Source organism: Mchenga conophoros, linkage group LG18, assembly GCF_057382185.1.
Source record: "Mchenga conophoros isolate Kocher_MC1m ecotype Shallow Benthic linkage group LG18, M_conophoros_male_GT1.1, whole genome shotgun sequence".
Lineage (NCBI taxonomy): Eukaryota > Metazoa > Chordata > Actinopteri > Cichliformes > Cichlidae > Mchenga > Mchenga conophoros.
This window is the reverse complement of record NC_140543.1, coordinates 1,316,376-1,388,040: the sequence shown is the minus strand read 5'-3', so window position 1 is coordinate 1,388,040 and position 71,665 is coordinate 1,316,376. Positions and strand designations below refer to the sequence as shown.

At 41.3% G+C, this 71,665-nt stretch overlaps 3 protein-coding genes across 10 annotated transcripts; all 3 read left to right on the top strand.

Annotated features, from left to right (window-relative positions):
* Window positions 1-8,960: 8,960 nt before the first annotated feature.
* LOC146552812 (uncharacterized) lies at window positions 8,961-19,203 on the top strand. Of its 4 annotated transcripts, none has more exons than XM_085254262.1 (4): window positions 9,184-9,791; window positions 10,026-11,064; window positions 16,673-17,032; window positions 17,876-19,203. In XM_085254262.1, the coding sequence occupies exons 2-4, from the start codon at window positions 10,893-10,895 to the stop codon at window positions 18,937-18,939; spliced, it is 1,596 nt and encodes a 531-aa protein (XP_085110388.1). In that variant the 5' UTR covers window positions 9,184-9,791; window positions 10,026-10,892; the 3' UTR covers window positions 18,940-19,203. The 4 variants fall into 4 exon arrangements, with proteins under 4 accessions (XP_085110385.1, XP_085110388.1, XP_085110387.1 ...); XM_085254261.1 differs by having other exon boundaries at window positions 9,184-9,920; XM_085254259.1 differs by having other exon boundaries at window positions 8,961-11,064.
* Window positions 19,204-37,274: 18,071 nt separating this feature from the next.
* LOC146552811 (uncharacterized) lies at window positions 37,275-51,778 on the top strand. Of its 4 annotated transcripts, XM_085254285.1 has the most exons (4): window positions 37,275-37,556; window positions 43,350-43,621; window positions 50,489-50,503; window positions 50,966-51,778. In XM_085254285.1, the coding sequence occupies exons 1-4, from the start codon at window positions 37,385-37,387 to the stop codon at window positions 51,776-51,778; spliced, it is 1,272 nt and encodes a 423-aa protein (XP_085110411.1). In that variant the 5' UTR covers window positions 37,275-37,384. The 4 variants fall into 4 exon arrangements, with proteins under 4 accessions (XP_085110411.1, XP_085110410.1, XP_085110409.1 ...); XM_085254284.1 differs by lacking the exon at window positions 50,489-50,503 and having other exon boundaries at window positions 43,350-43,742; window positions 50,955-51,778; XM_085254283.1 differs by lacking the exon at window positions 50,489-50,503 and having other exon boundaries at window positions 43,350-43,910; window positions 50,955-51,778.
* Window positions 51,779-55,956: 4,178 nt separating this feature from the next.
* LOC146552810 (uncharacterized) lies at window positions 55,957-71,424 on the top strand. 2 transcript variants are annotated; one of them, XM_085254290.1, is made up of 3 exons: window positions 55,957-56,253; window positions 68,770-69,000; window positions 70,846-71,424. In XM_085254290.1, exons 1-3 carry the CDS (start codon window positions 56,082-56,084, stop codon window positions 71,001-71,003), a joined length of 561 nt encoding a protein of 186 aa, XP_085110416.1. In that variant the 5' UTR covers window positions 55,957-56,081; the 3' UTR covers window positions 71,004-71,424. The 2 variants fall into 2 exon arrangements, with proteins under 2 accessions (XP_085110416.1, XP_085110415.1); XM_085254289.1 differs by having other exon boundaries at window positions 68,770-70,988.
* Window positions 71,425-71,665: the final 241 nt, after the last annotated feature.

The window sequence follows — 71,665 nt, the reverse complement described above, 5'->3', positions numbered from 1 at the left end:
AATCCTCGCAAACACCTGCTCACATCTGGTTGAATTCACATTACAAAGAGCAGTGAAGCTCAGATCAGCTGATCACAGCCTGTACTTGAATCAAATCTACTGGAGCTCTCAGCAGAAATGATTGTGAGTTTGATTCTTTTCCCCACACTGAGCCACTACAGCTGATTTTAGGGTTCCCACCTGCTGAATCCACTTTAACCTGTTCTCTGCTCATGTTCCTGTGAGAGGCACAGTCACTCTCTAATGGAGCCAACAGAAAACAGAAATGTCTTCATTTCCCCTCTTTTTCTCTGCTCATGTTCGACTTCACTGATTCAGTCTAATGAAGTGATTCTAATATAATTCAGATTTACACTGAAATAAAGTTTGTGTTCCTGTGTGCTGATAGCATTCATTTACATTAATGTAGCACAAGGTTCAGTTAACTCTGCACTTTTTCCCTTTGGAGTAAAGAAGTTGATGGAAAAAGTCCTGGATGTCTGTACTTTACCTACAACCACCTCTGTGGGATCAGTGATCAATCATTTATCATGTTGTTATTGATCAGTGACAGGTTGATTTCTGTTGGAGAGAAAGATGAAGATTTGAGTAAAGATGAGACTGAAATGGTTTAACAGTGTGTGGCTCCCTCTAGTGGATGTTGTGGAGTATTCTGTTGTCTTTGCTCCAAAGGTTTTTGTACAGAGTTTTGCTGTTTCCTGTCACTGTGGGCCTCACAGCACAGTAGTACACAGCAGAGTCAGACAGCTGAAGCTTCTGGATCTTCAGAGGAACTGATCTGATGCTGGAATCCAGTGTGGATGAAAATCTCTCCTTGAACTCCTCTGCTGTGTTTCCATCATCCCTGCTAACGCGGCTCAGGATGAATTTGGGGCTGTTGTTTCCATCCTGTTTGTACCAGAAGAGATAATTACTTGTTCCACTGCTGTTATAGAGACAGTGAAGTGTCACTGTGCCTCCTGCAGCAGCAGTCTCTTCTCCTTTTGCTTGCAGCACGTTGTCTTTTTGTGCTCTGCATTCTGTAAAACACCAACAAACAGTATCAGTGTGCTGTTAAAGAATCACGTCAATGTTGATATCAAAGAAACAGAGTTGTGTTCATACCGAGGCACATAGCAGCCAGCAGCACTGAGATGAACAGAGGCGTCATATCTGCAGTGTAGAGTAACTGTGAGCTACAGCAAGTATAAAGAAGCTGTGATCTCTCTGTTTAGTCTTCATCAACACTAAGTTGGTGGATTAGAAGGAGGAGCCTGATTACAGTGACAGGACTCATTCACAGCGCTGTGTTATTCCCCCTGCTGACAGCTTCACACTCAGCACGTCTTTCTGCTGCTTTCAGTGGATATTTGCTCCTATTGCAGGAAGCAGGTTTAACAGACTGAACTGTGAGTCGAGGAAGAAAGAAATCATCAATGGAGCTCTGATACAGGGTTTACCATGGCGATGGGTAAACAAAGAGCAGAGCGTCCTGTAACAATGGCTGGTTATAAACAAGTGCTCTTTAATTAATGCAGCACATAACCTTAATCGTAAAGGTAGCAGGGTGTTACATGTTTTCCAGTTCGCCATCTTAACTCTGTTTTCTAACTCTGTATTTTCAACAGCACTTTTTCATGACAACACCCTCTAATGGTGCAATATTGTAAAACACAACAGCTCCTCCCTCTTTATCAAAGAGACTTCATCGTAAAAAATTATCACCACCTAGCGCAGCACCAAGATGAAGTAATTCAACATTTAGCAAATCAACAATACGCTTGTAAACTTAAATAGTAGTAACAGCTGTAACATCAGAATACTACAACTAGCAAAGCTAAGTAAACCTGAAATTATGTTGCACTACTATGTAAAATGAAAAAAGAAATTATTATTCCATTTATTTCCATTTCATTTTTTTAGTTCCTAGTGCACTGGCAGCAGTAAATCAGTTCTGTTAAACTAAAATAGAACAATTAATAACATTTCTCTAATTTCCTTTTATCAAGAAAAACCATTATGATACAATATAGTCTTTGTGCCAGCGAGGCTTGTACTTGACGCGTGGCAGTCTTCTGGCAGTAGGTGAGCCAGTGTGGTGCAGCCTCACAGCGTCAGCGTTCTTTTCAGTCTCTGGGCGACAGCGTGCTCGATGAGTGGCATCCCAAATCTTTCCATCACTCAGCAAGAAGGCCTTTGAGCCTTTGAGCCTTTGTTACTGTTACAGGAGTAAATCTGGGATGTCCTTTGGCAACTTTGTGTGATTTCCTTATCCTCACACTCTCTCCTGGTAGAAAAGAAGGTTTCCGTGACGCCTACCATCAGTGTAACATTGCATTTTCAACTGACGTCTCTGAACTGAGTGACGTGCAACAGTGGAGACACAGCCAGCAGAAGGCAAAGGGAGTACATCCAGTTTAGTACGCATCTTCCTGCCATACAGGAGTTCATAACAACAACAACAATCTTTATTTATAGAGCACATTTAAAAACCAGCGGTATACCAAAGTGCTTAACATAAGAGACAGAGAAGTAACACAAGTAGGGGAGACCGGGGATAGTTGTAACATTTTTGACATTTCTGTCTGTAAATTGAAGCTTGTTTAAGGTAGTGGATTCAAAATGTAATGCAAAGTATTTACATGTCTCTGCTATTAAATAGTGCAGCTATTTTCTCTGCAGCACAATTACCCATTGCATGGTATGGCCTCAAACACAAAGAGTGAAATGTTACAATTAACCCCATAGTCTGGGTTAGTTGTAACACATCCTGGGGTAAAATGTAACACAATGAAATAAGGGTACTAACAAAACATTAACATGTAATCTTTGTTTATTCAACACATGAATGCACTTAGAGCCATTTATGTAGCTCTGTGTGTGTGTGACAGAATGCAGAAATCTAACTTTTGAACATATTCCAACCCCCCAAAAAAGACAAATTATGGAATTTTCTGCAACTGAATATTTCCTTAATTTTGGTTGGTCTTCCTTGAGTTTGGCCTCATTGGCTCAGTGGGCATTATAACCTACAACTCTTGCAACAACTTTTGAACATAACAATGAAGCTGAAAAATTTTGTTGTGCACCAGCATCGCAATTCCATTACTTTTTATCATGGCTTACCTTGGTGTGGTTTGCAAAGTGCTTCAGAAAGATGAGGAAATCTGTTTCTTGCACCCATCCTGATTTATTTCCACTACCAGTACTTCCTACTGGTCCATCTCTGACACAGTGGTCTGCATAATGTATGTGTGGGAACACAAACAGTGGAGGAATTGTGTTGCCAATGGCATTAACCGCATATACAAAAGCGACCAGTGAACCTCTCTCTGCTGATGTCGTTGCCCCAACTTGTTTAATATAAGTTAAAGTAATAGTGTGGTAAGTTGTAACATCTGCATTATTGTTACAACTAACCCAGACTGTTGCTGTTACAACTGACCCAGACTCCTATAGCCATGAACTAGCTAACATTACAGCCAACGGCTAAAACATTAGCACTAAAGACCTACACAGAATATATCCCCATAGACATACAAATAACACAATTTAAGTTTGATGAGTATAACTGCAAAGCAGATAATGCTATTAGAAATTGAAATAAAGTAGAAAAACTTACTTTTTGGCATACAAATCACTTTTTTTCGTGTTAAATTGTCTGTGTTTGACAAAATGTGCTGATTTTTCACATGTGATAGCAGAACTGAGTTGGGCATGCACAGGATGAGTCACATCATTTGAAACTTAGCCCTGATTGGAGAAATTGGAAGTGTTACAACTAGAGATGGCACGATACCACTTTTTTATGTCCGATACCGATATCATAAATTTGGATATCTGCCGATACCGATATGAATCCGATATAGTGTTTTTTAATCAACAAAACTGTTTTTTAAATATCTTGCTGCATTTTGTATAAGTTCATACTCAAGTTTAAAACAACAACTACACTAAAGCTATTCTGTTATACCTGTATGCAAAAAAAATAATAATTCATAGTTCAGCAATACTGATCAATCTAATAAACTTAGACCTACACCATCCTCCCTATTCTGGTATTTTAAAGAGTACTTAGCGTAAATATTAAGCAACCTAACTAATAGGGTTCCAACTCCCAGCAACAACAAAAATAAATAAATAAAAAATAGGGAACCACCCCTCACGCGCCACCTCATGATGCTTAATCGACGTAATCAACCTTAATTTGATGCAGTGTGAAAAAAAATGCACAGAAATCAATTATTTTTCAAGAAATATTAAATAGATTCAATATCTTTCTTTAACAAAATTGCAGACTGCACAGATGGTACCTTCCCAAAGTAAAAAGTACTATAGCTTACTAGGGTATATATATTAGACTTAATAGTCACTATATACAGTAATTGACTTCTATTCATTTTACATCAGATTAAAACTTTGGGTGTCAGATAATTATTTATTAAAAGCTCGACATTTTAAATGAGAATAAGAAAGAAAAGTATGTCTTTGTGCCCCCTTTTCCCTGTTAATGCCCTATCGGCCCCCCTGGCTAAACTTTGCTAGATCCGCCCCTGCACAGTTACGTCAGCTGTAGAAAAAGATCCTCGAGTAGAAAGTAATATTAAATACATTCTAACAACAGCTGATCAAGCTTAAACGTGCTGCTGTTGTTCAGCCGCTGGTTTCCTCTTTCTGGTGCAAAGTGGGCCAAAAACAAACAAGAGAGACGGACTCACGACAGAAAAGCCGATCAGCTGATCATTAAGCAGTTTCATGATTGAAGTAGCAGCAAGAAGAGGCAGTCGCTCCATATATCGCTTGTTAAGCTTAACGCAGGAATGCTTTACAAACATTCAGAGATGGACTTACACACTTGCTTTACTTCTCTCGGGATAACTTTGTCGGAGATGAAATGCAGGGTTGCTAGCGAAGCTCCACATGCTATCCAGACCACCACAGGTCCTGCATGCCACAGCCGCTCTATCACGTGATGCATACTGCGAGTGCGAACGTTCTGAGGCGAGTTACGGCGTGTTGCAAGTTTTGTGAGGTGCTTTCGTGATATTTAATGGATCGATTACATTTTTTATTTTTCTCCGATATCCGATCCAGTAATTTAGGTCAGTATCGGACCGATACCGATACGTGATATCGGATCGGTCCATCTCTAGTTACAACTATCCCCGGTCTCCCCTATTATAAGGCCTTAGCAAAGTATCAAATATACTCACAGGTCAATGCCACTAATACACAGGGGTAATATAATATGAATATTAAAATAAAAACATAATAAAAGCACAGGTCGTAAAAAATATGTATAAGGAAAAATAGAGTCTAAGAGTCAGGTGCGAGCATTAACAAGCAGGAAAGGCGAGATAATAGGATCATAGGGAGAGAGGAGAGTAGTTGCACGTGGTGTTGCATGCAGTGTTGCACGGTAAACTTGAAGCCAATCCAGCGCAGTCTCCTTCCATGGTTTTGACTGCTGGATTGCTGTCTGGATACAGGTGCGGAGGGCACGATGAAACCGTTCGATTGCTCCGTCTGCAGCTGGGTAGTAGACAGATGTTCTGCTGTGGGAGGTGCCTCTATTCTGGAGGAATGAGGGGAACATTACAGAGGTGAACTGTGTACCATTGTCTGTTACGATGGTCTCTGGTTGCCATGATGACAAAAGACAGATGAGAGAAAGTGAATAACATCATTAGTAGTAGCAGAAGGTGAAAAGGCAAGCTCAGGCCATTTGGAGTAGCTGTCAGTCAAAGTTATGACAAATCTACAAGCAGGTATTGCAGTATCAAAAGGGTTAGGGTTAGAGATCTCTTCATCTTTGTTTTGTGTGCACAATCCCTTGGTGACTTTCATGTGCCAGTGCAATCAGTTTAGGTCTCAATTACAAGTTTAAACCCTTCTGGAGAAAATGTGAGAATAACAAAGTAAAAGTTTCAGCTATAAAACATCATTAATGCACCAACAATGTTGGGAGTTTATTACTAGTTACTTTATTTGACTTCTGATGCTTTTTTCTTACACACACACACACACACAGACACACACCTCATCACTAATGTCAATTTATGTTTATACCTATATCTCTATATTTATCTATTTATCTATCACTACTCTGTTTCTACACTCATTTTAGATAAGTGCTTGTTGTTTGTTATATATTTGCTGCCATGACAACTCAATTTCCCTCTGGGATTAACAAATTTTCTCTGATTCTGAAATGTCTGAACGTTCCTGCAGGTGGTTTGTGGTTGATGTGGATTTGCTGCTCATGTGAATCCTCCCACAGTGTTTCATTAGCAGCTGTAACCACAGTGACTCTGATAAAACAGGAATTAGCAGAATCCATCTGATATGAAGCTGTGCTTTGAATACCACTTCCCTCCTCTTTGAAGAGTAGTCAGATATCTGTGTTCAGGTTTTTGTACAGCCTCTTCTACACTTTGTATCACTGTGTTTCTAGAGCACAGTAGTAGAGAGCTGTGTCTGCCAGGGTTAAGGCTGCTATGGTCAGATTAGTTGTTGTAGGTGATGTTTCTGATTCATATCGATTATCAGGGATATAATCATCACCACTCTGTGATCTTGCTCCTTTGTAGAGTATAAACTGAGGAGCCTGAAGGTCAGAATCATGTCTGTACCAGTTAAGCCAAACATCACTTTCACTTGTCTGATATTTACATGTGAGTGTGACAGATTCTCCTTCAGTTTCAGTGACTTTATCTCGCTGAGGAGTGATTGAGTCTCCAGCTGTTAGTCCTGGAAAAGTAGAGAAAATGAAGCCATCAGACTAACATTGTCCATGAGGCTGAGTATCTGTGAGTATTACTGTGTTTTTTTAAACACATTTTACTTCTGGTTTCTCTGATTTCACAATTGAAATATTTTTCTGTTTAATCACTCCAAACTTGAGCTCAAAGAAAGTCCAAACTGAATCTGTAACGCTGTAAACATGTCTTTGAACTTCAGGTGTTCCTGTCAGAAACATACGTACCTACGAGAGCTGCAAAGATCCAAATCACAGCCAGTTTTTCCATGTTTCCAGAGGAGAAATGTTGGAAGTGATGTTCACTGGGAGTTAGCTGTGAGTGGTCTGATGTTCACAGCTGGAGTCAGACAGGTTTCTGCAGTCAGGAGGAGGAGGAGGCTCAAATCACATTAACTTCATCTGAAGCTCTTCATCACAGCTGTGTTATGTGTTAGTCTGTATCCTAACAAAGGTGTGTGGCTCCCTCTAGTGGATGTTGTGGAGTATTCTGTTTGCTCCAAAGGTTTTTGTACAGAGTTTTGCTGTTTCCTGTCACTGTGGGCCTCACAGCACAGTAGTACACAGCAGAGTCAGACACTGCAGCAGAGGAGATCGTTATTTGTCTTCTGTCATCGACCACTTTGAAAGACACTCTGGAGGATTCTCGTTTCATTAAATTCTTTGATCCCACGTGAGCGATCAGGAGCTCAGGTGCTTTTCCTGCATGTTGTCGATACCAGTAAAATTCATCGCTTTCATACGCTTGTTTGGAGTATCTGTAGGACAGAGTAACAGCGCTGCCTTCCAAACTGGACGTGTCTTCCTTGTCTGCAGTGAGTTCTTCACATCTGACTCCTAAAATGAGACAAATATGTTTTGTACAATGTCCCATTTTCTTCAGTGTAATCATATTTATCAATGACTAAAATATTTTTAAATGTATACAACACATAATATCGTACCTGTTAGACAAGTCATAATCAGTAGAGAAATAAGATAACAGTCCAGAGGCAGCATGTTGGAAATCTTTAACCTTTGTGGTCTGTTAATGAAACGTGGAAGGTTTTCTCTCCTCTGCAGTTCAGTCACTCCTCCGTGCTCCTCCCCGAATCGCTGTTTCCTGTTTTATATATTTTTTCACTTCTTTCTTACACTTCCTGTTAGTGAACCAATAGAAGCACTTTAGCTTTCAGGCTGGAGGCTGGATTCACTAGGATGGATCACAAATGCATGAACAAAGTAAATGAAATGTGATGGGTCTGTGTAGCACAGCCCTTCGCTGGAATGAGACAATTTTACTACAACAGCAAAAAGCAAGACGCAAGTCACCAAAGTTCTTTGTGTTACTCATGCATGAGGGAGACCCAACTGGAGCCACCTGACCTCCGTCAGACTCTCAGCCAGGTTCCCTGTAGCACTCCTTTCATACATGAATATGCATAAGTTCATTAACATATGACGTCATACACAGGCACACATGTATACAAAGCAGAAACGGCCCTAACCAATCTGGCGCCCTAGGCAAGATTTTAGGTGGCGCCCCCCTACATCAGCAGTGTAGTGTAATGTTGTAACAAATAATATTTCTATTAAATAAGCTTTACTTTGCATTTTAATTAACGTGGGATTATTTTTTGTATTTAGAAATAATAGTACCAACTTTTTTTTTTTTCAACATTTGTGGCACTGGCGTGGCGCCCCCTGATGGACGGCGCCCTTAGCATTTACCTATACGGCCTATGCCACGGGCCGGCCCTGATACAAAGAATACCTTGTCTGTGTGTACGCCCAGGTGTGTGTGTGTGTCAAGATGTGACTCTGAAGACTCCCCAAAGCTGGTGGCAGGAGTCCAGCGGTTCACATAAACAGAAGGCTCTTACACTCAAACAGATATACGTGTGCTCGCTATACCGTATATCAACAAGAGAAGATACGACCTTTCTCATGATCCTAGGAGGAGTGTGATCTGTGCCAGAACACTCTGAAGAGGAGTGAACGCACTCCCCTCTTCATGCTACACAGAGTTGTTACAGACCTCCTAGGATGAGACATTCTTTCAATAAATATCTATTTCTAAGCATAAATGACAATCCAACAATACAAATCTGACAAAATGGAAACACTTTTTCTTCCTTATTATTTTTTCTGTAACTTTTTCACTGTGAAAACCAAAGACTGGCTGTCAGCAGGAGAACGAGCTTCTTTCCTTTTTGATCTGAGGGTTTGATGACAGACTCTTTTTGGCTTTGAATGATCAAAGATTTTGATCATTATTCCAGTAACAGGCGCTGCTGTTGACTCTTAACTCTCACTCTTTGATGTGTCCTGCACGTCTACTCGGTCTCATGACCGGGCTGAAGCAAGCTTATTTGTAGTTGAAACAAAATATTTGCACAGATGCATTTTTTTAAATTTATGTCAGTTTTCTTCTGATCTCCTTTTGTCCCTGCAGTCCAGGAGGAACTCTGCAGCAGTCACAAGAGAGAGCAGCTTTCTCTAAAGGACGATACTGATTTTGCATCAGGAAGAGCATCAAATGTAAAAATTGGACTAAGCAAACCTACTGTGACAAAACTCCTGTGGTTAAGAGAGCAGCTGAAACTAGCTTTACAAGGATTTGTGAGCACCTTCAAGCCTACATCTATGTAAAATATTATGAAGATAATATTTATTCATTATCTGACAAATCTGAGCTTGTTTCATTACTTATTGTCCCATCGTGTTTTTTAAGTGAGGGTGGGGCAACAATAGACTGGAAAAGTGTGATTCAAAGGAAGAAGAGGCTGAACACGTGACATGAATGAGCTGCTTTATTAACGTGTGGATAAAAAGATCGTCCCAGAGAGGCTGAGAGTGTCAGAGTTAGAGCGATCCACTCTCTGCGAAAGGAATCAAACAATTATGTTTCTCAGATTCATCATCTACAGTTCAACCTGCAGGTTGTTGCTCTCTGCCAGGTGATTGGCTGAAGAGCTGTGAAAGGGTAGTGGGTGTGTGGGGTGAAGTCAGCGCTCTTCTGTGGAAAAAACCCAGAGGCGATTAATTCACTCGGGTGCGAGTGGTTCTACTACCGGTAAGAGACTTTTGCCATTTTGTTTGGATCATATTGTAGGTGCCGATTTTTAATGTGTCGTTGGACTTTTTTAATGGAAGAATTGATCAAGCCCCAGATCGACTGCGCGCAGGGAGACTGACCAATATTGTAGGCATATTGAGTGTTTGTTTTAGCTTTGACTTTGAATGGTTTCATAATATTGATATTTTATTGGGTAATATTTTAATCGATAATGTTGTTTGTGTTTTTCAGCTGTGCTGTCTCTGCTGTCCTTCGTTCTTTTGATTGTTTTGGTTAGTCCGTCCAGCTGTAAAGACGGTTATTGATTGGCAGTGAGTTGTGTAAGGGCGGACTAACCTCCTTAGTTTTTTTATTTGTTTGTGTCACTTCCCTTTATATTACAGGCCATGCATAGCGCTGCTTCCCAGCTGTGCTGAAACCCGAATTGTTTGCAGTGCGTGCCGCAGGTGAATCGGTTGCAGTGTTGCTAAACGGGGTGTAACGGTTTGCAGCGTTGTGTAATTTGCACACCATTTGTGTGGTAAGTCTCATGTGCAGCTGGGATATCAGCAGGATGTTGTAAGTGTCTGGAAATAACTGGGACTTTGTATGTTTAACTAATGTAATAAATAAATTATCATTTTATTTCTGTGCCCCGTTTACTCTTCCCTTGTCCTCGGTTACAATTACAACATTAAAAGATTCAGAGTCCGAAGAACGATATTAATGTTGGTGATCCACAGGGTGGAGTTTTAAATGTCTGCGGCTATATGATTGGCTGTTTAATGTATTTAAGCTGATGGACATTTACAGCTGTAACTCTGATGAGCTGCATCACAAATATCTGATTATTTGACTTTTATTTGGACGTGAACTTTATTTACAGATGAATCTGTTCATACGGGAGCAGAAATAATATCCAAACTAAAACTGTACGATAGATCTTATGTGCTGTTCTGGCGGAACTTTACTGTGCGACACTAGACGGAAGTGAACAAGGAAAAAGCGGAAGTAGTGTTAGCTGTCTGTGTGACTGAGCTGGAGGTCGGTTATGTTGTTGTGTGAGCTGAGTGTGTGAGCTGAGTGTGTGAGCTGAGTGTGTGAGCTGCGGCAGCAACGATGCCTTCAGTTCAGTATCTGAGAGAGTTCATCAACGAGCGACTAACTGCTGCTGCTGAACAAATATTCTTGGAGTTTGAAAAAACGATCGTCCAGTACGAGGAAGAGATCGACCGTCAGCGCAGACTGCTGGATATCACCTGGAAACCCCAAATCAAGCTGCACAGGACAGGTGAGTGTCCCTCTGTAGTGGCAATTCCTTTTGTTTGACCAACGAGAAATGATTGTCCTGGCAGCAGAATTTGCATTTAGTATCCAGTATTTTTGTCTCAGTTTTGACAGCATGTCGCTCTTCCTGCGAGTCCCAACCTTTGATCGATATGGCGTAAAATCAGTGACTCATGCGTATGCTTTGTCAAAATTGCAGGATGCTTTACCTCCATAGTCGTGGCTGCTTTAGTCATTCGGCCACCCCCTCAGAGGATTCCTGCATCCAACACTGGATCAAGTTTGTAGAGACTACTTCCCTTGGAGACTCCTTTCAGGCCATTGCTGATTAAAGCCATTTCAGTTTTAAATTTCTGTTGTTGTGCATATTGAATAATAGCTCGTTCTGTCTTTGCTACATATTCTGGAGTCATATTTCCTTTCTTCAAAGTGGTCCTAAACCTTTCCATTCTTATCTCCACTTCTTTCTGACTTTCCAGATCATTCTTATTCAAACCTGCAGCAAGCAACTCTGTCCTCTTCTGCACCAGCAGCACCAAGGCCTCTTTCAGCTTTAAAAGCCAGGCTACAGAGATTTTAAGTCTTGCCCAAGACGAGAAGTAATGGATAAGATAGTTGGTAGGATTTTGTAATTCCTTCACAACGACATTCATTGTCAGGTCCTTTTTGACCTCTGGGTCATCTGCAGAAATTACACTGTACTCCACATCCAGTTTAGGCCATTCCTTTTCTGACTTAAAGAGAAATTCTGTCCCTTTAATTCATCTCCTACATTTGAGGAAATCCCCAGCTCTCATGCCTCTGGATGCATCATCTGCAGGATTCTCCTTAGAAGAAACGTATCTCCACTGATTCACATCTGTTGCTTCTCGATTGACAGCAATTCTGTTTGCAACAAAAGTATTAAATCTTCTGGTTTCATTGGAGATGTATTTCAGTACTGTAGTACTATCAGTCCGAAAAACAGATTCTTCCAACCTTACCTGCAGCTCCTTTTGCAGAAGCATATTCACTCGAACTGCAAGAACTGCAGCCGTCACTTCCAGCCTGGGAATTGTAGTTTGCTTGAGAGGAGCAACTCTAGCTTCTCCCAGGATAAAAGCAACATGTGAGGTTTTTCTTTTCCAACTTTAAATATGACACCGTTCCATAACCATCTTGACTTGCATCAGAAAATGATGAAGTTGTGCCATATCTGGTCTTCCAAAGCAATTTGGTTTAATGCAACGTTCCACTTTGAACTTTGAAATCAGCTGGAGATCCTCCAGCCAATCACGCCACCGCTGGGAAAGAGAGTGGGGAATAACTTCATCCCACTTAAATTTTGTCAGCAAAGCTCTTGTAGCAACAGTTTAGCTGGCATACTGAAGGGAGACATGATTCCCAAAGGATCATACAGTGAGCTGACCACAGACAAAATGCCCCTTCTTGTTGTTGGACGGTCCTGCAGGGAGGTTCTGAACTGGAACTTGTCTGTTTCTATGCACCACTGTAAACCCAGTGCTCTCTCAACTGGAAGTTGATCTGTGTCCAAATCCAGAGCCTTAATTTCCTTTGCTCTTCTTTCCTCTGGGATGGACATGAGCACTGTGCGACTGTTGCTGATCCATTTTGAAAGCTTAAATCCTCCTTTAGCGCAGATATCTGTCAGCCTCTTCACCATGTGCACTGCCTCCTCTTCTGAAGCAACAGATTTCAAACAATCATCCACGCAAAAGTTTATTTTGACTGTATCAACCACTTCAGCTGGAAACTGTTGTGCATTATCATCTGCAGTTCTCTGTAGAGCATAATTTGCACAGCTTGGCGAAGATACTGCTCCAAACAAATGCACCTTCATCCTGTATTCCTGCGCCAACCATGTAGTGTCGCCATGTTGCCACCACAGGAAACGGAGAAAGTTGACGTGTTTTTCTGAGACGTGAGCTTGGTGAAACATGGAATCAATGTCCGCCATTAATGCAACAACCTCTTGTCTAAATCTGATCAGAACTCCAACCAGCGAGTTTGTGAGATCAGGTCCCTGTAGAAGCTGGCTGTTCAATGATGCTCCTTTATAAGTTGTTCCACAGTCCAATACAACTCTTAACTTGCCCTTTGTGGGATGATACACTCCGTGATGAGGGATGTACCACACCTTTCCATCATCTTTGTGCAACTCCTCTGCAGGCACAAGCTCGGCATATCCTTGTTCAAGCATGTTGTTTACACATTCAGTGCATTCATCTTTATAACGAGCATCCTTTTCAAATCTCCGTCTGAGACTCTGGAGACGCTGCTCCGCGACACAGAGGTTATTTGGCAAGCTGGGACCTTCTCTCCTGAAAGGCAAATCCATGTGATAATGATTTCCAATAAGTTTTATTGAGCTACTAACAATATCCATGAAACACAGATCCTCTCTGGACTTCAGTCTGCTCCTCTGAGGAGCTTTCATTAAAATCATGATTGTACTGTTTAATCAACATTTCTTCAAGACGCTCAACAGAAATCCTATTGGCTGTTACAGCAGTGCAGTTTTTATTTCCGCTGTTACTTCCAGTGCGCAGGGGACCATTTGTGACCCAGCCAACTTTGGTTTTTACAGCATAAGGTCCACCCCCCACACTGTTTATCACCTTCCATGGCTCTCAAACGTTGGAAGCATCAGTGCCTATCAGTAGCTCCACGTCTGCATCAATGTTGTGAAGTTTAACAGGTTTAAGATGAGGCCACTGATCGATGTCGCCTTACTGGGGAATATTTACCGTAGAAACTGGCATAGTCTTTTGAGTCAAAACATCTGGCAACGCCATGAAATCATTTGCTTCCATACCAGACACTTCCAGACCAGACAGAACTTGTGCACCAACAATCCTATTTTGACTCATTGTTCTCAAAAGGATATTGGTCTTTTTACCTTTTAGATTCAGTCTTTTTGCCAGAGTTTCTGTACAGAATGTACCTGAACTTCCAGGATCCAAAAATGCAAAGGTTTGCACAGTTTTATTGCTCTTTTGGCTCTTAACTTGAACTGGAAAAATAGAAAAGAAAATGCATCAACTTCATGACCTGAGGATGCACATGGAACTCTCCGCTCTATATGAAGAACCCCTGGTGACACACGTTGCAATCCAAACGACTCCTACAGTCTTTGCTTGTGTGACCAACTTTCAAACAACAAAAACAAATTCCCCTTTCCTTGATAAAAGTCAACTCATCCCGATGCATTTTAGCTTTGAACTGCTTGCAATTCTCTAGTAAATGATTGCTGTGTGAACAAAACAAACGGTGGGATTTGTTCTGCTTCCAGTGGATTGAGTTTTGACTCCTGGAACTGAAGTGACATTAGTGGCAAAATTACTTCCCTTTTTTCTTTGCTTGGTGGAACTTGAAACTTTAAAGCTGCGGCTGACAACATACCCTTCGTAAATACTAATGTATAGAAACCCTTACCAGCAATCATTCATTTTTGTGTGGCTTTTTTCATGGACTTTTTTTCATGCTGTGTAGGTGTGTACTTGACTAGCTGATATCGACATAACGGGGAAACATCTGGTTTGACTGTCTGTGAAGGTTCTCAGTCATTCAGGTCATCGTAGTCAAAGGAGCTTGCAAAGAAAAGCGTCTGGACTTCTTTAAGTTGCTTGAAGACGTTTCACCTCTCATCCGAGAAGCTTCTTCAGTTCTAATGTCAAATGGTGGAGAGATATATATCTGGGACTCTCCACCATTTATTTTATAAATATTAACCTACAAATAAACTTGTAAATAAACCCCAAAATATAAGTAAACTAACAACAAACTTTAACAAATTTCAAAATATAATAAAAATAAAGAACAAATGGCTCCAACACACTCTGATCGATGGATGAACACATGATGTAGTCTACGTGTAAGTAATTTTACATGGTTATGTGCTGTTCAATATGCGGCTGCATTTGATGATGCATTTACATGCAGCTCGAAAGTTCACAATCTGTATTCCAAAAGGTTGTTTCCTCTTCCTGTTGGGATGATCTGTTAGTACGTCGCCGTTCCTTTTGTTGCAGTGTGTAATATAATTCAGTGGCAATTTTTGATCATCAAATTCCACAAGATTTAACACGTGATAACGTTTTTGTTTTACCAAAACTAAAAGGGAAATACAAAATACACACCGGCACAATTATGCATGTCTAAGAATATAACAACCAACCTGTTATCAATGATAACCCTACATTCTTGTTCAAGTCGTCCTCGGGTGAATCAAGGATCATTTTCAAGTTTAATATCTGTCGAAATCTGAAATTATTACATCATAGAAATCACAAGATTTTCCCTGTTCTCTGCTGCAATCAGCACATATTCAACCATTTATAAAAAATGAAAATCAGCATGTTTTCTGATTAAACGTGTTCTCGGGTTCATCTATGATCATTTTCAAGTCTTATTATGAGAGAATAATAAAAGCACCATGAATGACTATATTTCAGTGTCTTTAACTAGCAGCAATAAAACTCTTTAGAATAGAGGAAAATACTTTATTATTATTATTATTATTATTGTAAGTATACGAAAGATAAAGATGTCGATGAATTTCAAATGCATGTCAGTGTCACTATCGTCTCCTTGGCAACACACTGTGCTGATTATAAAAATCATAAATACTGCCTTGTTGACTCTGTTAGCTCGTAAGGGGGCTGCAGGTGTGGTGGAGTAAGCACAGGTGGAGGCAGGCATTCTCTTCACCTGACGTGCAATTTCCTTACAGAAACCCACAGTGATGGCGGCACAGGCCGGTGGCATGAACGACCAAAAACAAACTTGTACAAACAAATTAAGAACTGTAAAAAAAACAAAAAAAAACAAAGGAAACTTAAATGAATGAATAAATCAACTAAACAAAATCCCACAGGCTAGCCCTGTGGCTGTTGGGCTACTGTCCAGCCTTTACTCTTGCGCTCCACCTTGAGCTCCTCTTCAGGAGCAAAACTCAGGCTTACAAAGCTTAAGCTCCTTCCCCAGAACAAACCATGCAAGTGGTGATGATATGTCTGGCACTGAGGCCTGTGTTGATTAAAAGGGGCGTGTCCAAATGAAACCAGTGTCGAGGTCTGTTAATATCACATGACCAAAGATAAACGAGGCCCCGTTTCTCTGAAATGTGCGACTGCCTCGTTATGTGATTCGAGCTGATGAAAAGACCTGGGAATTAGTTTTATGCATGAACGGGATCTAAGTGATTCTGAGGATCATCACGAGCGTGCACGGAGACTGTTAGCACATTATGGAGCCACCAAAACGAATAAATATCAGCAGTTAGGAAGCATTTTGACATGCTATCGACCAATAATGACATCATCTTCAATCAGTCTCAGAGAGGAGGTTATTTAGGTAGGTGTGTGAGAATGGGTGAATGACTGAATGTGTAAAGCGCTATACAAATACAGGCCATTTACATTCCAGACAACTCAACAGAGCTACAATTTAGTCAGTCTACAAAGAGCTGAAGCTAAGACTTTATGTTCTAGAGCTCAAACTTTAACTAAGGACCTGCCTCAGACACAATCATTCCACAATTTTAAATGCAGTAAGAGTCCAGAGTTTATCGTCATCACTTTCTTTTGGCATGTGTCCCTGTCTTTCTCCAGAACTCCCACAGCATTATGTCTGTAAGAAGAGGAGCTCCAGTGTGGACCAGGAGGAACCAGAAGCTCCACAGATTAAAGAGGAACAGGAGGAACTGTGCAGCAGTCAGGAGGGAGAGCAGCTGGGACTGAAGGAGGAGACGGATACCTTCATGGTGACTGCTGCTGAGGAAGGAGAGCACAGTGAACCAGAACCACACAGGAAGCAGCTCCTCTCTCAGGATCCTGATACATTTATTCCGTCCAAATCTAAAGAAATATTAGCAGATATGAATGAATCTGTCCAGTACGAGGAAGAGATCGACCGTCAGCGCAGACTGCTGGATATCACCTGGAAACCCCAAATCAAGCTGCACAGGACAGGTGAGTGTCCCTCTGAGGGAGGATCCTGATCACAGCTCTGCGGGACGTTTCTGATTGTGAGGACTTTTTGGAGATGTGAGCTAACAAAGAGCAAACAGAGGACAGGACTGCGCTGCGCTGCATTTATTCTCCAACTGCTCCCTAAGTGAAAGCCAGGCATTCATATATCTGAGCAGCTGAGACACTGTTCAGATACAGGAGGGGGCCTGAGAGTGTGATCCAAAATTTCCATCTCTGCTCCTTGCTCATCCAAATACGATTTTCTGTTGTAATCATTTCTTCAGGATGGTACATCAGTTCTTTCTGAATCACAGCCCCTCACTGGTCTACAAATGTCTCACCCCTCCCTCCCTCTCCATACTGTAAATGGTCTTTTCTTAATGCTATGTGAGTCAGGTTCATACTTGTGTATTTCTTAGTTCATTCTTTACAAGTTCACCAATTAGTCCAGACTTTCAAGTACTCGAGGACTCACTGTGGTTATTTTATGATTGAAACAGTGTTGTACTCGATGACATCACAGCTCAGCTCCACTCTACCTTTCTCTTTTCCCCTGAATATTTACAATGGAAATTGCCCAAAATACATCTAATTGATAGTTCTTTAAAAATTATTATCACTTCTTTTCCTATTTAAAAAAAAAAAAAGAGAGAGAAAAAAAAATTTGGGAAGGTTGGAATAAAGACTAGACTGACATCAGTGATCATTGACCAGAAATGGAAGCTTTTTGTGTATTTCTGAACAACATGTTCATGTTGTAGAAAATTATTTTGCTAGTATATTTACTGAGATGATTTTCTACCACACCACTTTCCTTTTTGTTTTCTCCTTTCGTCCCTCCAGATGTCCCACAGCAGCCTGTCTTTAAAGAGGAGGAGGAGGAGGTTCTCCCTGAGCAGCAGCTCTGGAACCAGGAGAGGAGCTCCAGTGTGGAGCAGGAGGAACCAGAACCTCCACAGATTAAAGAGGAACAGGAGGAACTGTGCAGCAGTCAGGAGGAGACTGATACCTCTATGGTGACTGCTGTTTATGAGGAAAGTGAGCAAAATGAACCAGAATCAAACGGCAATCATCTCCTCTCTCATAGCTCTGCTGTTGCTGAGAGCCAAAATCAGGAAGGAAGCATGGATGTAGATTCAGGGTCAAATACAAATAGAACCAAAAGTCACAACCATGCAGTAGATTCCCCTACGTCGAAGAATCAGTGTAACTCTGACAAATGTAAAAAGTCTTTAGAATGTGAGATTTGTGGAAAAGTTTTTAAGCAGAATTATGAAATGAAAAGACATTACACAGTTCACACAGGTGAGAAACCGTATTTTTGCAAAACTTGTGGGAAAGGTTTTACTCAGAGGGGTGCTTTGACTTACCACATGAGAATTCACACAGGTGAGAAACCATATTCTTGTAAAACATGTGGAAAAATGTTTGCATACAGTAGCGATTCACTGAAGCACAGGCGAATTCACACAGGTGAGAAACCATATCCTTGTAAAACTTGTTTGAAAATGTTTGCCTGTAGCAGTTCTTTATCTATCCACATGAGGACTCACACAGGCGAGAAACCTTATCATTGTAAAACATGTGGTAAAATGTTTGCATCTAGAAATTATTTGTTAAAGCACACGAGAACTCATACAGGTGAGAAACCTTATCTGTGTAACAGCTGTGGGAAAATGTTTGCATGTAATAGTTCATTATTGAAGCACATGAGAACTCACACAGGTGAGAAACCTTATACTTGTAAAACATGCGGGAAAATGTTCAGATGTAGTAGTCATTTATTGGTGCATATAAGAACTCACACAGGCGAGAGGCCGTATCATTGTAAAACTTGTGGGAAGATGTTCATATCTAGTAGTCATTTGTTGCGCCACATGAAAACTCACACGGGCCAGAAATTGTAGTCTTTGTACAGAAAAAATATTATCATGGAAGCCAAGCTTGAAAAAAAAAAAACCACTTGAAAATGTGTTGGTTTGTTACATGTGAGATAGGTTTAACCTTTTCCTGAACTTTCAGACGTAACATTGTTGAAGTTCAGATTTTTGCTTTTTGGATTATTTTGTTTTTCTTTTACTTGCCGCATATTTGATAGCTGACAATTTCTGTTTTGTGGAATTAAAAGTTTATATTGTGTGAAAATTATATAAAATAATATATAGGAGCTATTTTTTTTGTGTGCGCATCAATTAATTTTCTTCTGCTCTCCAACCCCACCAGAAGCTTGGCTTACCTGACTTATCTTGCAGGTGAAACATGTTCTCGACTCTGTTCAGTTTGCTTACCAGCCTGTTGTGGTTGTGGTCAAAAATTCTTGAAAGAGTAGTTATAAAAAAGCTAACAGCTCATCTGCAGAGGTTTATTTGAAGAGTTTCAGTCAGGTTTCAGAGCTCATCACAGCACAGAAACGGCTTTAGTGAAGGTTACAAATGATCTTCTTATGGCCTCTGACAGTGGACTCATCTCTGTGCTTGTCCTGCTAGACCTCAGTGCAGCGTTCGATACTGTCGACCATAATATCCTATCCGGTTGTTCAGTCTGACGTCACTAGCCGTGTCTGGGCCTAAACTCCGCTACAGGTCCATATATCAAACGATCACTATGGCATTACTGAGAGTTGAAAAACTGTCAAAAGTCTTTCATCTTTGTTTTTTTATTTTTTTATTTTTTATTTTAAATGACATCAGAAACAGCAGTATGCGACATTACGTGATGGCAGAGCTTCAGTTCATCCTTTGTCTTTTTTTTTTTTTTTTTAATAAATAGGACAGGGGGAATGAATGAGAGAAAGAGGGGGAGAGAAAGAAAGAAAACCAAAGGGGAGAAGAGACGGTGAGAAGGGGGGGGAAGAGAGAGAAAAAAAAAAAAGAACTCCTGGGTCACCTGTATGGAGAGGAAAAAAAAAAAAAAACAAACAAAAAAAACAAACAGAGGAGACAGCAAACAACAAAGAGTAACATAATAATAGAGAAAACAAAGCACCATCACAATAAACTAGCTAGTCATAGATATCAATATTTACTAAATAATAAACGATATTGTGCAGCACGCAAGATAGACAGCGCACAGTGTGCTTTGAGGCAGCAGCCAAGAAAGCTTTAGTCCGCGTCTGTGAATACCCATGTGTGCATACCTGTGTGGATCAGCGCGCTTGTATTCCAAAGGTTTCTCCATGTAATGATCTGCTAGGGAGTGTGGGGGGGCCACAGCCCCGTCCTCCAGGGTATGAAGCAGGTATGGAGGAGATCAAAACTCCAGACATCCAGAGGCCCCCAGAACACAAGAGACCATGGAAGACCAACAGAGGGGCAGCCGCGCCACTGTTCCAGTAAGAGCTGAGGAGAGTCCCAGATGAGGGCTCACTCAGCAGCCGCGGAGCAGAAGTCAGGGGGAGTTGCAGTGACGCGCCCGTGAGCTCCGCCGGCCCCCAGCTGTGCCTGAGTGACCGAGCCCCAAGTCTTTCATCTTTAATAAAATGATCAGCGTTCTGCTCTACCAGGTGTAACAATTGAGTTTAACATCCAGGCATCCATGAAAACGGAATTTATGGCATTTAACGGAGTTAGAAGTTAGCAGGGAGTTAGCTCGCTAGCTTCTATCTAAATACAATATAGCATGTCCTGACTGCGGGGTTTTGGAAACAAATTAAAACGTACAGCTCTGCTATCACTTCCAGCATAAATGAAGACAGAAAACTAAACATTAGTGATGTTTGTAGGGTTACTGAAGTTGGGCTAGCTGGTATATAATGATGTGCTATGTGACCGCTAGCGACACAGCTATGTTAGCATAATATAAACAAGCTAACTTTTTTTTCCACTCGATAAAAGTTAACGTGAGTGTTCTCGGTGGTCAGGAACAAATGTAATCGCATGGCAGGATGCTGTAAAAGGACCAAACTTCAGCCAGGAGAACAACTGAGATAATCCATCCACAATACGAGGTTAGTCATTCATGTACTGCTGCATGGGCTGGGCTGTAGTTACATCCTAAGGTTTTAAAAACTGAGCTTAAATAAATGATTAGCGGTAATAAAAGCCGAGGGAGGTCAACAGTGATCACTGACTGTTTTAGGAGCTTTTTGAGATCAAATAGAAGAAAATACAAAACATTAAACATGTTAACAACACAAAAGCCATATTAAACGCAGACTACTTTAGACCCGGAAGTAGGATTCATCACGTCATCACTTAACAATCGGATTAGAGCGATTAGAACATGCTGTAGGTATTACAGGTACTGTGCTGCAGTGGTTTGTATCATATCTATCTAATAGACTCAATTTTGTACATGTAAATGGAGAGTCTTCTTCACACACTGAGGTTAATTATGGAGTTCCACAGGGTTCAGTGCTACGACCAATTCTATTTACACCATACATGCTTCCCTTAGGCAGCATCATTAGAAGACATAATATACATGTTCATTGCTATATAGACAAAACCCAACTTTATATATCCATAAAGCCAGATAACACACACCAATCAATTTGAAGGAATGTCTTAAAAACATAAGATACCTGGATGATATCTAATTTTATGCTTCTTAATTCAGATCAAACTGAGATTATTGTACTCAGCCCTGAAAATCTAAGAAATATGGTATCTAGCCAGTTTCTTACTCTGGATGGCATTACCTTGGCCTCCAGTAACACTGTGAAGAACCTTGGAGTAATGTTTTACCAGTATATGCCCTTCAATGCACACACAATCATGATCAAAAGTTCAAGACCTCTTAAAAAATGGCAAAAAAAAAATCATATTTTGCATGGTTGGATCTTTGTATTAAACAAACATGTAGGACTGCTTCTTTTCATTTGTGCAACATCTCTAAAATTAGAAATATCCCGTCTCAGATGTCTGTGAAGGTTCTCAGTCATCCAGGTCATCGTAGTCTAAGGAGCTTGGAAAGAAAAGTGTCTGGACTTCTTTAAGTTGCTTGAGAAGCTTCTTCAGTTAGTTTAACTGAAGAAGCTTCTCGGATGAGAGGTGAAACGTCTTCAAGCAGACTCTTTTCTTTCCAAGCTCGTTAGACATCCTGTCTCAGAGTGACGCTGAAAAACTAGTTCATGCATTTATTACTTCCAGGCTGGACGACTGTAATTCATTATTATCAGGAAGTCCTAAAAACTCCCTAAAAAGCCTTCAGTTAATCCAAAAATGCTGCAGCAAGAGTCCTGACAGGGACTAGAAAGAGAGAGCAGATTTATCTTGTACTGGTGTCTCTTCTAGATAAATGGACTGGTATAGCTTGCCTCAATCACACAAGCACTTCTATGATCTTTCTATCTAACATTCACACACAGATGGATGCATTGGAGAGCACCATGGGGTTAGTATCTTGACTAAAGATATTTAGACTTGCAGACGGGGAAAAAGTCCTGCTCCTTACATACAAGGTCTTAAATAATCAGGCCCCATCTTATCTTAATGACCTTGTAGTACCATATCACCCTATTAGAGCACTTTGCTCTCGCTCTGCAGGCCTACTTGTTGTTCCTAGAGTATTTAAAAGTAGAATGGGAGGCAGAGCCTTCAGTTTTCAGGCCCCTCTTCTGTGGACCAGCTTCCAGTTTGGATTCATGCGACACTCAACTGTTGTTATGATTTGGCATTGTATAAATAAAATTGAATTGAGTCATGGTGTTTTCTGCCTATTGCAGCATGCTGACTCTCACCTGGATGGTACTGGTGGAACTGTGAGAATCCTTTTGTTTTTGAGTGGCTTTGATTCAATAAAACAACTTCTGCTGAGTGAGAAGCTGCTCAGAATGGGTGTTACCACTTCTACTGTCTCCTGGATTGCTGATTATCTGTCAGAGATGCCTCAGTTTGTATGGCTGAGCGGCTCTTTGTCTGGGGTGATCAGTAATACTGGGGCACCATAAGGCATGGTCCTATCTCCATTCCTGTTTACCGTGTACACCTCAGATTTCCAGTACAACAGTGAAACGTGCCACTTGCAGAAGTCTTAGTGACTCTGCAGTTGGGTGTGTTTAGTATGGGCAGGAGTCGGAGTACAGGGAGCTGGTGGAGAACTTTGTGGAGCTGTCCGGAATAAATCATGTCAGCTCTGTTTCACTGTCACTTTCCCCATAAGTAAGAGTCACCATTAAGGTATCATCATCCTTCACTATAAGATGCTCTGCCTTGTCAACAAGACAAAAGAGATGGTGGTTGATTTTTGGAGGATAAAAACTGCAAATAGACCCATCAGCATCATGTGTGAAGAAGCAGAAACAGTGGATAGCTGCAGGTACCTGGGTTTTCACCTGAATGACAGACTGGGCTGAAGGACCAACAGTGATGCTGTACAAGAGGAAGCTCAGGGCAGCAGCAGTGCCAGCGATACATCAGGATCAACAACCTTCACAAGGCTGGAAACATGATTGGTCAGAATTTGGATGTATTTAAGTCAGTGAGGGTCAGCGGTTACTGAACTGCTCTCCATCATGGACAACCCATCACACCTGATCCACTCAACCTTAGAGGCAGCAGAACTCCTTCTCCCTCAGGCTGATTCAACCTCACTGACATAAAGAAGAAAATCAGGAAATGATTCCTACTCTCCTCTGTACAGAAACTCTTCTTTCTGTGACGGGAGAGCACACCTGTCAGGACATAAGACTCCACTCATATATTTGTGTATTATACCTTGCTGCACCTGTTTCTCAAGATTCAAGAAAGCCTTTATTTGTCACATGCAAGTCGCCCTGCAGCAAAATACTAATGTTTTAGAGTGAAAGAACATCCAAGCCCTCCTGGGTTTTAATTGCACCTTAGAACACACATGCATCAACACTACAATGAGCGGGTGGAGGGAGGTTTGGAGTCTTCTCCCACCCCCATTCTCTGCGGCCTGCTGGAGCGGGAGGGCTAGGAGGAGGAGTTGGCCGTCCGACTGCGGTCTGGAGTGTGGGGCCTCCCTGCTGCTACGGAGTCGGGGCGGTCTGCCTCTCCCCACCGCAGGGAAAAGGGTAACACCACCTGGGTCTGGGTGCAGTTCCCCCCTCCAGGGGCAAGGGTACCTAGACCCGGTTTGTAGAGTACGCTTGGGGAGTGTGATCGTGTGTACAGCGTCTCTTTATGTCTGTCTCCACGTTGGTTGAGTGTGGAGTGAGTGCATATGAGAGCATGAGGGTGGGAATAGATGTTTGTATCTGTGTGTGCCTGTATGTCTGTGTCTATATGTCAGGTTGGGTATCAGACACCACCTCTCTGGGGACACCTCAGGCCCTCCAAGGTTTGGAGGCCTATCTCCACCCCTCCACCACTTCCCCTGCCGGTGGCGGACTCCCTCAGGTGTCGGTGCGTTGGTGGTTCTTTGTGTCTGGGGGTGGGCGTCCAGGTACACACCGGCTCACTCCTTGGCGGCCGCTTATCGGGGCCTGGAACCTGGGGCTCGCTCGGGCCACTTCAGAGGTGGGGTGCCCCCGGCCTCTCGGCCTGGGGCTCGGTCACTCAGGCACAGCTGGCTGCCGGCGGAGCTCACGGGCGCGTCACTGCAACTCCCCCTGGCTTCTGCTCCGCGGCAGCTGAGTGAGCCCTCATCTGGGACTGCCCCTCTGTTGGTCTTCTATGGTCTCTTGTGTTCTGGGGGCCTCTGGATGTCTGGAGTTTTGATCTCCTCCATACCTGCTTCATACCCTGGAGGACGGGGCTGTGGCCCCCCCACACTCCCTAGCAGATCGTTACATGGAGAAACCTTTGGAATACAAGCGCGCTGATCCACACAGGTATGCACACGGGTGTTCACTGCTCGTAGACTTAAATTACACCTTTCTTGGCTACTACTTCGAAGCACATCTGTCCTGTGTACTGCACAACAACATTGAATATTTAGTATTTACTGCTGTTTACACTTAGCTAGATTAATGCGATGGTGTTGTGTTTAGTATGTTGCTTTGTTTTTTTTTTGTTTTTTTGCTTGTTTTCTATTCTTCTCTCAACAGGTGATCCAGGAGATTCTTATTTTTTTTCTCCCCCCCTTTCTCACTGTCCCTCTCCCCTTCTGTTTTTCCTTTCCTTCCTCTTTCTTTCTCCCTTTCCTATCCCTCACTCATGTCTGTCCCGTCTGTAACATCTGAAAATAAAATATAATAAATAATAAAAACAAAGATCGACCACATGGACCAATACGGCAATGCCACGAAGATCCATTTGGCAAAGTAAATCCATTGGGTATCCTTGTTGGTCTTCAGACAACAATTCTGACGGCTAAAGAACCAAATGGGACAGGCAAAAAAAAAAAAAAAAAAAAAAAAAAAAAATAGAGTGAAAGAACATCCAGATAATTCAGTTTTAGTTCAATCAGTGAGAAACTGAAGCTTATTTTAAAGAAACAGAAAACTTCATGTCTGAACGTTCCTGCAGTTGGTTTGTGGTTGATGTGGATTTGCTGCTCATGTGAATCCTCCCACAGTGTTTCATTAGCAGCTGTAACCACAGTGACTCTGATAAAACAGGAATTAGCAGAATCCATCTGATATGAAGCTGTGCTTTGAATACCACTTCCCTCCTCTTTGAAGAGTAGTCAGATATCTGTGTTCAGGTTTTTGTACAGCCTCTTCTACACTTTGTATCACTGTGTTTCTAGAGCACAGTAGTAGAGAGCTGTGTCTGCCAGGGTTAGGGCTGCTATGGTCAGATTAGTTGATCGATCTGATGTTTCTGAGTTATAACGTTTATCAGGAATATATTCATAACCACTGTAGTCTTTGGCTCCTTTCCAGAGTATAAACTGAGGAGGTTGAAGGTCAGAATGATGTTTGTACCAATAAAGCTCTGGATGTGTATAACTTGTCTCATAGCTACATGTGAGTTTGACAGATTCTCCTTCTGTTTTAGTGACTTCAGGTTGTTGAGGAGTGATTGAGTCTCCAGCTGTTAGTCCTGGAAAAAGAAAGAAGAAAAGTAGTGAAATGCAGTCTGTATATCTGCTTAATGCAGCAGCTTCAACTAAACTTTAATCCCTGTTCTTAAACTCACCTATAATGTGAGATAGAAGCAAAAAGAGGTGCAGCAACATGTCTTTGGAGTTATTAAAGCCAGACAGACAGCACATGAACAATGTTCTTCCACTGCAGCACAATGACCAACAAATAATGTCATTGGATGAGCACAGGTTCAGTGGGCGGGGCCAGTTTAATAGCTCAGCCAATCAAACGGTTTTGTGCTTCCACAGCAGCTCTGTCTCTGTCTCTGATCTTTACTGCTTCATTTCTCTGTTGTCTTTGTCATCAGTCCAATGACACAAGAATCAGAGGTTTAACAGTGTGTGGCTCCCTCTAGTGGATGTTGTGGAGTATTCTGTTGTCTTTGCTCCAAAGGTTTTTGTACAGAGTTTTGCTGTTTCCTGTCACTGTGGGCTGCAGAGCACAGTAGTACACAGCAGAGTCAGACAGCTGAAGCTTCTGGATCTTCAGAGGAACTGATCTGATGCTGGAATCCAGTGTGGATGAAAATCTCTCCTTGAACTCGTCTGCTGTGTTTCCATCATCCCCACTAACACGACTCAGAATGAATTTGGGGCTGTTGTTTCCATCCTGTTTGTACCAGAAGAGATAATTATTTGTTACACTGCTCTCATACTGACATCCAAGTGTAACTGTGTCTCCTTCAGCAGCAATGACATCTCCTTGTTCCTGGATCACTTTGTCTTCTCCTTTACACTCTGAGGAAGAACAGAACATGCAGAGGAAGAGATGGATCAATAAACATGATTAAAAACTCACCATTAATCAGACTCACACATTTATTTAAGCAGAGGAAACATGTTGATGTTTGTATCTCACCAAAGAAAAGAGCAGCAAGAATAATCCACAGCCAATGTTCCATCTGTACAACAAGGTTTAAATCAACAGGAGAAACTAGCTGATGTTCAACATTCAGTCTGAGAATTGTTCTCTTCACAGCAGCACTTATTATTGACACAATGGTTGAACACAGTGCAGAAGGAGAGCCCCGCCTACTGGATGATGTCGCCCTCTAGTGGAGCATCTCTGTGGGTTTGCTCTGTTGGTGTTCCAGGATATTGTTAATATCAGAAGATCATTTATACTCATTGAAGCTTTTTTTCTGAGGTATTCATAAACTTGTTCACGTTGCCCCTTCATGTGGCAGCCCTGATATCACACCATCATCTTCACACAGGAAATATTCATATTAATTTCTCTCCACTACGATAAATACAGTGGTTCCCAAACTGTTTTTACTGGGCCCCCCTCTGTTTTACAAGAAAAATGTTCGCCCCCCCCACCCCTTCTCGCGCGCACACGTACAAACACATCCTCCAACCACACACGCCCATATTTTGCTCCATTGCGGTTTCTTTCACACCTCAAACATTTAGTAAACAATTAAGCAAATACAATAATCTGCAATAAATTACAGGCAGTAATAAAATAAACTACTAACTCTGTTACGCTACGTCCGCACCTACTGCGTCCTATTTTTGAAAACGCATCTGTTTCGTCCACGTAAACGGCGTTTCGAATCACCGAAAACTGAGATTTTTTTTTTTTAAAGGTATGTGCCTTTTTCCACGTCACGCTGTGGCCACGTTATTGTTTACATGAGATGAATAGCAGAATGATAGAGACAAAATGCTGTTAATCTGACTGTCTGCAGGTTTTACAGCAGTTACTGTCCCTCCATTTACAAAGGCAGAGGCGTCACGGTGTCATTATTTTACATGTAGTTGGTTTTTCCTGTGTAATAATATTCAACATTGCATCAATACATTTTTCAAAAAATGCAAAATGGGTTTAAAAACATAAACAGCTGTGGGATCCTGTCTGTGATTTGGAGAGCCCAGCGCTGCTCTCGATGCAGGGAAACTAATCCTGCAGGGAGACCTACCTCGGCACCTGTGCAGGTGAAACCAAAGGGAAGATTTGCTTCACCATATTTTCTAGTCTTTGAATGAAGTTGGTTTAGAAACATATTCAGCGATGCTTCATCTCCGGCTTTGCGTTTCTGTGGGCGCCCCCTGCTAGCAGTGTCCAAGCGTTTTGTTCCCCCCCCCCTTTTTCATACCGCCCCCCCCTGCAATGGCTATGTGCGCCCCCCCCCCCCCCCCCCCCCCCCCAGGGGGCGGGCCTCACACTTTGGGAGGGTCTGGATTAATACATGATTTAAATCCCTGGAGCAACCTCTCAGTGTCATGATTACAGGAATGCATCGACTCTAACGCAGCCCACATGAGGCTAAAGCTTTACATGCTTTTATTTTGAGAAGGTTCAAAGACAGGGGGGCAGGTAAGTAGGTTTCCTGCAGAGGGACAGAGCAGGGAGACACCACAGAACTGCCCGAGAGAACGACTGCTGAGTATCAGTGCAGTCAGAATTGCTTATATAGTATTTATTAGAGTCCTTTCTTGTGTTTCACTTTTAGAGTTTCTGTGTCAGGGAGGTAAGTGAAGGCTTCAGAAGGCTGAGTGGGTGGAGAGTGGATGGGCAGGTGAGTTTTCCAGCTCTGTTACAAGTCAGTCCTTTCCAAACAGCAGGCAATGAGAGAATCCTTCAGGTTTCAGGTAACTCAAGTCCACAGAGCTATGAGCAGACACAAGAGAACATGGTGAGGTAACAGAAGCTACAAGCACAAACTCATAAGTCATAAATTAAAGCTGAATTACCACCAGAATGAAGACAACAATCTGACAAAGAGTGGATGTTTTAGCTGGACCTTTCATTCCCCAAAACACGAGGAGTTAATGAGATCTGGTTAGGAGGTTAGCAACACTACAAGCACCAACCAGCTTGCAGCCAAAGCTCTGCACAGCCCCATCAGCAATGAGTCCCCAGCCTCACTCAGACTGCTGCCAAAGCTCTGCTGGAGGTGGGAGTTGAAGATCACCTGAACCACTTTGATACGCCAGGCCTGTCCAGCATTCTCCCCCACCACCTGACTCAACTCACCCCCAGATGGTGATCAGATGACAGCTCAGCTCCTCTCTTCACCAGAGTGTCCAGAACACACTGCTGCAGACCTGATGATGCAATTACAGAGTCAAGCATAACCTATACTGTGGTTAGCACACAAGTCCAGTAAAACAGAAACCACCATTGTGTCACTCGGACACATAAAGTCCTCAGAAGCACAATAGAGTTACCAGATGATGCAGCGTCCAGGATCCTGCTCAGAGACCTCAAGAAGGCCAGGCACTCTGAAATGTTGTTCAGAGCAGAAGCACAGAGGAGAGTCTGGACCTGCCAGAGGGGGAACATCACAAAGTACCAGAGCAGGACAATGATGAAGGAGAGCATCATCATCTGGTGTGATGAGTTCAAAGAGAATAAATGGAACAAGCATGAGATGGTCTTCCTGGTTGGACTTTTAGCTTCATGTGAGAGATTTTACCTTAAAGAGATAAACCTCTGTTACTCTGTTTATTTTGCTTCTGCTGCATTTCTGCATGTCCTCATCCACTAAATATAAAATAGTGTAAATGAGCAGCTTTTGATGTTTGACAGTTTTTATTGTGTCTGAACGTTCCTGCAGTTGGTTTGTGGTTGATGTGGATTTGCTGCTCATGTGAATCCTCCCACAGTGTTTCATTAGCAGCTGTAACCACAGTGACTCTGATAAAACAGGAATTAGCAGAATCCATCTGATATGAAGCTGTGCTTTGAATACCACTTCCCTCCTCTTTGAAGAGTAGTCAGATATCTGTGTTCAGGTTTTTGTACAGCCTCTTCTACACTTTGTATCACTGTGTTTCTAGAGCACAGTAGTAGAGAGCTGTGTCTGCCAGGGTTAGGGCTGCTATGGTCAGATTAGTTGATGTAGAAGATGTTTCTGAGTCATAACGTTTATCAGGAATATATTCATATGTCCCCCCCTTTCCTCTTTTCCAGAGTATAAACTGAGGAGCCTGAAGGTCAGAATCATGTCTGTACCAATAAAGGTCAGCAACACTGTAACTTGTCTCATAGCTACATGTGAGTTTGACAGATTCTCCTTCTGTTTTAGTGACTTCAGGTTGTTGAGGAGTGATTGAGTCTCCAGCTGTTAGTCCTGGAAAAAGAAAGAAGAAAAGTAGTGAAATGCAGTCTGTATATCTGCTTAATGCAGCAGCTTCAACTAAACTTTAATCCCTGTTCTTAAACTCACCTATAATGTGAGATAGAAGCAAAAAGAGGTGCAGCAACATGTCTTTGGAGTTATTAAAGCCAGACAGACAGCACATGAACAATGTTCTTCCACTGCAGCACAATGACCAACAAATAATGTCATTGGATGAGCTCAACTTCAGTGGGCGGGGCCAGTTTAATAGCTCAGCCAATCAAATAGTTTTGTGCTTCCACAGCAGCTCTGTCTCTGTCTCTGATCTTTACTGCTTCATTTCTCTGTTGTCTTTGTCATCAGTCCAATGACACAAGAATCAGAGGTTTAACAGTGTGTGGCTCCCTCTAGTGGATGTTGTGGAGTATTCTGTTGTCTTTGCTCCAAAGGTTTTTGTACAGAGTTTTGCTGTTTCCTGTCACTGTGGGCTGCAGAGCACAGTAGTACACAGCAGAGTCAGACAGCTGAAGCTTCTGGATCTTCAGAGGAACTGATCTGATGCTGGAATCCAGTGTGGATGAAAATCTGTCTCCAGCCTCGTTTTTCCCCTCACCAACTTTAAAGCGACTCAGGATGAATTTGGGGCTGTTGTTTCCATCCTGTTTGTACCAGTAGAGATAATGATTTGATAAACTGCTGGTGTTATAGAGACAGTCAAGTGTCACTGTGCCTCCTGCAGCAGCAGTCTCTTCTCCTCTTGCTTGCAGCACGTTGTCTTGTTGTGCTCTGCATTCTGTAAAACACCAACAAACAGTATCAGTGTGCTGTTAAAGAATCACGTCAATGTTGATATCAAAGAAACAGAGTTGTGTTCATACCGAGGCACATAGCAGCCAGCAGCACTGAGATGAACAGAGGCGTCATATCTGCAGTGTAGAGTAACTGTGAGCTACAGCAAGTATAAAGAAGCTGTGATCTCTCTGTTTAGTCTTCATCAACACTAAGTTGGTGGATTAGAAGGAGGAGCCTGATCACAGTGACAGGACTCATTCACAGCCCTGTGTTATTCCCCCTGCTGACAGCTTCACACTCAGCACGTCTTTCTGCTGCTTCCAGTGGAGATCTTGTCTTGGATGAAATCACCTTCAGAAGATCTGGTAGATGAGTTTTCTTCTTTTAGAAGTTGTGAAGATTTTCCCCTCACAAGACCCCAAATAGTAAAACTTCTCTATTTCTGGCAGCCACTTGTCTGCGACCTGCAGAGGTGACATCAACATTTTATCTGAGAACGTCAGCTCAGACGGGGAGGTGATTCACTTGTTTGTGGAAGGTTGGTGGTTCAGTTCCTGGCTGCTCCAGTTTGAATGCCAAATATTCCTGAGTATGATACTAACCCCAGGTTGCTCCCTGATGCCTCCGTTGTAGTATGAATGCTTGGTAGAAAACACTATATTCAGTATAATTTATATGGCACCATGTGGGAGGACTTGACTCAAGTGACCAAAGAAGTGCAGGAGACTGATGCTGTCCAGTGTAGCAACTGATTTATTCACCATTTTGTGACCCAAACAATATTTACATAAACAAATAAGAAACTCAACTCCATAATTAACTCAGTTCAAATAAACTTAACTCAACAGAATATTAAGGTCAAAGTGCACACAGCTACACTGACCTGGTCCTTTCTCCTCAAACGCCCGAGTTTTCTGCTTAAATCGTCCACTTAACCAAACTATTTCTTCTCTGGACTATTTCACTCAGTAGATGAACATCACATTCAAACCTGTACTGCTACTCTTTACTGGTGTAATCAATGCATATTACAACAATAAATCTATTTCTCCATAAACCCTCTAAAATCAACTTTATTAAATTACACAAATTCTTCCCCTTCTGCACTTGGTCTCATCCTGTGACCTCAGATGAACACAGAAGCTATAAAGCAGGAAGTAAAACTACGTTTCCTCCTTTTGTTTCTGGAAGACAGGTAGGTAAGGTAAGTTTAAACAATACAAATAGTTTTTTTGATTTTGGCAGTTTCATGGCCAAAGTGAGTCTGAATGTCTACAGAAAGGCAGTTAATCAGTTAATCTATTCAACAGTTTTGTTGGACCATAACACTATCAAAGGTTTCTTACTGATCCTCATGGTTACATTTTCAAACAGTATTGATCAACATGTGTTCATATAACAAATGGCACAAATTCTTATGAAGACTCTAGAGCGGCTCTTCCTCAACCTCCTCCGACCACAGGTACAACATGCCCAGGACCCACTACAGTTTGCATACAAGGCGGGTGTCGGAGTGGAGGATGCCATCCTGTACCTCCTACACAGAGCCCACTCACACCTGGATGGGGGAAAAGGCACGGTCAGGATCCTGTTTCTTGACTTTTCCAGTGCCTTTAATACCATCCGGCCCTGTATGCTTCAGGAAAAACTGAACAGGATGGAGGTGGACCCCTGCCTGGTGGCTTGGATCTCCGACTACCTCACCGACAGACCACAGTACGTCAGGCTGAAGGACATCACGTCTGACACAGTGGTCAGCAGCACAGGAGCACCACAGGGAACTGTGCTGTCCCCTCTTCTCTTCACCCTGTACACCTCTGACTTCTGCTACAACTCTGAATTATGCCACATTCAGAAGTTTGCAGATGACACGGCCATCATGGGGTGTATCTGGGATGATCAGGAAGAGGAGTACAGAAGTCTGGTGAGGAACTTTGTCGCATGGAGTCACACAAACCACCTGCAACTCAACACCTCAAAGACTAAGGAACTGGTTGTGGACTTCGGGAGGTCCAGAGAAGGTCCACTGCCGGTTCAGATAGAGGGGGAGGAGGTGGAGGTGGTCAACAAGTACAAGTACCTCGGGCTGTGGGTGGACAATAAACTGGACTGGTCATGCAACACAGAGCACCTGTATAAAAAAGCCCAAAGCCGACTGTACTTCCTCAGGAGGCTGAGGTCTTTTAACATCTGCAGGAAGCTCCTGAGGATGTTTTACCAGTCGGTGGTTGCTGGAGTACTTTTCTATGCTGTGGTGTGCTGGGGGAGCAGCACAGCAAAGAGGGACTCATCCAGGCTGGAGAAACTGATCAGGAGGGCTAGCTCTGTGGTCGGCATGAAGCTGGACACTCTGGTGACAGTGGCAGAGAAAAGGACATTAAAGAAACTGCTGGACATTATGAACAATGCTGGGCATCCTCTGCACACGGCCATAAACAACCAGAAGAGTCTGTTCAGTGACAGGTTGCTTCTCCCAAAGACAAGAACTAACAGACTTAAAAACTCCTTTGTCCCACACGCCATCAGACTGTTTAACTCCTCTCTGGAGGGGAGAGGGAGGGGAAACAGGAGGACAAAGGAGGGGGGAACAACTAAGCTGTAGTGCCTCTTCACCTCACTGTACAATACCTTTGTTAAAAGTCAACAGTGCAATAGACTCCATACTCGAAATTTGCAATTCACTTGTATTTTTATTTTTATTTTTTATTTTTATTCCTATTTATTCTATTTATCCCCTTTGTATATTTTATTTATATTTGTCTCTGTATTTGTATATGTGTATATATATAATATTCTGTAACTCTGTAACTTCTGTCGGTGCTGTGCTTTTGGAAACCAAATTTCCCAGAGGAACCCACCCGAGGGATTAATAAAGTTCTATCTTATCTTAGTTCTTCACTAATAAATGGTAGATATATTTACCCTTAATATATGGGTCATGTGATTTGAACATGCAGGTTAAATGCTTCATGCAGTCACTCCCCCATATAAACACTTCATTGGGAGCAAGCATATATATATGAGTATATATCATTACACACAATTTATCCAAGTAACTACGATTACGTCTCTAGTGTATACAGGTGTATATATCAGGATGAAATCCACATCAATTTACTGCGAGTTTGCTGTGATTGGTCTGATGTTCACAGCTGGAGTCAGACAGGTTTCTGCAGTCAGGAGGAGGAGGCTCACATCTCATTCACTTCCCCTGAAGCTCATCACAGCTGTGTTATGATTCTGTATCCTAACAAAGGTGTGTGGCTCCCTCTAGTGGATGTTGTGGAGTATTCTGTTGTCTTTGCTCCAAAGGTTTTTGTACAGAGTTTTGCTGTTTCCTGTCACTGTGGGCCTCACAGCACAGTAGTACACAGCAGAGTCAGACACTGCAGCAGAGGAGATGCTCATCTTGATTTCTTCTCCCTCCACTTGAATCTTCAGTCCAGGAGTTTTTTCTTCTCCTACTGATCCTGAAGGTGAGTGTGAGATCAGGAGCTCAGGTGCTTTTCCTGGATGTTGTCGATACCAGAAGAAATAATTAGCAGCACCTTTAGAGTAAGTGTAGGTCAGAGTAACTGTGCTGCCTTCTACACTGGACTCTTCATCTTTGGATGGAGTGAGGTCTTCACAGCCCACACCTGAAAGATGAGATGACAGTATTAAATGTGGGGACGTTAATGAATCATTTGAGTTGAACATAGTTTCCTGTGTAGGTGAGCAGACCTGTGAGAGTGAGAAGAATCAGAGGAAACACACAGTGATGTAATGACAGCATGTTGAGGAACATAAAGTTTGTTTTGTGTTGAACTCTGTTGAATGTGGAGGTTTTTCTCTCTTCTATAGTTCAGTAACAGCTCAGCTCCTCCCTGAATCTCTGCTCCTCCTCTCTGCTCTCAGTCACTCCTCCTCCTGTGGTTTGCAAACTTGAAACCCTGTGAGGTGGGAGGGTCACTGGAGTTAAAAATACAGGGATCTCTCCCCCCCCCCATTTGTCTTCCACTTTGGGCCAAAAAGTATTCCCAGATTATGTCACCTTCGAGCTGAGCTTCTTCAGAAATATTTAATATATTAAAAAAAACAGCTGTGGTAGAATATAAAGTATGATGTTGTCAGGTAAACAATGGAAATAGATCCCAATAAATTTCAGCATCAGACAATATGTCAATAAAAAATATCTATTTATGCCATGAAGTTGTTGTGCAGATGCTAATCATGGACGAGGTTTGGACCTAGCAGAGCTGTGACGTCATTTCATCCAGCATCCCTCTCTGCAGTTATGAGCTGCTTAAAACTGTTCAGCTTTAAGCAGGTCTGGGCTGCTGGTGTGTTTCTTATTCACTCACTATGAGTTTAGATAACTGTCTCCATTTTAATCATTAGTTATTATTATTCTCCGGCTCTCTTCAACAGCATTTCTTTATTGTGTCTTCCTCCCCTCACCAACTTGTTGCATTGGTTGTCTCAGGTGGACTCAGACGATAACTTTTCACTCAGTATGTAAGGATGCGTCTCAAAGTGTGTTTAAAAGAGAAGAACGGGTTTATAAGAGGGGAAGGTTTTTATGGCTGAAAATATATAAAAATATCAGAATAAACATGTCGATTCTTCTTTTTGGATTTTAACCTATTGTTGGGGTTCCCAGAACTTAACCTCCACAATAATGGAGGGAATACTGCATAGATTTAGACAAAGATATATAGATATATATAATATAGATATAGATAACAATGAATTAAACTGACAAACACAAGCTTAAACATCTCACCCCAACAAGTTGATGAAGGCCAGATATTGACTGTGGTATCATTTTAACATCTCAGACACGGAATAACAATTATGAAAGGACGGCAGCAAAATGATTTGCTGCTTCTGAAGGAGTTTCCACAAAAGCTTCGACTTTTGCAGCCACTGCTTATCTGACTCTGATTTTACTCCAATAACTTTCTTTCTGATTAAGATTTGCACACCATTAAGCACAAAATTAGGCACATTTTAAATATGCTAAATCTGATACATTTGTTTATCAAATATAGCTTTTGCTGTTTGACTGTATTCCTTAATGTCTTTGTCCTTGAACGTTCCTGCAGTTGGTTTGTGGTTGATGTGGATTTGCTGCTCATGTGAATCCTCCCACAGTGTTTCATTAGCAGCTGTAACCACAGTGACTCTGATAAAACAGGAATTAGCAGAATCCATCTGATATGAAGCTGTGCTTTGAATACCACTTCCCTCCTCTTTGAAGAGTAGTCAGATATCTGTGTTCAGGTTTTTGTACAGCCTCTTCTACACTTTGTATCACTGTGTTTGTAGAGCACAGTAGTAGAGAGCTGTGTCTGCTATGGTCAGATTAGTTGATGTAGGTGATGTTTCTGATTTATAACGTTTATCAGGAATATATTCAGCACTGCCTCCTTTTCCTTGTTTCCAGAGTATAAACTGAGGAGCTTGAAGGTCAGAATGATGTCTGTACCAGTGAAGTAGAGGATAACTTGAAGTTGTCTCATAGCTACATGTGAGTTTGACAGATTCTCCTTCTGTTTCAGTGACTTCAGGTCGTTGAGGAGTGATTGAGTCTCCAGCTGTTAGTCCTGGAAAAAGTAGAGAAAATGAAGCCATCAGACTAACATTGTCCATGAGGCTGAGAGGAGAAGACAGTGGAAATGAGGAAAAGTAGGACAGAAGTAAAAATCTACAATCCTCCAGACCAATGATTCATTTCTAGCAGAGTTCAGAGCAGAGAAAGAAATGTTGCGTTCTGAGAAAGAGACAAAAGTTCACCTATGAAGTGAGATGAAAACAAAAAGAGGTGCAGCAACATGTCTTTGGAGCCGCTGAAGACAGACAGACAGCACATGAACAACGTTCTTCCACTGCAGCAGATTCACCAGGTTGTGCTTTTATTTCCTCAAACTTTTTGCTCTCCAGACAGAAATCATCTCATTGGTTGAGCTGGACGTATGTGGGCGGGGCCTGTGGATGATTTTGAACCTCCAACATCGAAGTGAGTGAAACAGTAAAATATACAGTGATGTTAAGTATTAACCATTACTGACAGGCTGGATTCAGTAGGATTGATCACTCTTTCTGTTAGCAAATACATGAATAAACCCTATTTCTATTTTACGCTGCTCATGTACGCCGACACTAACACAAAAACTGATTTCCATCCACGATTAGATGAGACATGAGTTGAATATCATGAGACAGTTTGCAAGATGAAATTCACAGTGTTTTATTCATGAACGATCTTTTTCGTCACTGTTTCATGTTTAGAATCTGTTCGGATGTATTTTTGTTATTAAGAAATCCAGAAAAAATATCCCAACTAAAACCTCAACGATAAGAACTTTTTTCAAGGCGGAACGAGTAAAATGTCCTGTTTTGGCGGAACTTCCCTTGTGCAACAGTAGACGGAAGTGAACTACACAAATGCGGAAGTAGCATTAGCTTTGTTCCTATGTGACCGAGCCGAGTGTTGTTGTGTGAGCTGAGTGTGTGAGCTGAGTGTGTGAGCTGAGTGTGTGAGCTGAGTGTGTGAGCTGCGGCAGCAACGATGCCTTCAGTTCAGTATCTGAGAGAGTTCATCAACGAGCGACTAACTGCTGCTGCTGAACAAATATTCTTGGAGTTTGAAAAAACGATCGTCCAGTACGAGGAAGAGATCGACCGTCAGCGCAGACTGCTGGATATCACCTGGAAACCCCAAATCAAGCTGCACAGGACAGGTGAGTGTCCCTCTGAGGGAGGATCCTGATCACAGCTCTGCGGGACGTTTCTGATTGTGAGGACTTTTTGGAGATGTGAGCTAACAAAGAGCAAACAGAGGACAGGCGAGTTTCGCTCTGATGGGGTGAACTCACTTCAACTCAAATTCAAATTGCAATGTGCAGAGGGTGGACTATAAAATACATCTTTATTCACCACAGACAGTTATAACCCTGTTGTTTCACACAGCTCATATAAACAACAACAAAATATGAAAACTATTCATTACAAAGGTCTGTGAAGGTTCTCAGTCCTCCAGGTCATCGTAGTCTAAGGAGCTTGGAAAGAAAAGTGTCTGGATTTCTTTAAGTGGCCAGGATGTGAGTGGGCGTTAAGGCATCTGGGAAGGATCTCAGAACTGGAGGCGGTGGCTTACAACACCAACTGTCTGCCACCTATAATCCAGTTTTTCAGATCCCAACTCTTCATCAGTTCTCACATTGAGTGTTTAGAGTCGAGCCCTCGCGTTGCTCCTCAGTGATGCTTTAATGGTTTTACTGAAGCAGAGAACAAGTTTAACTCCATTTTCTCAGCCGTGTGTAAACGGCAAGCAAATTCTCTCAGCTGAACCTGTAACTAATAAAAGTGAAATGTCTGTGAAAATGCAGGAAATAATGAACCTGTGTGAATGTGTTAAATCCGGGGCGTCAAACTTATATCCCGCGGGCCACATTCGGCCTAGAATACAGCTATATCCAGTAGGGCTGCTCAATTAATCGAATTTTAATCACGATTACGATCTGGGCTTTCAACGATCATTAAAAATGACGGAGCCGATTATTAGCCCCTCCCTCATTTATCCGCGACACCTTAAAGGCCGGTCCGTGAAAATATTGTCGGGCATAAACCGTCCGTGGCGCAAAAAAGGTTGGAGACCGCTGATTAAGAGGACCCGAGGGAAGCTCGGAAAGCTAAGCAGAAGTTATTTGGAAAAGAGAGGTAAAAAAACTTCAGTGGTGTTGCACACTATTTTATATTATTTTTTAAAGTCATTGTTAACCCTTTAAAACCGGTCAGAGCAGCACGCTCCGTTTTGTGTAACTATTTTTAAATCCCTGTAGAACCAGAACCGTGTAAGCTAGCGCAATAAACCAGAGGAGTTGTACTTGCATCTGATGCCATCAGCTTGTCCTCGGTCACGGTTTCCTTCCACATAAAGCTTTGCAAAAACTGCATAAAAAGCGCTTGCAGGAACAAAAACATAATATTCCAGAAACACGCTTTGCCGATCCGACCAGCTGTTCGTAACACTTCCCACAGTTAAACAGATGTCAGAGCGAACTGTCACATGTCCGCCATTTCCTGCCCGAAAGTGACGTCATTTTCGCGGAAATTTATTTTGATTCACCTGCTGTTTTCTTTGCAAATTTGCATCATAGGATTGTTTTTTCGTTTTTCCTGCAGTATATAAAAATTAATGTATCTCCAAAATAAAACTATGAAGACACTCAAAATAAATTTCCTGTTGTTGTAAACTATTTTTTGCAACTTTTTTGTATTTAAAGTTTTGAGGGATAAACCTCTTAAATTTCTCAAAGTAGAAATATATGTAAAAAAAACCCAAAAACGATTTTCAATTTTTTTTGTAGTTTATTGCACTTTTTTGCAATTAATGTAGTTACTATGGACTTAATGCATACATATTATTAAAATATGAGCTATAACAGTTGTATAGCAACTTGAAATGCTCCCACCAATGGCACTACAACATGTAAAAAATATAATATAAGCTCTGGCAGACTTGGTTCTATAGTAGGTCTTAAGGGTTAAATAAATATCGTCAAATAATCGAGATCTCAATTTCAGTGAAAATAATCGTGATTATCATTTTTGCCATAATCGAGCAGCCCTAATATCCAGCCCCCGTGATAATTTCTTATGTGAGTTATTACGGTTTTTCTGAATTGCTAAAACACATTTCCTTAAATCTCATCTCTTTGTCTCAAAACACTAAACACAAACTCCAAAATTCAAGCTACACACACAAAATCTTCGACTTGTCTTGCAAAACCAAACATTTGACCCAAAACTATTTTAACTTTTGTCAAAATCAAGCACTACTGTCAAAAACCACACAAAACCAGCCAGTGTGCAAACACGACTTAGCAACGATTACACACTACAGAAATAAATACAAAACACTGTGAGAGAGCTGGAAAATAATATTTATCTGTTCATTCATTTATTCTCACATTTTGACAAAAAGAAAACTGCCGTAAAAAAAAAAATATATATATATATTTATACATTAAAAAATTATATATTTTTACAGCATATTCAGGTAACTTAATCTGCCTCAGCATCACACCTCTGTGCTGGGTCAGGCCACAGGACTTCATCCACATCATATGTTATGGTCTGCCTTGCAAGGCAACGAGATTCCAGATCCAGCCCTGAGAAGATTCCAGTCCCATCTCACCACATGCTCCATTCTTTGCTTGAAGTAGATTTTCCTGTGTGTAAGGGTTTCGGTCGTATACTTTCCATCTCCGTGCTGAGAAAAACACCTCAATAGGGTTCAAAAGGGAGAGTATGGTGGAAGAAACACATTGATAAAATGCTGCTCATTGTGAAACCAGTTGCATAATTTTGAACCACAGTGAAAGCTCACATTGTCCCAAATGATATGGGATGCTCTGCCTGCTCGCGGTCTCTCTACTCAAGCAAAGCATCCTGTAGACCATCCAGGAATGTTGCTATAAGTTCGTTGTTGTACAGCCCAACAGTAACATGACTGTGGAGAAACCCACAGCTGCTGATGGCAGCACAGTTACATTTCCACCACGCTGGCCATGCAGTTCAATAGTGGCACATTGACCTATGACATTGCAACCTTTTCTTCTCCTTTTTGCTAGATTCAACATGTATGTTGTCTTCTATATTCCCTTGCTGCATTTCATGCAGTCAAATTGCATTATTTTGACGGACCATATCCACAATAAGTGTCTCCTGGTGTTTAGGGCTGGGACGATGTGTCGACGTAATCGATTACGTCGACGTTAAAAAAAACAAACAAAAAAAAACGTGCGTCGATGCGTCGTCACTTTCAAAACAGACATGGCGGCAGCGAGTAGCAGCAACATGATTGAGGCAGCCGCAGTCGACTTAAATCAATCCACCCGAATTCGCAATTCTACAGTATGGGGATATTTTAACAGAAAAGGAAGTGTTTCAGTCATTTGCCGACTTTGTAAGGTGAAAATGGCCTATCATAAAAGCACGACGGCTATGCACCAGCACCTCAAACGACAGCATCCAGGAGCAGCTTCTGCAAAGGACAAACCACCGTATGTTTTCAACTTTTTTACCAACACTGCTTTTTACTCTTTAATTCATCCAGACACCCCCCTCGTAGGCATACACTCACTCATAGACACAGAGAAAAACACTCAACCTCCGTAAATGCAAAACTCATTTAAGCTGCTGTTTAGTTGGTTTTTATTTGTGGCCCATGCTGGCAAAATGAGTCGGAATGCGCGCAGGCTGATTATGGGAATCTGCGAAAGACGAAAATGTGAGACAGCGAATTGGCCGCAGGAAAAATGTTAACGAGGATAATGCACCACCTGCTAAGCATAGTGGACACTATTACAACATTGTTAAAGTGCTTATAATCGAATAAAATTAAAATAGAATCGGATTGTAAAATTAATCGCTAGATTCATCGATTAGGGAAAATAATCATTTCGCCCAGCCCTACTGGTGTTGTGAGCACATGCGTGTTCTTCCACCCTCATTTGGCCATCTTTCAATTCTAAGCAAAATACCATTTAGTTATAAGTATTGTTAAATCTCCCAATTCTTTGGGCTGAAGGAAGAACAACACCTGGTGTATAAATGCTCAATCAACAATCTCTTTATTCCATACAACACTTTGAGCATTAAAAAACGTCTAGACGGGAGATGTGGACTGGAAGGCGTCTGCCAGATCTCAAAGGCTACGTTCACACTGCAGGTCTTAATGCTCAATTCCGATTTTTTGATCAAATCCAATTTTTTTTCCGTCTGCTTGTTCACACTACAAATAAAATGCGACTGCAAACGCGCTCTAGTGTGAACGCTCAAAGCGACCGCATGCGCAAAAGAAGACGTCACACACAACGCGCTCTGTTTAGACCCAGACCAAACAATATGTTTGACTGATGGCTCTTAATATAAAGACTTCGGACTTTATGTTTCCCAATTTTTGCTTTAAGTTATTTTGTTATTTACATAATAATGTAAATAGCACATACGAAAGTGACCCAGATCGGATTTGAAAATATCGGATTTGTGCCGTTCACACTGTCACACCATGATCGGATATGAGTCGCATAGGGTCAAAAAAGTCAGATTTGATGCGCTTTCGCCTGCAGTGTGAACGTAGCCAAAGTGTCTGACCGTTTCTCGCATTCTTAGAGCTTTGGCCCCCCCTTCCACAGTCATAAAACCTAAACATCCACATTCTTACTCTCTCAGTGAGCCTAAGTTATGACCTTGGCTTCCTGTGCAGTGTGTTCTGTTCTTCCTAATCAGACAAATAACGCCATGATTCTCTGAAAACAGTTTTACTTATGAATCAGCAGTATAATGCTTAGAATCCATGCAGACAGGGGTGGGACTTTATTTTGATGGGCACACCATGTGGCCAATCACATGGAAAGACACACTGGGACCATACCATTACGTGGAAGAATAAAGGGGGGCAGACGTTTTGAAGACAGCATATGTAGTGCTACAGGCAGGCACACAGAGAGACGGGACCCGGATTTAAATTCAAGCATGTCGGGAAAAAGTGAAGAAACATAAAACAAACGTCTGGCTGCATTTCAGTGATACTGGAGACTGCAAAGCTGCAGAATTGATCAAACTAGCAGCTGCTTTTATTTTCAGCCATTTTTCACTGTGGAGGACAAAAGGTTTCAAACGTGTCTGGTCTTAAAATGTGCGTTCTCTCTATTAGTAATAAATGCACTAAATAAGACTTATGGAAACACAAAATGAAAAGTGCTTGAGAAAGACAACATTTGAATATTACGTAAAATAAACTATATATGACGTGTGTTTATATGATAGGCTCGCGACCCTGAAAAGGATAGCGGATGACGTGTGTTTGAATGGCAGAGATGCAGAAATGTGTGCATATAGCACAGAGCCATGGCTCAGTGTGTCTAAATGAGTCTCACAGGCCTGAATGTGCGCTTGAAGCCACTGGGACAGCTTGTGATCTGACGGCACTTTCTTTTGTCTTTCAGTTCTTTATAGGTCGTATAGGTCAAAAAATCAAAATTGTATTTAGAGAAAAAAATCAATGTGAAGATTAGTTGTTTCAAGACAAACTGTTCTCTGAGTTAGTGAGGCCGTACTTGAATGATTTGGCTTTCAGTTTATAAAGTCAGGGCTGAAGAGATGGTACAGAAAGCTGTGCATGCTCAGATGGAAAAAAACAAACATGAAGGAGATTTACACAAAATGAAACAGCTAGTCGTGGACAAATGTGAGGTCATCGATGGTTACAACCTCGTAGAGTAAAGAGGATCGATGTTGTCTCACAGGACTCATCTGCACAAGGCATTTTATAGAGTACAGCAGCAACGGCAGTTTCTTAAAACATCTCCACATTTTGACTTTTTCTCAAAATGATCAATGACATATATATTTTTTGATATGTCCCTAATACTCCATTGCATCGTTTTGCTTTCTCCACCCTTAAAATTAGTGACTTGAGTTTAGAGAATCTCAAGTGTATTTGTTTTCTCCTTTCGTCCCTCTAGACGTCCCACAGCAACACGTCTCCTCGGAGGAGGAGGTTCTCCCTGAGCAGCAGCTTTGTAACCAGGAGAGGAGCTCCAGTGTGGAGCAGGAGGAACCAGAACCTCCAAAGATTAAAGAGGAAGAGGAGGAACTGTGCAGCAGTCAGGAGGGAGAGCAGCTGGGACTGAAGGAGGAGACGGATACCTTTATGGTGACTTTTATTCATAAGGAAAGTGACCACAGCAAACCAGACCCAGTCAGCTGGGATCAACTTCTCTCTCACAGCTCTGATGTAACTGAAAGACAGTCTCAGGAAAGAAGCAAGACTGTAGATTCAGGATCAACTAGAAATAGAAAAAAAAGTCACAAGAATGCAGATGATTCGCCTACATCAGAGAATCACTCTGACACAAGCAAAAGGGCTTTCAAATGTGATGTTTGTGGAAAAGCCTTTAAGCAGAATTATGAAATCAAAAGACATTATAGAATCCATACTGGTGAGAAACCATATCCTTGTAAAACATGCAACAAAATGTTTGCATGGAGTGGTGATTTACTGAAGCACATGAGAGTTCACACTGGTGAGAAACCATTTCCTTGTAAAACCTGTTTGAAAATGTTTGCAAGTACAAGTTCTTTATCGAGCCACATGAGAACGCACACGGGAGAGAAGCCATATGCTTGTAAAGCATGTGGGAAAATGTTTGCATACAGTAGTGATGTAAGGAAGCACATGAGAGTTCACACTGGTGAGAAGCCATATCATTGTAAAGCATGCGGGAAAATGTTTGGTTTTAGTTGTTCATTGTTGCGCCACATGAAAACTCACACAAGTCAGAAGTCGTACTCTTTCTAGAGAGAAAATGATATCATGGAAGCCAAGGTCTTCCAGTTTATTAGATGTGAGATTGGTCTAACCTGTTCCAAAACTTTAAGTTTTGTTTGTTTTTGGAAATGTTTTCCTTTACTTGCTGTATATTGGATAACTGTCAATCTCTGTGTTGTGTAATTAAAGTTAGTATGTTGTGATAATGATATGAAATAATAATACAGTGGTCCCTCGCTATGTGGTTCACCTTTCACAGATTTCTTTTGTGCAATTTTACATGCTTTTTTTTTTTTTTTTTTTTTTTAAAGCACATTGTGTCCTGCATCCTGATTGGCTGTAGACCATTATCAATCAATCTCCTGCAGTGTCTCCTGTACAGTACAGAATGCATTCAGCTTGTCAAATTTACCTAAATCTTCAGTCGCTAGCAGTGTGACTAAAGTGCTGTACTGTATGTTTGTAAGCTTTTTCCAACAAACACAAAAATGTCAATGAAACGTTTAATACTAATACTGCGCTTATTTTTCTACGAAGGTTTGAACTTTGAGAGTGTTTAAACGAGAGAAGTGTGAAAATGTTCATGCCTGTCTGAGAAAAGTGTATAAAGTGTGTAGTGAGGGGTTTTACAGCCTTAAAACATCTCTAATAATTGTAAAAAATAAAGTTGGCTACTTTGTGGATTTCACCTATCGTGGGTTATTTTTAGACGTAACTAAACGTCTCTGGTTAATAAGATGGATGAGCTGTACTATCCAGGTAAGTATCATCTCACCTGAATCTCATGGAGCATCACTTTGAAACACTGCCTAGCATGACTCTGAATTCACAGACCTACAGGTTACCTGAGCACAAGAGACAAATTGCATAAAAGGAATTGACTGAAATGTTTAGCTGGGAGTAACAGAAGAGTCGCACAGTGCTTGGTGTATCCCCATAGTTCTTGTAGTGAAGGAAGATGGTTCTCTGTGTGGACTACTGAAAGGTGAATGAAGTGTCTCGCTTTGATGCTTATCCCATGCGCTCGGTCGACGAGCTCCTGGACCAGTTATGCGCTGCTGGTTTTTTTCACAATGCTGCATTTAACCGAGGGCAACTGGCAGATTCCCTTGTTTGCAAAGTCTAAGAAAAAACTGCCTTTTCCACGCCGTACGGGTTGTATTAATTCATCACACTTCTGTTCAGCTTATTTGGACTATTACTTTCCAGCACCTCATGGACCGGGTGCTGTGGCTGCACGCTACATATGCTGCTGCATACCTGGATGATGTTATCATCCAAAGCAACATTGGGCCGGTCTGCCTCCCACTCTGGACCCCCACCAATTTGCCTACAGGACAAATCGATCCACTGAGGACGCTATCACCATACCGCTCCACACTGCGCTGAGTCACCTGGAGCACCGAGGAAGCTATGTGAGAATGCTCTTTCTTGACTTTAGTTCAGTATTCAATCATATCATCCCGGAGATCCTGGTCCAGAAACTGTCTTACCTGGGACTCTCCACCCCATCTGCCTCTGGATCAAGGACTTCCTGACAAATAGACCACAGTCTGTCAGACTCGGCCCCCACCGGTCCAGCACCATCACAATCAGCACCGGGTCTCCACAAGGATGTGTTTTGAGTGTGTCATCTAAGTGTTCAGAGAGTGCACTGAAAAAACCGTGAAAGAATGAGGGATCATCAACATTTGGACCATATACACTTGCAATACATAGCTTTTTATCAAGTATAGATAGTTTAATGATTAAGAATCTGCCCTCTGGATCTATAACTGTATCGAGTACTGTGAAATTAATATTTTTATGTATTAAAATTGCTGCTCCCCTTTGTCTAGAATTATAACAAGCTGAGAACACATTAGCAAACTCAGGTGTTTTAAGTTCATTCGAACCTCTAAGAGGTCTGTGGGTCTCTTGTAATAGGACAACATCTGCCTGTAGTTTTTTGAGTTGGTTAAATATTTTTAACCTCTTTTCTCTGGAGCCAGCTCCATTTATATTCCATGTAATGAACCTCAGTGTACCCATAGATGTTTGTGTATAACTAGGGATGTATGCTGTGTGCGTCGCTTAGACAGGTGGAGAGAATACGTCACTTGTTCATAAATAAAGAGAAGGAGAGAGAGAAAAAATGTGTGGCGAGATGCTCCCTGAGTCTGACTTTGTGTATGCATAGTTACTAATATGAGTAGGCTTGGCTTAAGTGTGTGTGTATCTTATATGACTGTGTGCGCTGTCTGACTGAAGTAAATGTGCTGCCGTTGAGCGCATGGTGCGTATGTGTCGAAATAAAGGATGTTTGTGGATGAGTGTCGAAGCAGGTGATCGAGGCAGTGAAAGGAATAAAGAAAGAAACCAAGGACAGGGGTGAGCAGCATAAAACCAAGAGGGGGAAAAGAGAGGAGGAAAAAAAAAACGAGAAGAAAAAAACAAACAAAACGTAAACATTCCAATTAAATCACTGACGGAGAGTGACGGTGTTAATTCTGCTATGAAATCACACTTTAAGATGCGATTTGATGCTGGTAAGTTAAACAGATGTTAATGCAAGTTAGTGTGAGTGGATAGGGAAATGGTGCAGCTGATTCTTATCTGGTGTGAGGTTAATACAGCCACGGAGTGATGTTCGGGTTGCGGTGGAGCTGTCCGTCCACGTACAGCCGGTCCACAGCGATGACAGCGCGGGAGCCCTTCTGGATGAAGCCGCGTCAGAATGGGAAGAGGACCCTGCGTCGTTCCAAGATCTCTTTGGTGAACTGGTCGTTCACGCTGAAGTCCGTTCCTTTTAATTCCCTGCCGCGGCTTTTCACATGTTGCTTTTGTTTGAAGTGGCCGAATTTGGCCACAATAGGACGTGGTCTCCCGGTCACAGCCCGCATGGGGCCGATGCGATCCACTCTATCAAAGGTGATGTTCTTCACCGTGTCCTCCGGCAGCTTCAGGTGGGTTTTGATGAAGCTTTTTACCGTAGTCTCCACGTCTACTCCAGCGGCTTCTGGAATACCAGAACATACAAGATTATTACGCATGCCACAAGCTTGTAGATCAATAACTGTCTCTTTTATTTTTTTATTTTCTCTATTTAGCTGAGTAACATTGTCTGTGAGACATTTCACCGACTCCCTTAGCGTGGCATTTTCAGCAGCGAGCGTTTCCACCTGCTGCTGGCTGTACTCCAGGGATTCTCGACATCTTTTCGACAACGGCGTCTCAGATTTGGCCGGGGAAGATGCACTTTGAGCCTTCTTCATAACGAGATCCTGGAAGCACTGATCAATGTAATTTTGGAGAGCCTCTAAACTCTCCCCGTTGTTCTCCAGGGTGTTGGAGATGATTTGGACAAGTATTGTTAGTTATAAGACAATTGATAGGTGCATTTGGTAATACTGAAGCTTAAATGAATTTATTCAAATCTAAACTACCATTTGCTTTAAATTTCTGCCAAAATCTCCGGCGTCTGACGTCAGTTACAACATGAGTCGCTTACCTTGTCCGTCACTTCCGTCACTTACCTCCTCTTTTCACTCCCACATTGGGTTGGCAGCTGCGGGGGTTTGGCCATTCCTCTGCAGATGATCTGTTAGCTGTTTGACAACTACTCTTTCAAGGATCTTTGAAACGAAAGGAAGGTTGGAGATTGGCCTATAATTAGCTAAGACTGCTGGGTCTAGAGATGCTTTTTGAGTAAAGGTTTAACTACAGCCAGCTTGAAGGCCTGTGCCCTGTACCAACACAGAGCGGAGCAGCTATCTGAACGCTACCCCAACAGAGGTCGATTATCTTGGTAATAATTTCACCTCCTCACTACGTACAACTCTGGATACTGTAGCTCCTGTGAAAACTAAGGTCTCTAATCAGAAGTACCTGACTCCGTGGTATAATTCTAAAACACGTAGCCTAAAGCAGATGACTCATAATCTGGAGAGGAAATGGCGTGTCACAAATTTAGAGGATCATCATTTAGCCTGGAGAAATAGTTTGCTGCTTTATAAGAAAGCCCTCCGCAAAGCCAGAACATCTTACTATTCATCACTGATTGAAGAAAATAAGAACAACCCCAGGTTTCTCTTCGGCACTGTAGCCAGGCTGACAAACAGTCAGAGCTCTGTTGAGCCAACCATCCCTTTAACGTTAACTAGTAATGACTTCATGAACTTCTTCACAAATAATTTTTTTATCATTAGAGAAAAAATTACCAGTAATCATCCCACAGATGTAATATTATCTACAGCTACTTTCAGTACCATTGATGTTAAGTTAGACTCTTTTTCTCTAATTGATCTTTCTGAGTTAACTTCAATAATTACTTCCTCCAAACCGTCAACGTGTCTTTTAGACCCATTCCTACAAAACTGCTCAAAGAAGTCCTGCCATTAATTAATTCTTCGATGTTAAATATGATCAACCTATCTCTAATGATCGGCTATGTACCACAGGCCTTCAAGCTGGCTGTAGTTAAACCTTTACTCAAAAAGCATCTCTAGACCCAGCAGTCTTAGCTAATTATAGGCCAATCTCCAACCTTCCTTTATATCAAACATCCTTGAAAGAGTAGCTGTCAAACAGCTAACAGCTCATCTGCAGAGGAATGGCTTATTTGAAGAGTTTCAGTCAGGTTTCAGAGCTCATCACAGCACAGAAACAGCTTTAGTGAAGGTTACAAATGATCTTCTTATGGCCTCTGACAGTGGACTCATCTCTGTGCTTGTCCCTTAGACCTCAGTGCAGCATTCGATACTGTCGACCATAATATCCTATTAGAGCGATTAGAACATGCTGTAGGTATTACAGGTACTGTGCTGCAGTGGTTTGTATCATATCTATCTAATAGACTCCAGTTTGTGCATATAAATGGAGAGTCCTCTTCACACACTGAGGTTAATTATGGAGTTCCACAGGGTTCAGTGCTAGGACCAATTCTGTTTACATTATACATGCTTCCCTTAGGCAGCATCATTAGAAGACATAGCATACATTTTCACTGCTATGCTGATGACACCCAGCTCTATCTGTCCATGAAGCCAGATAACACACACCAATGAGTTAAACTGCAGGAATGTCTTAAAGACATAAAGACCTGGATGGCCGCTAACTTTCTGCTTCTTCATTCAGATAAAACTGAGGTTATTGTACTCGGCCCTGAAAAGCTTAGAAATATGGTATCTAACCAGATTCTTACTCTGGATGGCATTACCTTGGCCTCCAGTAACGCTGTGAGGAACCTTGGAGTCATTTTTGACCAGGACATGCCCTTCAACGCACATATTAAACAAATATGTAAGACTGCGTTCTTCCATTTGCGCAACATCTCTAAAGTTAGAAATATCCTGTCTCAGAGTGACGCTGAAAAACTAGTTCATGCATTTATTACTTCCAGGCTGGACGACTGTAATTCATTATTATCAGGAAGTCCTAAAAACTCCCTGAAAAGCCTTCAGCTGATCCAAAATGCTGCAGCAAGAGTCCTGACAGGGACTAGAAAGAGAGAGCAGATTTCTCCTGTTTTGGCTTCCTGTTAAATCCAGAATTCAAAATCCTGCTCCTCACATACAAGGTCTTAAATAATCAGGCCCCATCTTATCTTAATGACCTTGTAGTACCATATCACCCTATTAGAGCACTTCGCTCTCGCTCTGCAGGCCTACTTGTTGTTCCTAGAGTATTTAAAAGTAGAATGGGAGGCAGAGCCTTCAGTTTTCAGGCCCCTCTTCTGCGGAACCAGCTTCCAGTTTGGATTCAGGAGACAGACACTATCTCTACTTTCAAGATTAGGCTTCAAACTTTCCTTTTTGCTAAAGCATATAGTTAGGGCTGGACCAGGTGACCCTGAATCCTCCCTTAGTTATGCTGCAATAGACGTAGGCTGCCGGGGGATTCCCATGATGCATTGAGTTTTTCCTTTCCAGTCACCTTTCTCACTCACTATGTGTTAACAGACCTCTCTGCACTGAATCATATCTGTTATTAACCTCTGTCTCTCTTCCACAGCATGTCTTTATCCTGTCTTCCTTCTCTCACCCCAACCGGTCGCAGCAGATGGCCCCGCCCCTCCCTGAGCCTGGTTCTGCCGGAGGTTTCTTCCTGTTAAAAGGGAGTTTTTCCTTCCCACTGTCGCCAAAGTGCTTGCTCATATGGGGTCATATGATTGTTGGGTTTTTCTCTGTACCTATGAAGCGCCTTGAGGTGACTTTTGTTGTGATTTGGCGCTATATAAATAAAATTGAATTGGTACATAGCTGATTATTAGAGATCGAACCATTAATTAATGGCAGGACTTCTTTGAGCAGTTTTGTAGGAATGGGGTCTAAAAGACATGTTGATGGTTTGGAGGAAGTAATTATTGAAGTTAACTCGGAAAGATCAATTAGAGAAAAAGAGTCTAAATGAATATCAATGGTACTGAAAGTAGCTGTAGATAATATTACATCTGTGGGATGGTTGAGTAATTTTTTCTCTAATGGTTTAAATTTTATGTGTGAAGAAGTTCATGAAGTCATTACTAGTTAACGTTAAAGGGATGGTTGGCTCAACAGAGCTCTGACTGTTTGTCAGCCTGGCTACAGAGCTGAAGAGAAACCTGGGGTTGTTCTTATTTTCTGCAATCAGTGATGAATAGTAAGATGTTCTGGTTTTGCGGAGGGCTTTCTTATAAAGCAACAAACTATCTTCAACATCAGCTCGTAGTTTAATGTGTGTCTATCCTTACTGCTGCACTTTTGCTGGTTTTCACAGTATATTTCCTCCCATGTGTTTTTCTTGTATAATTTCTTTGTCTTGTCTCCTTTTGTCTCTCCAGACGTCCCACAGCAGCATGTCTGTAAGGAGGAGCTTCTCACTGACCAGCAGCTCTGTAACTGGGAGAGTCTCAACCAGAAGGAATCAGAGCTTCCTCATATTAACGAGGAACAGGAGCAACTTTGCAGCAATCAGGAGAGAAGACAGGTTATACTGAAGGAGGAGACTGATACCTTCATGGTGACTGCTGATTATGAGGAAAGTGACCACAGTGAACCAGAACAAAAGAGTAACCAGCTTCTCTCTCACAGCTCTGCTGTAGGTGAGAGCCAATATCAGGAAATAAGGAAGAAGTTTGATTCAGGATCAGCTGGAAATGGAAACAAAAGTCACAACAATGCAGAATATCCACCTACCTCAGGAAGTCAATGTAACTCTGATAAAAGTAAAAAGTCCTCAAACTGTGATGTTTGTGGAAAAGCCTTTAAGTATGATTATATAATGAGAAGGCATTATCGAGTCCACACAGGTGAGAGGCCGTTCTCTTGTAAAATGTGTGGGAAAACGTTTATATCTGCTAGTTCTTTGTTGAAGCACACAAAAACTCACTCAGGTGTTAAGACATTTTGTTGCACAACTTGTGGGAAAAGGTTTTCATATAACAGTGATTTACTGAAACACACAAGATCACACACTGGGGAGAAACCATATCATTGTGCAACATGTGGCAAAGTGTTTGGATATAGTAGTTCTTTATTGACGCATATGAGAATGCACACAGGTGTGAAACCATATAATTGTAAAACATGTGGGAAGACGTTCAAACGTAACTGTCATTTAACGGAGCACATAAGAACTCACACAGGTGAGGAACTCAGGACTTAGAACTCTTATTGTCAATGTACAGTTGCTTGCACACTGAAATTTTGAAGCAATACCACATAGTGTGAAAATAAAGAAAACAATATACAAGGAAGAAGAAGAACAGACAATATAAGAACACTATGTACACTATAAACATGATGTAGACGTCATAATAAAACATTGTAAATAATAAATAAGGGTGGAAGGGCTATGGTCATTAAGGGATGGAGATTGCACATATAGCTGAAATATTGCACAGCAGGAGCAGAATATTGTACGGAAACAAAAAGAAACTCACAAAGCAGCAGAAAGCTGTCCTTCTCAACTACATAAACCGGGGCCATGCCTTTACAAATGTAATGTGAGACGGCTCCTGTGATTTGTTTATGGCGCTGGGACGTTTTCTCATGAGGGCCTTGTGTGAAAGACTGCTGTATCTTCCGCTGGTATAGTTTTTATTTTCCCAACTTGCTCCCGTCGTTCCACAACTTGGTTTAGCTTGGATTTTCTGGATTCTTGAGTATTCTTTTTTGTGGACCTTCTATAAGTGATAGAAGAGATTTGTTGTGTTGCCATCGGGTGCAGGACTAGTTTTATAGCATAGCTAAATAGGCGTCTTCTGCTCCGTGTTGGTGCTGTTGAACCCAGTGGCTTTGTTGTCAAAGATGTGAAAAAAGGTTCAAAACCAGAACACAGTTGTGGCGCCATATGAGAACTCACACTGAGAGGTGTATTTTGACACAAGGTTAATTGCTCAGCTGTGTTGAGCTAAAAGTCAGAGGTTTGTGTCACAAAAGTAGCTGTTTTTATCTAATTCGCTGTGGTAACTTACACTAATAACCTGGTCAGGAGCAGGTAATGTGTTCAGAGTTTCACTTTAAAAGTGACTGTGCTGTTATACCTCATTCTAATCTGCTGCTAAATCTCTTTAACACTGATTAAATTGTAGCAATTAGAACACACAACACAAGAAAGTAATACAATTAATTTAGATTTGCCACAAGCTAAAGCAAATCTTTTCTTAGTTTTTGCTGCTGTAAGTTTCAGGTCTCTAATGTGCAGTTGTTCCCTTAATATCATCTTCGCCTCTGTCAGTGTGTCCCAGGGTGGCTGTGGCTACAATGTAGCTGCCATCACCAGTGTGTGAATGGGTGGATGACTGGATATGTAAAGCGCTTTGGGGTCCTTAGGGACTAGTAAAAGTGCTATATAAATACAGGCCATTTACCATTCATAATCTACCCCTCAGGTTAGAAGTCTTTTTAGAGAAAACAGTGTCTAGGTAGAGAGTTTCTAAAGGTTCAGAGTTAAACCACCTTAACGCAGTAGTATACCTGCTGTAACGGTCATTTTTCTCACCACCATGACCGTTTTTTACAGAAACTTGTTGTACACCCACTGTTACGGCGCAGGAAGCCTCTGCATTATTGTCCTGAACAGTCAGATCAGCCTGATGTCTTCAGCTGTCAGACTGCGATGTGATCAATTTTTAATGTTTTTATTTGTTGTTGTTTTGTCTTTTCAGTTTTTTGATACACATGGAAATCTACTGTGTTGTTGAATTAAAGTTAGAATTTTACAATTATGTTATAAACCAAAAATGCACAACAGCTGTTTGTTTTCATTCTTTGTTTTTTATCCACCCAAAACTCAAACATGACGGCCAACCTAACCACTGTGGTGATCACTGAGTAAGGGAGCAGGTTGGCCGTCTATCACAGGTCTAACAGAGACAGAATATTCACACTCACACGTTTGCATGTGTGATTTTAAGTTTGACTTTTTTGATCTCACAGGTAAAACTGTGTTACAGCAGCAGGATGAGAATGAGTAAAAAATGTGCAGTATACAATAAACAACAAATAACAGAGTTAAAATAGAAGTGCCAGGTAAGGGTCTAATACTATGAGATGCAACAGGAATGTAAGACTGGCATTGTGTAAGATACTCATGAGCTAAATAACAACTAAAAAAGTACAACTACATTTGTACAGTCAAAGGGAAACTAGTCCAATGTTCTTCTCACAGTTTCAGTCTCGTAGAGTAGTGATGTGTCGGTTGCGAACGAAACAGCTCTTAGAGCCGGATCTTTGACGTGAATGACGCGAGCCATGTTTTTTTTTTTTTTTTAGAGACAAAGCACATACAAGCTCCAAAACACGTACAAAACACAACAGACGTGCTCCAGGATGCTAGGCGCAGTGTTGAGCTTTTGTTACGTAGTGGCTACACAAGCCAGAAAGTACCAATGACCGGATTTGGTGTGTGGTAGTAACAGGTAAATGAACATTTTTTCTTTAATTATTTGAATATAACTATACACACATGCTTTCATGCTTTCAATTGTGTAATTTAAGTGATCTAGGTAGCTCTGTTTTGGAAGTTCAGTTAACGCTAGAAATGTGTTTTGGAGTTTGTACCTGCTCTGTCTCTAAATAAAACCACTTTTTTTTACATTAGTAATTCCTTTAGTGCATAATTTTATATTGTTGTTAATAATAAATTATTTAAAGCAACAAAACAACCTGAAGAGCCGGTTGGGAGCTGAAAGAGCCGGCTCTCTAAAAAGAGCCGGAAATCCCATCACCACGGTAGAGAAGTAATAATAATAATAATAGTACATTTTATTTGTGGGCGCCTTTCAAAAACCCAAGGTCACCTTACAAAAGAACAAAATTAATAAAGGGAGCAATAGTCATAAAATACATAAAATAAGTTAAAATTGCAAAACAGAACTTGACAGCAGATAAAATCAGCACTAAAGTGAATAAACCAGTTTGAACAGATGTGTTTTGAGCTGTGACTTAAACACAGGAAGAGAGTTTTTATTTCTTATGGCTTGAGGAAGAGAGCAACTGAAGGCTCTGTTCCCCATGTTCCGAGGGACCACTGTACTATATTTCACTGGCAAATATTGGAAGGACCCACAGAATTTGGTCCTGATGAAAAGTGGAGGAGTGCATCGATCAGACACTGAAATGAAAAATGTAGAAAGAAGAGAGAAAATAATAGGCCTTAACGCTTTCCATCAATGTGATCAAACAAGTAAAGACTGTAATTCTGACTGGAGAGAAGTTTAACAGTGTGTGGCTCCCTCTAGTGGATGTTGTGGAGTATTCTGTTGTCTTTGCTCCAAAGGTTTTTGTACAGAGTTTTGCTGTTTCCTGTCACTGTGGGCTGCAGAGCACAGTAGTACACAGCAGAGTCAGACAGCTGAAGCTTCTGGATCTTCAGAGGAACTGATCTGATGCTGGAATCCAGTGTGGATGAAAATCTCTCCTTGAACTCCTCTGCTGTGTTTCCTTGATCCCCACTATAGCGCATCAGGATGAATTTGGGGCTGTTGTTTCCATCCTGTTTGTACCAGAAGAGATTAATATTTGATGAGCTGGTGTTATACTGACAGCCAAGTGTCACTGTGCCTCCTGCAGCAGCAGTCTCTTCTCCTTTTGCTTGCAGCACGTTGTCTTTTTGTGCTCTGCATTCTGTAAAACACCAACAAACAGTATCAGTGTGCTGTTAAAGAATCACGTCAATGTTGATATCAAAGAAACAGAGTTGTGTTCATACCGAGGCACATAGCAGCCAGCAGCACTGAGATGAACAGAGGCGTCATATCTGCAGTGTAGAGTAACTGTGAGCTACAGCAAGTATAAAGAAGCTGTGATCTCTCTGTTTAGTCTTCATCAACACTAAGTTGGTGGATTAGAAGGAGGAGCCTGATCACAGTGACAGGACTCATTCACAGCCCTGTGTTATTCCCCCTGCTGACAGCTTCACACTCAGCACGTCTTTCTGCTGCTCTGCTTTGCTTGGAGATCTTGCAGCAGGAAGTCTATAAAGTGAAATCTATCCGTTGGTAGTTTGATCTACCTCTCCTTCAATGCACATGTTGAAGAGTCCCTGGATAAGACTGATGTTCACAGCTGTTCTTTCTGTCAGCTCCAACCTGTCTGATTGTTCTCCTCTGAGCTCTCTCATCACCAAACTAATGCTCACCGGTTTTAGTTTCACACAATGCAACAATGCTTATGGCAAAAGGATAATTTGTTTTTGATGGATCTGTTTTCTCTTCGCACTGTAGCCTTGCTGCTTAGAATCTGTTCATTTACTGCAACGGTGAGTTTAAAAATGTACACATAGGAACTAAAGGCAACACGTGTGCTCTGCCGGAAGCTCACCACGTGACACCAGGCGGAAGAAAACAAAGGAAAGGCGCTAATACCGTTAGCTTTCCACGTGTGTGTGCCTGAGCACAGGGACTGTTGTGTTGTTGTGTGTGAGCTGAGTGTGTGAGCTGAGTGTGTGAGCTGCGGCAGCAACGATGCCTTCAGTTCAGTATCTGAGAGAGTTCATCAACGAGCGACTAACTGCTGCTGCTGAACAAATATTCTTGGAGTTTGAAAAAACGATCGTCCAGTACGAGGAAGAGATCGACCGTCAGCGCAGACTGCTGGATATCACCTGGAAACCCCAAATCAAGCTGCACAGGACAGGTGAGTGTCCCTCTGAGGGAGGATCCTGATCACAGCTCTGCGGGACGTTTCTGATTGTGAGGACTTTTTGGAGATGTGAGCTAACAAAGAGCAAACAGAGGACAGGACTGCGCTGCGCTCCATTCAAACAGCAGGCGCTGAAATCAGCCTGGATTTCTCTCTTGATTATTTAGTGAAACAAAGTTAGGATTAGAAGATTTGTGAGTCTGGTTCAGAGGGGGGCCCATGTGCCGAAAAGCCCCCGGACGTGTCGTGGTTGCATTCCGACCTGGTCCGTTTCCTCCCCGCTCAGTCCCGCTTTTCCTTTCTATAGAATAGTTAATGTAATGCTTTGTAATCAGGCCGGATTTGAGCATTTATTCAACCTGAATTCATCAATGAATGGGTTTGTTTAGGCGGAATCATTTTAAACAGCTTCATGTTTCCTGTTAAGCTTTTTTTTAAAGTGAATTTTATTCATCAACAACAATATAAACAAATACGGCAACATTAGTTGTGCAATACATCTGTATATACACAAGGCTGAGCACAGTAGCGGTTTTAGATACGGGCGACACGGGCGGTTGCCCGGGTCGGTATCACGGGTATTGGCACAAAAAAAAAATTGCTGGTACTCATGCTGCCCGACGTCAGCCAGCGCATAGTGGGAATGTCACAGGCACCGATCGGTTTTCTATCGCCCATTTGCTGGGAGTAAGGGCGCCCCCCCCGTTTGCGAGGTACGCCTGCTGCGTAGGGAGGAGAGGGCGGGGCGGCGGGGGAGTCTCTGGCTGGAGCAGCATCTAATAACCAACTCGCAAAATCAAACAAAATAAAAACAAAGCAACAAACACGAAAACACCAGACATCTCCGCTACAGACAGTCCAGCATATAGAGACGAGACGACGAGGCTCCAGCTACAGCAGTGCAAGTAAACAAACAATATATATAAGAAAATAAATATACACTTTAGGACTCGGGGTAAAGGATCAATAACAATTTAAAATTTACAGTTTGATGATTTAAAGTCTCCACACAACCCGTCGAAAGGGGAGGGGCCTGCTGCTTCCAAATAGAGCGTATTTCATTCATAATGATGTAAATCCAAGCTCATTATGGATTCATGATCTGAATCCTGGGTTGTGACAAAGTGAATCTGTGAACTAAGGTGTAGGTCTGTTAGATCATGTTGTGGTGATCCTCGAGTTGGGGGATTTGTGTTCATACTGGAGTGCAAAATTAAAACCAATGGAAGATGGACAAGAAAAGTTCAAAGCCATCAGGTGCTCAGTTTAGAAAAAAGAGAAAAGAAGAGGAGGAGAAACGAGCAAAGATGCAGGTAAGCAGATGTGTGATTGGATAATGGCAGGTTATCCTGAAACTATCAGAATACTTTATTAATCCCTAAGGAAATTATGTGGGTTACAGTTGCTCCAAGAAGAAATGGTAAAAATATTAACAGTAACAGACTAAACTCCAAACAATACATTATGTTACAGATTTTAATATTAATCAGTCGTTGTTAATTGTTGATTTGTCCTGTTCTCATTGTATGATGAATTATGATGGCCGTTTGGTAGCTGTTTGCATACAATGCATACTCTCTCTCTTCGTGTGTGTGTGTGTGTGTGTGTGTGTGTGTGTGTACAACAGTTTTATGTTAATGTACAATCCTTAATGTTTTGTCTGTGTGTGTGTGTGGGGGGGATTAAATGATTTTTAGGATGGAAAATATGTTATACAGAAAAAAGAATATATCGCAATATTTATCGTTACCGCACATGCTTCTAATTATACCGTGATATGGATCGTGGGTCATATCGCCCAGCCCTAGTTAGTCGCCAAACCAACACCAACTACATTTTTAAATCTTAATATACAATGAGTAACAGTAGGGTGGACATTAGGTAAGGCTGCACTTTTAGCAGCGATCTCTTATAGAAAACCTTTCTGCACATATATAAAAAAGGTCAGCAGCTCCAAACCGTAGTGAAGGGAGTCCTGGCTAATATGTCGGGTTCCTTGTTGGGCTCATAGCCGAAAACTAGCTTTAATATGTTGTCTGGGTCGACTTTGCTAGCGAGAGACAGAGAGAGGCATTGAAAGGCTGCTCCAACAAAACTTATTGTTTTGGAGGAAAACACGAACACAGTGTACAGTCAAGTCCTAATAGCTTACTTTCAACTGGGCTTGTCAGGCTCTCTTTTTGGCTGCAGTGGTTATTATTATATTTGCATGCTTCCAACTCCCGTTTCTGCTCGGTGACAACTCGTCAACTCTTTTCCCCTCTCCCTTTTCTCCCTCCCTCACGCTCACAGACATGGTGGCTGTAGCTCAGGAGGTAGAGGTGGTCACCTACTGATCGGGAGGTTGGTGGTTTGATCCCTGGCTCTTCCAGTCTGCATGTCAAGATACTAACCCTGGAGTATGAATGTGTGTGAATGTCGTTAGTAAGCACTATGTATAGATAAAGTGCTTGTGAGAATGGGTGTGATTGGGTGAATGAGGCATGTTGTATAGAGCGCTTTGAGTACTCCGTGAGAGTACAAAAACGCTATATAAGAATCAGACCATTTACATAACTGGTATGGCAGTCCATTCTCCCTGCAGCACAGACTACACTGCCCATGAGGCTATATTCTTTAGGATTATGCCTGTAACACTCCAACTATTGCCTTCATATTAAATAATTTTTTGAATAATAATTAAAAAATTTTTTTTAAATTATTAAAAAATATTTCTTCACTTCATGGGCTGCAAGATTGAGACACAGGCATTAGAGCCTCTTAATGCGGGTTTTGTTTGGGTTTCCACCGATGTGGAATTACCAAAAATAGAGAGGGCATAGCCTAACATGAAACAGGAAAAGACTGCAGTGTAATCCATTTATTTCAACAAAGTAACTGTATTCTGAATAACTTTTTAAAAATGGTGACTGTAACAGAATATAGTCACTCAAATTTTGTATTTGAAATACACAATGCCAGTACATGTATTCCGTTACTCCCCAACACTGATTATCTGACTTACTGTGGCTTTTAAAGTAATGATTAAGTTAGCGCAGACCTGTGGTACAAAGCTTACAAGTAGAGAGGTTTACCATATTTACCGCCAAGTCTTGTCCCATGGAGGTGTTCCGTGGAGGACCCAACTCCATGGGACAAGACTCAACGGTCAATCTGCATCTAAAGGACAAAGGTCACTCTTTCAGGGATACCAATGTACACATATTGGACAGAGAAGATTAATGGTTTGAATGAGTAAAAGAAGCCATTTATATCCACTGTGCACGACCATCTTTGAACAGAGAAGGTGATTTACGACACTGTGCCATCTATAATCCAGTTTTGAGATCCCTTCCCAGACGCCTAAACTCCCACTCACATCCTGGGCCATCTGACCTCAGGACATCACATGATAAGGTAGACCTACATCCGTTTTTACACCTTGGCTCATGTGATTAGGTAGAGGATCATTAGGGGGTCCACTGTCCCTCTCAGGGAGGAGGGGGGCGCTCCCACAGGGCTGAAATCTGGGACTCCCCACCACTTGACCCTAGAACTGAAGAAGCTTCTCAGATGAGAGGTGAAACGTCTTCAAGCAACTTAAAGGAGTCCTGACACTTTTTTCCATGCTCCTTAGACCACTGAGGCAGTTAAATAACTCCTTGGTGGCAGAGCCCCTAGGGTGGATGAGGTCCACCCCAGGGGCTTTAATGCTTCAATCTTAAATATGATCAACCTATCTCTAATAATCAGCTATGTAGCACAGGCCTTCAAGCTGGCTGTAGTTAAACCTTTACTCAAAAAGCATCTCTAGACCCAGCAGTCTTAGCTAGTTATAGGCCAATCTCCAACCTTCCTTTCATATCAAACATCCTTGAAAGAGTAGTTGTCAAACAGCTAACAGATCATCTGCAGAGGTTTATTTGAAGAGTTTCAGTCAGGTTTCAGAGCTCATCACAGCACAGAAACAGCTTTAGTGAAGGTTACAAATGATCTTGAATTGAATTGAATTGAAATTTATTTCAGTCAACAACAACAACAGATTATAATTTTACATAAAAGTACTCAAACAGAAACCGAAAAAGGAATAGGCTGAAGCCTTATGGCTTATACTTATCCTATCCCTTACCCCCATAGAAATAATCAAATCCATAACCAAGAAAATAAATAGCATTGATAAATAAGTTGTATAACAGTTTGAAAAGAAATCAATGATAAATCAAGAAATTAAATCAACACAAAAAAAATTTAACAAACCAAATTTCTATAACCTTGTATAATACTAAGTTTTTAAAATCTTCCTGAAGAATGACAAAGAAAAACACATCTTCAGTTCATCATTAAGTCCATTCCATAATTTCACTCCCAAAACTGACACACATCTATACTTAACATTGGTTCTCACTTTAGGCATTTCAAACTTATAAGACCCCCTCAAATCATATTTTCCATCTCTTAGTTGAAACATACTTAAAATACAAATTGGAACATTCTTTTTCATGACACGATATATCATTTCTAAAGTTTTAGAATATATAATGTCCATGAATTTTAACATAGATGATCCTACAAAAAACTGGTTGGTGGACTCCCTATATCCAACTTTATTTATTATTCTAATAGCTCTTTTTTGCAATTTAAATATTGAATCCAAATATGTTTTGTATGTGTTCCCCCAAATTTCTGCACAGTAGGTCATATAAGGCAAACAAAGGGAAGTATACAATAAATAAAGGCAGTTCTTATTCAAAAAATCTCTTGTTTTATAAAGAATAGAAATAGACATGGATAATTTTCGTTTCACATGTTCTATGTGGGGCTTCCAACAAAGTTTATCATCAATAATTACTCCTAAAAATTTTGTCTCATATACTCTTTCAATTTCAACATTATTTAAATTCAATTCTACTTTAATATTACTTTTACTACCTCCAAATAACATAAATTTTGTTTTACTTTCATTCAATGATAGTTTATTAAATACAAACCATCTATTTAACTTCATGAGTTCTGTTTCTACTGTTTTCAGTAATTTCTTTGTCTTTTCCTGAGCAAAATAAGTTTGTATCATCAGCAAACATCACATATTTTAAAGTATCACTGGCTGTACAAATATCATTTATATAAAGTAAAAATAACTTAGGTCCCAAAACAGATCCTTGCGGAACTCCACAAGTTACTTTTCTAAGTTTAGATTTCATGTTATTAATACTCACATATTGGAACCTATTATTCAAGTAACTATTTAACCAAAATTGTACAACACCTCTTAAACCATACCTTTCACACTTCTGTAAAAGTAAAGAATGATCTATCGTATCAAAGGCTTTACGTAAATCAATGAACACACCTATTCCAAACTGTTTTTCATCCACAGCCGTTGCAATATTTTCAATAAATTCCATCACAGCTAGAGATGTTGAGCGATTTCTTCTGAACCCATACTGATGATCATTCAATAAATCATATTTATCAATAAAAGAATCTAGTTTGTTTGCAAATAGTTTTTCAAGAATCTTTGAAAACTGAGGCAGTAAAGATACCGGTCTATAGTTTGACACAATCTGTTTATCACCAGTTTTATATAGTGGGATCACTTCGGCAATTTTCATTTTATCTGGAAAAATTCCAGTTTGAAATGATTTGTTACAAATATATGTTAACGGCTGAAGGACACTATGAAGAACTTCTTTAATTAGTGACATGTCAAGTTCATCACAATCCGTGGATTTTTTACTCTTGAATTTACTCACCACTTCTACAATGTCACTCTCACAGACTCCACCAAGAAACATTGAGTTACATTTACAAGAAGTAGAATCTACTTCATCATTTCCTCCTGGTACAGAAATCTCTTTTGCCAAGTTGGGACCTACATTAACAAAGTAATCATTAAATTCATTAACTATGCTCTCAGTATTCTCAATCACTACGTTACCTCTTGTTACAATATGTGTTGGAGAACATGTATTATGTTGATTTTTTATTATCCTATTTAATACACTCCAGGTAGCCTTAATATTACTTTTATGTTTTTGAAGCAGCTGTTCATAATATCTTTTCTTTTCATATCGCATAATAGATGTTAATTTATTTCGATATTTCTTATATTTGTCTTCATTTTCCTTTGTTCTATGTGTCAAAAAAAATCCTGTATAACCTATTTTTCTTTTTACAGGCTCTTTCCAGACCTTGTGTAAACCATGGTTTTTTCTTTTTATAATTTTTAGAAAACTTTTTAATTGGACAATGGCTGTCATAGATTGACAAAAATATATCCAAAAACGCATCCAAAAACGCATTGTAAGCATCATTAGTGTCTTCCACATAAACATTTTGCCAGTCATAATTTTCTAAGTCTGTTTTAAAAGCCGTAATTTGTTCTGGTGTTTTTATTCTACCACTGTAATCCATTTTCTTTTCCTCTTGAAAATGAAGTTGATTGTTGTAAATGGTAAATGGCCTGTATTTATATAGCGCTTTACTAGTCCCTATGGACCCCAAAGCGCTTTACATATCCAGTCATCCACCCATTCACACACACATTCACACACTGGTGATGGCAAGCTACATTGTAGCCACAGCCACCCTGGGGCGCACTGATAGAGGCGAGGCTGCCGGACACTGGCGCCACCGGGCCCTCTGACCACCACCAGTAGGCAACGGGTGAAGTGTCTCGCCCAAGGACACAACGACCGAGACTGTCCGAGCCGGGGCTCGAACCGGCAACCTTCCGATTACAAGGCGAACTCCCAACTCTTGAGCCACAATCGCCAATGATTGTTCATTTCAAACACTGAAAAGACTTCTTATCTTCTTATGGCCTCTGACAGTGGACTCATCTCTGTGCTTGTCCTGCTAGACCTTAGTGCAGCGTTCGATACTGTCGACCATAATATCCTATTAGAGCGATTAGAACATGCTGTAGGTATTACAGGTACTGCACTGCAGTGGTTTGTATCATATCTATCTAATAGACTCCAGTTTGTGCATGTAAATGGAGAGTCCTCTTCACACACTGAGGTTAATTATGGAGTTCCACAGGGTTCAGTGCTAGGACCAATTCTGTTTACATTATACATGCTTCCCTTAGGCAGCATCATTAGAAGACATAGCATACATTTACACTGCTATGCCGATGACACCCAGCTCTATCTGTCCATGAAGCCAGATAACACACACCAATGAGTTAAACTGCAGGAATGTCTTAAAGACATAAAGACCTGGATGGCCGCTAACTTTCTGCTTCTTAATTCAGATCAAACTGAGGTTATTGTACTCGGCCCTGAAAAGCCTAGAAATATGGTATCTAACCAGATTCTTACTCTGGATGGCATTACCTTGGCCTCCAGTAACACTGTGAGGAACCTTGGAGTCATTTTTGACCAGGACATGTCCTTCAAAGCACATATTAAACAAATATGTAAGACTGCTTTCTTCCATTTGTGCAACATCTCTAAAGTTAGAAATATCCTGTCTCAGAGTGACGCTGAAAAACTAGTTCATGCATTTATTACTTCCAGGCTGGACGACTGTAATTCATTATTATCAGGAAGTCCAAAAAACTCCCTGAAAAGCCTTCAGCTAATCCAAAATGCTGCAGCAAGAGTCCTGACAGGGACTAGAAAGAGAGAGCAGATTTCTCCTGTATTGGCTTCCCTTCATTGGCTTCCTGTTAAATCCAGAATTCAAAATCCTGCTCCTCACATACAAGGTCTTAAATAATCAGGCCCCATCTTATCTTAATGACCTTGTAGTACCATATCACCCTATTAGAGCACTTCGCTCTCACACTGCAGGCCTACTTGTTGTGCCTAGAGTATTTAAAAGTAGAATGGGAGGGAGAGCCTTCAGTTCTCAGGCCCCTCTTCTGTGGAACCAGCCTCCAGTTTGGATTCAGGAGACAGACACTATCTCTACTTTTAAGATTAGGCTTCAAACTTTCCTTTTTGCTAAAGCATATGGGGCAGGGATAGCTCAGTAGGTAAAGTGGTCGCCCCATGATCGGAAGGTCGGCGGTTCGAATCCACTTAACGGCTACCCTGAGGTACCCCTGAGCAAGGTACCGTCCCTACACACTGCTCCCCGGGCGCCTGCTTAGTGGGCTGCCCACTGCTTCACTGAGTGAATGGGTCAAATGCAGAGAAAAACAAGTAATTTCCCCATGGGGATCAATAAAGTATCCATTATTATTATTATTATTATATAGTTAGGGCTGGACCAGGTGACCCTGAATCCGCCCTTAGTTATGCTGCAATAGACTTAGGCTGCCGGGGGATTCCCATGATGCATTGAGTTTTTCCTTTCCAGTCATCTTTCTCACTCACTATGTGTTAACAGACCTCTGTGCATTGAATCATATCTGTTATTAATCTCTGTCTCTCTTCCACAGCATGTCTTTATCCTGTCTTCCTTCTCTCACCCCAACCAATCACAGCAGATGGCCCCGCCCCTCCCTGAGCCTGGTTCTGCCGGAGGTTTCTTCCTGTTAAAAGGGAGTTTTTCCTTCCCACTGTTGCCAAAGTGCTTGCTCATAGGGGGTCATATGATTGTTGGGTTTTTCTCTGTATCTATTATTGTACGATCTACTGTACATCTTTAAGAAGGGGGACCGGAGGGTGTGTTCCAACTGTAGGGAAATCGCACTCCTCGGCCTCCATGGGAAGGTCTATGCCAGGTTGCTGGAAAGGAGAGTCCATCCGTTAGTCAAACCTTGAGTACAGGAGGGACAATGCTGTTTTCATCCTAGTCGTGGAACACTGTATAGATCCTTCTCAATGATACTTGAGGGTGCATGGGAGTTTGCCCAACCAGTCTACGTGTGTTTTGGTGATTTGGAGAGAGATTCCCAGGGTCTTCTGTGGGGGTGCTCCGGGAATATGGGGTGACTGGCTGGCAATAAGTCGGACTCGTTCCTGGTGGGTGATGGGCTCCGGCAGGGCTGCCCTTTGTTCGTTATTATATCCCCCCCAAAAAAATCAAAATGTATTTCTATAGCACATAAAAATACAACAAAGTTGACCAAAGTGTTTCACAGTCGGTCAGAGCAATACCATAAGACAGAATTAAAAAAAAGAAACAGTTTAAAGGAGGGCAGGAAACAATATGACAATTGTTTGAAACAAAAACTGGCCACGAAATAACATACTAGTTTAAATCAAAAGCGACACTAAAATAATAAGTTTTAAGACACAATTTAAAAGACTGGATGGACTCGGAGGAACGAATATAAGGAGGGAGGTTATTCTAGAGTCTGGGAGCTACGACAGCAAAGGCCCGATCACCTCTGGACTTCAGACAAGACCTTGGTTGCATCAGGAGCATTTGATTGGAAGATCTAAGTGCCTTATTAGGGATATACAAATGAACGAGTTCACATAGATAGCTGGGATCCAAATTATTTAAAATTTTAAAGGTAAGCAAAATAATTTTGAAATTGATACAATAACCAACAAGGAGCCCATGTAGGTGGGCTAAAACTGGTGTGATGTGGACATAATTTCTAGTACCAGTTAAGAGACACGCAGCTGCGTTTTGAACTAACTGGAGCCGGTGAATAGAGAAAAATAGAAGGCCCAAGTAGAGAGAGTTACAGTAGTCTAATTTGGAAGTGATAAAAGCGTGAATGAGCTTTTCAAGGACCTTCAAAGTGAGGTATAGTTTAGCTTTAGATGTCTGACGCAGGTGGTAGAAACTTTTTTTTTCCCACAGGAGAGATCTGTTTCTTGAGTTTAAAAGAGCTGCCCAGGAAAACACCAAGGTTTCTAACAGTGGGTGAGAGATGGCTAGCAAGGAGCCCTAAGGCATCGGTTAGTTGTTCCAGCGGGGTGTGACTATCAAAAACTATAACTTCTGTCTTATCCTCGTTCAGTGTGAGCGAGCTACATGATAACCAAGTTTTGGCCTCATTTAGACAGTCAAATAGGGGTTGCAAGGAAGTAGAGACATCCGATGTCAAAGGGAAATAAAATTGTATGTCGTCGGCGTAGCAGTGAAAGGAAGTGTAATCCCAACGGCAGCATGTGTTCTTTTTCTTTATAATGGGTTGCACGACAGCGTGCTTAAATACTGACGGTACACAACCTGATGACAGTGATATATTCAGTAACAGTTGGATACAGGGACCAACAGTGGGCAAAGCTTCCTTAAGAAAACGAGAGGGAAGGATATCATGGGGGGAATTCGAGATTTTGAGATGATCAATTATAGCTGTTAAATCAGAATCAGACAGTGGCTGGAACTGTTGAAAGACAGTCAAGCATTCAGGGACTGGAACAGGGTCAGAAACTAACAATGATGGAGATGAGAGAGATGCCCTCAGAACTGAAATTTTGCCAGTGAAATATTAAAAAATTTATTACAAAGTACAGGGGAGGCATCCCTATAAGTAAAGGGGCAAGGGTTTATCAAGAAATTAAAAATACTAAAAAGGGCTTGGGGATTATGGCAGTTAGACCTAATAATACCAGAGAAGAAGGTAGATTTGGCAGCATGTCCAGCGAGACATGGAGTTTATCTTTTTTCCATTTTTGCTCAGTGTGCCGGCATTCACACCTAAGGGCGCGGGTAGTGTCATTAAGCCAGGGTTGGCATAACAATTCGGCACTTTATGTCCTCAGAGGTGCCACCGAATTAAGAATGTCGGCACATCTAGTATTAAAAAGGTTGGTAAGTTCCTCCGCTGATAAATCCGCAATACCATTAACATCAAAAAGAGGGGAATCAAAAAAAGCAGCAGTGAAATGAGCAATTGACTGTGAGCTCATCTAGCGTGTTTGCCGTAGAGAACCATCACTATACAAATCAACATTGTTAATAACAGTATTAAACAAAATGGTCCGAAATCCTGAGGTTCTCCCAATTTAAAGCGATCACCAATCGGAGAAAAGAAAAGGATAATGTTTAATCGTTTCCCATACAACTTTATCCGTGATGTCTGTGATGCAGATATCCAAACCATTTGACAGTACCAAGTTGAGTGTGTGACCTTTTGTGTGAGTTGGATCACTTACCCACTGGGTGAGATTAAACGAATTAATAAGAGTAAGGAAGTCTTTGACTAGTGAGTCGTCTTTGCAACAAACATGAATGTTAAAATCCCCAACAATTAAAATACGATCATAGCGTAAGACAACACTCCCCAGTAAGTCAGCAAATTCAGAAATAAAATCCTTAACAAATTTCGGGGGGCAATACACCAAAGCACAAAGAAATGAAGGGATGCGGTTCAGTTCCAATAACTGCACCTCGAAGCTGGGGTACAGAACAGATGACAGCTGCCGACATCGAAATTTGTTTTTAAAAACTGAAGCTAGCCCTCCACCTCTGCCAATGGTTCGGGGTGAGCTCAGAACAGTGAAATTGGGTGGAAGCAGTTCTGAGAATGAAACTTGGCTTCACCAGGGCGAAGCCAAGTATCAGTCAAGAATAACAAGTCAAGTCCGGATGAGCGAATAAAATCATTTAAGACAAAAGTCTTATTAGCCAGTGACCTCATGTTTAACAAGGCCATCTGAAGAGTGGTCACACTGTTGCTGGTGCTCCCCCACCCCAGGGGTGGACAGGATTTCTAGGCTTAGCCAAGTGGCAGAAGGCTTTCACTTGGGTGGGCTCAGAACCTCATCTATGCTTTTTGCGGATGATGTGGTTCTGTTGGCTTCATTGGGTGATGGCCTTCAGCTCACTTTGGAACGCTTCACAGCTGAGTGTGAAGCGGTGGGAATGAGAATCAGCACCTCCAAATCTGAGGCCATGGTCCTCAGCTGGAAAAGGGTAGAGTGCCCAATCTGGGTAGAAGATTAGTTCTTGCCTCAAGTGGAGGAGTTTAACTATCTCGTGGTCTTGTTCACGATTGAAGGGAAAAGGGTGCAGGAGATCAACAGATGGGATTGGTGCTGTGGCCACAGTAATGTGGACGCTGTACCGCTCTGTTGTGGTGAAGAAAGAGCTGACTGTAAACGCGAAGCTCTAAATTTACTGATCAATCTATATCCCTACCCTCACCTATGGTCACGAGCTGTGGGTAGTGACTGAAAGAAAATGATTGTGGATACAAGCGGCGGAAATGAGCTTCCTCCAATGGGTTGCTAGCCTTTCCCTTAGAGAGAGGATGAGATGGTAAAATGTTCTAAAAGAAAGAAAACAAGGATTGACCAAATAATGTTTTGTATTTTGGTAGTTAGCAGTGTCCATATTCTGCTCTTCTACTGCGACTCCTGCGCTGCTGACTTTTGAAATCATTCTGCTCACTAACTGGCTCAACATTGGCTCAACAGTGCATGGACTGGACAGCCTAACAGGCTAGCTACAGTGCTAAAGAGAAACCTGGAATTGTTGTCATTTTATTCTAAGGTAAATAAAAAGATGTACTAGCTTCATGGAGTGCTTTTTTTTTTAAAGACATCAGCTTGTAGTTTAATGATGGTTTACCCTTATTGCTGTTCTTTAGTTTATTTAAAAGTAAATTTGCTTCTGTTTTTCTGGTATAACATCATATCACTTTCTTTGCGATGTCTCCTTTTGTCCCTCCAGATGTCTTACAGCAACATGTTCCTAAGAAGGAGGTGGTACCGACTGAGCAGCAGCTCTGTAATCAGGATAACAACTCCAGTCTGAAACACGGGAAACCAGAATCTCCACAGATTAAGGAGGAACCGGAGGAACTCTGCAGCAGTCAGGAGGGAGAGCAGCTTATACTGAAGGAGGAGACGGATACCTTTATGGTGACCGCTACTTGCGACAAAAGTGACCAAACCGAAACAGGTGGGCAGCAGCTCCTGTTTCTAAGCTCTGCTGTAGCTGAGAACCAAGATCAGGGACGAAGCGAGAAACTTGATTTACAATCAATTCGATTTACGAACAAAAGTCACAAGAATAAAGAAGACCCGACAACATCAGGGAGTAGGTGTAACTCTGATAAAAGTACAAAGTATCTAAAATGTGATGTTTGTGGAAAAGTATTCCGATATAATTATGAAATGACAAGACATTATAGAATCCACACAGGCGAGAAACCGTATTCATGCACTATTTGTGGCAAAGGTTTCGTATGTACTGGCTCTTTAGCAAAGCACAGAAGAGCTCACACAGGTGAGAAGCCTTATTCTTGTATAACATGTGGGAAAAAGTTTGCTTATAACAGTGATTTACTGAGACACCTGAAGACGCACACTGGTGAGAAACCATATCATTGTAAAAGATGTGGGAAAATGTTTCTATATAATAGTAATTTACTGAAACACATGCGGACTCACACAGGTGAGAAACCATATGGATGTAAAACATGTGGGAAAATGTTTGCTTATAATGGTGATTTACTGAAGCACACAAGAGCTCATACAGGTGAAAAGCCATATCATTGTAAAACATGTGGGAAAATGTTCGGATACAGTAGTTCTCTGTTAAAACACATGGGAATTCACACAGGTGTGAAACCACATCATTGTAAAACATGTGGGAAAATGTTTGCTTCTAATAGTGATTTAGTGAAACACACGAGGATGCACACTGGTGAGAGACCATATCATTGTAAAACTTGTGGGAAAGTATTTGCATATAGTAGTTCCTTATTGAAACACATGAGAATGCATACAGGTGTTAAACCATATCATTGTAAAACTTGTGGGAAATCGTTCACCCGTAACTCTATTTTGACAGAACACACAAGAACACACACAGGTGAGAAACCGTATGAATGTAAAACATGTGGGAAAATGTTTAACTCTAGAACTCATTTGTTGCGCCACATGAAAACTCACGCTAAGCGGTGCACTATCGATACAAGATTATTGGCTTAGTGAGCTGCTTTGAGCTAAAAGTCAGAGGTTTGTGTCACAAAAGTTACTTTTTTAAAATCTGGTTTTAATTACCCTGTTCAGCTATGAATAATTGAAAGAGGTATGAATATAAATACTGATTTAAAGATTATGGTAACTTACACTGAACACATAAGCTGTTAAAGAGCAGGTAAAGTTGAGAGGTTTAACTGGAATGTGCATATATTCATATATATATTCAAGTATGCAGAAAACGTGGAAATGTTGTACTTGATTCTCTGCTGAATCTGCTGCTAAATCTGTTACACTAATTTAATTGTAGCTATTAGAAGATGGATCACAAAAAACAAAACAATTACTTTAGTTTGCAACAAAGTAAAGCAAATATTTTCTTGGGCTTTGGAACTATAAGCTTTAACATTTAAATGGGTCCAGTTTAAAGTATCAGAGCTCTAGTGAGAGCCGAGTGCACACTCTTGTCATATTTTCAGCAAGTGTTTTATTGGTATATTTTCTTTGTTTTCTATAATTTTTTAATCATTTTATCGACATCTGATAATGTCTGTTTATTCTGACTGAGATTTTAGTTTTGTTAATTCAGTTTATATAAAGGAAGCCTGGTGTGTTGATCTTCATTGATAGTATATGCTTCTTTTTTTTTCTAAAGGGGGGTGCTCTGTATCGCAAAACTGAAATCTAGGAGCTGTTTCTATGTTTTTTCCATCTAAATCTTAAACATGATGCTGTCCACTGTGGTGATGATGTGGTTGACAGTCTATCAGAGAGTAAACCAGTTACACTCTCACCTGTGGTAAATATAATCACTGTTTAGAACAACATTCATGTCTTTGGACTGTGGGAGGAAGCTGGAGTACCCAGAGAGAACATGCAGACTCCACACAGGGAGGCCTGAGCCAACCAGGACCTTCTTACTGTGATGGGACGGTGCAAGCCACTGCGACAACGTGCTGCTGGTTTCTTTTTGAATAAATAGAAGATCTTTGTTTTGTTTTAATTGGGGTGGTCTTTTGTATTCATATGTTTTGTTTATTTAGCTCATTTAGTGCATTTATATTAATTTACTGTTAATTTTAAGTTGTTTAAGAATCTAGACTTGCTGTGAGAACCTCAGGTTCAAAGATAGATAGGTGTAAGCGTAACATTTTCATTTCTTGTTCTGGACGCATTAAATAAAGCACTAAACCTGTAGTTAAACTCTCCTGTACTCATTGTATATGACCAAAAGGTTTCTTAAATGTCTGCCTTCAGTAAATACAGATTTTTTTCTGTCTAAATCAGGTCTTTATTTGAGGCTTCTAAGCAGTAAATTGCTAATCCTTTTCTTGCTCTCTCTCTCTCTCTCTCTCTCTCTCTCTCTCTCTCTCTCTCTTTATGTATGTACCTATGTATGAAAGCCATAATAAAAATGTGGAAATATAGTGTATATACAGTATCATGTATATTTTACAAAGCCTCTTGTTCATGGTTTTGGTTTTCTTTAGTTTGTAATTCTAGTCCTTCCTTACTTAGTATTTATCTTAGCCTGTGTTTAGTCTCTGATCCCATGTCTACTCAGAGTTTTCAGCCTTACACAGTCTTAATGGTCCACAAGGGCCGTGGACCCCATAACCGCTAAGGCCGGAAGTGCGAGG

Coding starts and splice junctions, on each gene's coding strand:
- LOC146552812 (XM_085254259.1), top strand. CDS start 10,893: ATGCCTTCAGTTCAGTATCTGAGAGAGTTCATCAACGAGCGACTAACT. Junction 11,065..16,672: donor AATCAAGCTGCACAGGACAG/GTGAGTGTCCCT, acceptor GTCTTTCTCCAG/AACTCCCACAGCATTATGTC. Junction 17,033..17,875: donor AATCAAGCTGCACAGGACAG/GTGAGTGTCCCT, acceptor TCGTCCCTCCAG/ATGTCCCACAGCAGCCTGTC.
- LOC146552810 (XM_085254289.1), top strand. CDS start 56,082: ATGCCTTCAGTTCAGTATCTGAGAGAGTTCATCAACGAGCGACTAACT. Junction 56,254..68,769: donor AATCAAGCTGCACAGGACAG/GTGAGTGTCCCT, acceptor TTGTCCCTCCAG/ATGTCTTACAGCAACATGTT.
- LOC146552811 (XM_085254283.1), top strand. CDS start 37,385: ATGCCTTCAGTTCAGTATCTGAGAGAGTTCATCAACGAGCGACTAACT. Junction 37,557..43,349: donor AATCAAGCTGCACAGGACAG/GTGAGTGTCCCT, acceptor TCGTCCCTCTAG/ACGTCCCACAGCAACACGTC. Junction 43,911..50,954: donor GCACATGAGAGTTCACACTG/GTGAGAAACCAT, acceptor TTGTCTCTCCAG/ACGTCCCACAGCAGCATGTC.